The sequence below is a fragment of the Hydra vulgaris genome, chromosome 12 (genome assembly GCF_038396675.1).
Source record: "Hydra vulgaris chromosome 12, alternate assembly HydraT2T_AEP".
Classification (NCBI taxonomy): domain Eukaryota; kingdom Metazoa; phylum Cnidaria; class Hydrozoa; order Anthoathecata; family Hydridae; genus Hydra; species Hydra vulgaris.
Genome location: NC_088931.1, coordinates 79,888,320 through 79,960,408, shown reverse-complemented (window position 1 = coordinate 79,960,408; position 72,089 = coordinate 79,888,320). Strand labels below are relative to the sequence as shown.

Here is a 72,089-nt window from a genome sequence, read left to right as displayed (position 1 = left end):
ACAATGAGAAAAAAGCAATTGGAAAAAAAAAAGAACAATAAGGAAAAAAATTTACTGGAAAAGAAAAATGGCAATAAATTAAACAAAAAAAGTATAGAAAAGAACAAAAAGATAAGAAAATTAAAGAAATGCTTGATTTAAAAAAATGTAAACAATGAAGAGGAATAGTTTTGTCCAGTTTGTCAAGGGAAATGGTGCAATCGTACCCAAATTGACTGGATAGCTTGTTGTGTATGTACTGCTTGCGTACACAAAGACTGCACATTAAACAATGTTTTTTTTTTATGAGAATAGATTTTATTCAAATTTTTTGACTAACATGAAACTTTGCATTTGCATTTTTTTTATTGATAATTTTTTAAAATTCCTATCGTGTTTTTTGATTTAAAAGAAAAAATTACATTATAAAATAATACCTTTGTATTTTTATTTGCTTTTTTATATTTAATCAGATCGAATTTATTAAAAGTCTACTTTAATTTTATTGAAAACTATATTTTTTACTCAATTTTTTCTTCGAATGAAATCTGTTTCACTTTGCCCCAGGTTTTGGGGGAAGTGAGACAGGGTAGTTGTTTTCATTTTAAATATAATTATGTACCAATTAATCACCACAAATATTTAAGAGATCATTAGACACATAATGTGCGAGTGGCCTGCAAAATTTCTTGTTCTGAAACGTGATTTTTCTCAAATTATGAACATTCTCCCTGAAAGTGTCTCGTTTTGCCCCAGGTTACCCTATTTCTGTCAACAATATAGAGGTTTAACAATTGAAATCTTAACCAAAAGAACCTAAAACATTTTACTTAGCTGTTGCTATCAGTCACCTTCTGGCGTAATTGAAAATTTTAGTACATTTCTATTTCACAATATAATAAAAAAATGCAATCAAGAAAGAAAAATAATCTACATATTAGGAGACTTTAATCTCGATAGCTTCGAATATCGCGCCATAAAAAAGACTAAAATGTTTTATAATGCTTTATTTGAAATTGGATCCAACGTATTTTTAATGAAGCAAATTTAACATCATTTAAGGAACAACTATCTTTACTACATTGGGAACTTATTAATATAATGTAAACTTAGTCTACAACAATTTTTTTTAAACATTCTTTGAAATATACGAACCAAATTTCCAACAAATAAAAATTAATCTTAAACAAAATAACAACAAATCACCATGGTTACCAAGGAACTAAGAAAATCTTCAAAAATTAAACAAAAACTATATATTAAATATTTAAAATCAAAATTAGTAGAAATTAAAACTATTTATAAAAATTACGCTAAAATCTTTGAGCGACAAAGAAAAATCTTAAATATAAATAATATACTAATTTGCTAGAAAAATATAAACGAAATTCTAAATGCACTTGGGTAATCATTTGAGAAATTTCAGGCAGTTACAAAACAAAAATATCTTTGCCCAAAACGATTAAAATAAACGAAGAGTTCTTGATTAATCAAGAAAAGATAGCTGCTGAACTAAATAAATACTTTGTATCTATTGGCCAAAACCTAGCCAAAAAAATTCAACCAACTAAAACTTTTGAAAAATATCTTTTTTTCCCCCTAACATCACATCTAAATTCCTTTGAGCTAAATATTAATGAATTTGAAAAGTTGCTTTTAAAAGGCTCAAACTAAAGAGTTTAGAAGGGACTCTTGTATTAAATCACGTAGATAAGATTACTTTGTCATATATTTCTTGAAGATATAACTCGTTATTTACAATAAAATCTTGGATCGCGCCAAGTACATACGCCAAGTCACACGTTAAATAATATAAAACGCAATAGAGAGCGAGAGAAGAGAACGTTTTCTCTTTTATATATATTAAGAATATATAAAACAAATATCAAGAAACCTAATGGCTGACAACACAAACCTAACAAAGCCGTTGGCCATGATGATATCAATGGAAACATTGTTATTTATTTATATGATGTCTTAAAAAATATTCTTTTTAGGATATTTTCATGTTCCATCTGACAAGGAATTTTTCCTAATCAATTAAAAATAGCAAAGGTTATACCAATATTTAAAGGAGGAGATTTAACTAATATTAGCAATTACCGCCCAATATCCATTTTTTCTCAAAAGTTTTAAAAAGAATTTTTTTATAATAGAATATATAATCGCCTATTAAATGATAATCTCATATATATCAAACAATACGGTTTTAAAAAAATAGTTATACGGAACATGCAGTTATCCAGTTTTCAAAAAGTATAACTGAATCATTTGAAAATTCCCAATATAATTTGGGAGTTTTCATAGATTTATCAAAGGCATTTGATACCATAGATCATAAAATTTTTATAAAAAAGTTACAATATTATGGAATAACTGGAAATGTTCTTAATTGGATTACAAACTATCTAAGTATTCGCAAGCAATGTGTCTACGTTGATTCAAATTGGCATAGAAATTTGCTTGATATAACATGTGGAGTACCCCAGGGATCAATATTAGAACCCTTACTATTTCTTAATTACATCAATTATCTATATAAGGCCTCAAACTTAATGACCATTATGTTCGCAGATGACACTAATCTGACACTAATCTCACAACAACATAAATTATCTATTTGAAAACATGAACAACGAACTAATTAAATTCTCTGATTGGTTGAAGACAAAACCAAATGGATTTTCTTTCACCCTCATTTTTAAAAAAACTCCAAAATGACATGGGTTTTCTTTTTATTGACAATACTCTAATAAAACAAGTAAGCTTAACTTAATTTTTAGGCGTATATATTGATGAAAATCTCTCATGGAAAAAACACATAGAAAATTAAGGCAATAAATATCCAAAAGTATTGGAATATTATATAAAATAAGAAATTTCCTAAGTAAACACACCTTAACTCAACTATATCATTCATTTATCCATTGCCACCTAAACTATACAAATGTTGCGTGGGGTACTACAAATAAAAGTAAACTTGAACCTCTATATCGTCAACAATAAAATGTTGCACGCCTTATTAATTTTAGAGATCGTTTTTCTCATGCCAAGCCTCTCCTAATTTATATGAATGTTTTTAATATATACGAGCTGAATATTTTCAACGTTCTTTTTTTTATGTATAAATGTAAACAGTTTATCTCCTGAACCCTTTCAAAATTTATTTACTTTGAAAAAAAAGAAAAAATACATCTTAAGAAATGATAAAGCTATTCGACAACCTTCTTACCATACACATTTTGGAAAGTTTTGCATTTCGTTTCCGTGGAGCTTTTCTGTGGAATAAAATAATTTTAAAAAATTTTGATATTTTTAAGAAATGTTATCCCTCCTTTAAACAAAAACTAAAATATACTTTCAATTGATGAAATATCTATGTTTTTTTAAACTTTTGATTTTAAGTTTTCTTATTTTGTGTTTTCTAGAAAAATACTTTGTTGTTAAAGTTATAAAATATTGTAAACATATACAGTGTTCTTATGTACTAATTCTGTAAAAAATATATTGAGTATGAGTGTGTATATTTATGTGTATATATGTATGTGTGTATGCACCTGTGTGTGCGTATACGTGTATATGTATATATGTGTGTATGTGTGTGCGTATGTATGTCTATGTGTATATGTATGTATGTATGTATGTATGTATGTATGTATGTATGTATGTATGTATGTATGTATGTATGTATGTATGTATGTATGCATGTATGTATGTATGTATGTATGTATGTATGTATGTATGTATGTATGTATGTATGTATGTATGTATGTATGTATGTATGTATGCATGTATGTATGTATGTATGTATGTATGTATGTATGTATGTATGTATGTATGTATGTATGTATGTATGTATGTATGTATGTATGTATGTATGTATGTATGTATGTATGTATGCATGTATGTATGTATGTATGTATGTATGTATGTATGTATGTATGTATGTATGTATGTATGTATGTATGTATGTATGTATGTATGTATGTATGTATGTATGTATGTATGTATGTATGTATGTATGTATGTATGTATGTATGTATGTATGTATGTATGTATGTATGTATGTATGTATGTATGTATGTATGTATGTATGTATGTATGTATGTATGTATGTATGTATGTATGTATGTATGTATGTATGTATGTATGTATGTATGTATGTATGTATGTATGTATGTATGTATGTATGTATGTATGTATGTATGTATGTATGTATGTATGTATGTATGTATGTATGTATGTATGTATGTATGTATGTATGTATGTATGTATGTATGTATGTATGTATGTATGTATGTATGTATGTATGTATGTATGTGTATATGTATGTATGTATATATGTATGTATGTATGTATATATGTATGTATAGTATGTATGTATGTGTATATAAATGTATATATGAGTGTGTGTATGTATGTGTGTAAGCATGTATGTATTTATGTATGTATGTATGTATGTGTGAATATATGTAATATGTATCTATGTGTTTTATTTGTATATGTCTATGTGTTTACTTGTGTTCATACAAATGTTCTATATGCACATATGATGTTATGTATGTACCTAAACGTAAGTGACTAGTATGACCTTCAAAACTAACCTACTTGCCTAAAACGGCTGAAATTGGTCAAAGTTGCTGCACGTGGGTTAAAGAAGAACTTTTACAAATTACCAAATAGGAAATAGTCATTATATGGCAATAAAAATCTTGTAATTAAAAATTCAACAAGACAATCGTGATATACTAAACAATATTTGACAAAGACAATAATGATATACTTTAAAAAAAAAGACTTAATCTATTCAATAATGTATTTTCAGAGGTGTTTTACAACGGTTGAAGAAATTAATAATTTTGAAGAAAAATGAAAATTCGTCAAGAAAATTGTGCTATACTGAAAAGAAGATGCAGAAAAAAATAAAATAAAATAATAAAAAAAATCCAAAGAATAATGATCCTAGTAAAGCTTACCATATTTCAAGTTAATTTAAGGAAAATTAAAAAAAAAAAGTTGAAGGAACAGGTCGACTAATGGTAAGAAATAGAAAATTTTTGCGTAAATTTTACAACCCACTAAAGTCACATAAAACTGAAGTTGCATTGACCACATCATGCAGGACAAGCTCTAGTCACAATAATTCTGTCATTTTGCTGCATTTTTCAGAGTATGTCCCAGAATGTAGCAACAAAGTCAGACCAAAGTTGCCACCGCCTCCTACATCAACACCAAGAGTATCACTACCATCTCTACCAACAACATCAGTACCCCTACTGTCATCTATGCTGACGTCTTTAGCAACAAACTCACAGCATCTAGCAATGCCACCTTTATTAAATGCCGAAATTGTAGGAGATCAACCATTGAAACGTTTGTCAAGGTTATGTATTCTCAAGAAATTCTACCAACCAGAAGTCTTTGAAGTTAGACGACTTTAAAGATTGACACTTAAAAACATGGAAGGGGATGTAGAAATAAGACACTATTAATTTTTTGTTATACTTGTTTTTATATTGTTGCTGTTTATATTTATTATTATTCTATTTACAGAAACTAACATTGCTTATGATATACATTATGATCTGGAGCAACAACTAGCTTTTGTTTACAGACCACACGACTTAAACAATGAAATTTTAAGTCAAATGATAGCATCAGTTAAACCAGCTAAGAACTTATCAAGCTGGGAGACAATAGTCAATAACCTCTTAGCTAACAACAGCTACTACATACTCGTCACAAAATATAACGAAGTCATAAAGTTACAAATCCCATCGACGGCTGTTCAATTTATCGCCAAAAAAGTGTCAATGTTTACCTCAGAAGTCGAAACAGCTAGTATCTGATAACCTAAGCGTTTGAGATCAAATGGAAACTGCCTCCTTAACCGAAAAAAAGTATGCTTAACCGGCTTAAAAAGGTTTTCCGCAGTCGCAATTTTATACTATTGCGAGGCTTCTACTTAACATACATCCGATCTCTTCTAAAATTTGCCGTACGACCATGGTCACCTTTTTCAAATGGTGACATTGCAATCCTTGAAAAATTACAGAAATGAGCAAAGAAAACTGTTGCGGTACATTTATCCCATGAGGAGAGACTACTACGGCTCGGGATTACCACCCTAGAACAAAGACAGATTATTTAGAACATCGTTTGCAGAGCAAATTAGTTAGGAAAGAAAAGGCTAGTGCTGTTTCTCTTCATCAATGGTTTTTTAATTGTTGATAATTTTACAAAATAGGTTCAAAATTATCTAAAAAATTATTTGAGCTGTATTTTTTCAATAATGTTTTGGATAGCTTCCATATAAAATTTGAAGATAATTATTAAAAGGTGATTAACATTTGTTTGATGAATGTAATTATTATTTATTTAGTAAATGAGAGAGACGATGAATGTTGGATTTTATCCTAGTTGCATGTTTTTTGAAATTATTTTACAGTTTTGATTTATTTTAGGCATATTCGATTTAAGAAGGATTTTGCCTTATTATTCAGATGTTTTGAGAAATTTTAATTCGGATGAAGTTTATTTAATTTATTTCACGTGACATTTTAGCCCAAGAAAATTCTTTAAAACTTCATAGAATGTTTTTTTATTGTTATAATTATCAATTAAAATTTGGAATTTTAAGTAGAATTTTGTTTCTTTTATAAAGATTTCGTCTTCAATATTCAGTAAACTTTTTTTCGTCATGAAAAAGTTTACTTAGTTATGGATAAGTTAAATGACTATTTGTATTAAAGCATTTATTTACTTTAAAAAGTTTATTGTTGTTTTAAATAGTGTTTTTATATCACAGTGGAAATAAAATAAATTAGCGTCGTTAGTATATAAAATAGAGTTTAAAATATTAGAAGCTTTGTTTCAATCGTTGATGTGAATTTAAAAAAAAATCGGTCCTTATATGGATCTTTGAGGAACTCCACAAGTAGCTTATCTTAATGTCCTTACCACCATCATAAAACGTTTTCAATGAGATAAATATATTTGTCTGATATAGAACTAAATAGTTTTTAAACCAAGCTAAATTTTTATTTTTATTTCCATATTGCACATTATTTTTTAATAAAATACCATGATCAACTGAGAAATAGCTTTTCTAAGATTTGTCAAAAATATCTAATTTATACATACTTTTATCAGGTTAAACTTGATGTTTTCTGACGGCGCAAATCTCTTCCTTTCTAACAATGACATCAAGCAAATTTATTCTGACATGAGTTTTCAATTAAGGAATGTCAATGAATGGTTTAAGGCTAATAAACTTTCACTCAAGTAGATTAAGCATTTGCGTTACCGCACCGGCGGTAAAATAATTTTGGTAAAATGCGGTAAAACGCGTAATACGCATTTGTACGCATTTTCATTACAGAAGACGGTAAAAACGGTAAAAATGCCTAAAAACGATAAAAATCGGTAATTCCTATAATTTGTAATAAAAGTTAGTAAAAGCGGTAATTATTATGGTAAAATAGCGTAAAAAATTACTTTGCTTTTATCAAGTCAGATAGTTGTTAAATAATTAATTACCTCCTAAAATTGAACTAGCCTCCTGTACAAGCTTGACAAAAGTCAAGAAAGACTAACAGTCTCAAACTTCAGTAATTTGATTAGTATACCAAAACCACTACGGTGGTTTTGGTATACTAATCAAGGTGAGGTGAACGATGTACATCTTATAAGTCTTTACAATAATAAAGAAAGAAAATAAATAAATAGAGTTTTGAAAGAAAAATAAGACAATGAAATAAATTTTTAAAAAGTTTAGAGAAATGACATGATTTAAAAAAAAGTTAGACAATTAAAAAAATTATTAATTTAAATAATAAAGTTCAAAATATTCGATATGCGTTTGCAATGTACGATTAAATTGATATTTATGTATAATTTATGTACCTTGTAGTTTTTAGTTACCCCATGCAGTTTGCTTGAAGGTTGATAACTGCATGGTAAGCGGCAGTGGTGCCTATCTACAATTTTGACAAAAAAAAAGTATTTTCAATAACACAGCATGCAGTTGTGTTACCTTCTAGCACAAGCATTGGGTAGTTAAGAACTAAAAGGTATATAAATAATATAACAAATGCTAATTATTTTAAATTTGAGATTTCTGCACAAGCTAACAATTACTTTTTCTTCACTACTATTTAACAAACTAAAATTAAAACTTGTACTTAGTTTTACTGAGAACTTGTTTTTTATTTTATTATATTTATTCTAAATAACAAAAAACAGAAAATTAATATACAACAAGTTATTGTAAAAATATACCTTGTTAAATAAAAAATGATTATATTTAAAATTTATGTAAATATGTAATATTACGCTATTTTTATTAAAAAGATCTTATGCTAAACAAAAAAATAGTTTTTTTTATATGAAACTTATCAAAATTTGAGCTTAACATATAAAACTTGATTATCATCAATAATCAATAGTTCATTTTAAACTATTGATTTATTGATTATAATCAAAACTTGATAATCATCAATAAACCAATAGTTTCTTAATTTTCATATAGCCGTTCTTTATATCCGCCGCTATCTTGGGAGGCCAAAACTGGCTTCAAAAAATGTTCTGTATACGCAATCCAGTTACATTTTGAGATCAGTGATTTTAAACTCCAGTAACTTTGCGTAAATGCGGTAAAATGCACAATAGGGATGTGGATGCTTTGGAATGGTGGAAGAAAAATAAAAAGTTACCTTTGCTAGCCGGTCTGGCTAGAAGTTACTTGGCTAAACATGTGACTTCTGCTTCATCAGAAAGAATGTTGAAAAACCAGAAAACACTGGCATGTTAGTTTTTGTCAGTCAAAATAACGCTAAATCACACAGTCAAACTGAAACTAAAAAAAAAGAGGTGCACCTGAAAAGACTTCTCCAACTCTATCAGATATTTAAACTGGTCCTGATCCTAAAGTGCAAAACAGCTACAGTTAGATACTCAAGAGCGTCAAAGGACTCTAGCTCAACAAGAAGAGTATGAAGGGACCCAAGGTGAAGACCAAACTCAAGTTGTCTCTTTGTTTATTCTAATGACACTCCAGCAAAAATAAATTAGAAGCAAAAAAGCTCGAAAGTTGTCGAATTGGAAGGGGAATGAGAAAAAAAAGTACAGAGCATCTGAGCTTGCAAATATTTTATTAGAGACAGAAGATGAAATATCTAATGATTTATTTTTTATTAATAACTTTGTTTAAACTTTAAATGTAAAATTTACTAATAGAAACACAAAAAGCAATTTAAAAAATCCTTGTTTAGTTTTTTGGTAACCAGCAAAAAAAGCGGTAAATTGTGATAAAAAACGGTAAATTGTGATAAAAAGCAGTAAAAAGTGACAAAAACGGTAAGAAGTGATAAGTGCGGTAAATTTGCGTATTACGCATTTTTACGTAAAATTACCACGGTAATTACGCATTTTTACGCATTTTATGTAATTTTACACGTTTTTACGCAAATTTATGCATTTTTACACAAATTTACGCATTTTACGCAAATTTACGCATTTTTACCGATGGTAACGCCGATGCTTATGCTTAATGTAGATAAAACAAAGATTTATTCCATAAAAAACCATAAAAAGAAATCAATCCTTTAAAATTACCCAACTTTACTTTATACGATGCACTAATTGCAAATAATAAGTCTACAAAATTCTCAAGGTTTCTTATTGATAAAAAATTATCATCTTTAGTGTTGAGGAATTTAACTACGATGGTGAATTTTAGATAAAGAATCGAGGGTGATTAGTTACGACTGCGGTATTTAATTAGGTAATTGCAATTGGATTTTTTTATTGATTTTGAATAGCCTGCTAACGAATTATTGTGAAAAATATTTTATCGAAAAAATAGCGGGCGGCTCAATCCAAATTTTTATCGCTTTTTATCACATAATACATGGCGGTAACGCTAGTGTTTATGCGATAAAATTATAATTCATTTCTCCGAAATAAATTATCCTCCATTAAATATTAGAAAAATGATTGGTTTGAAGTATCGACTTTGTCCATATGTTACATTAGAAAGACTGAAATTAATATATTTTAGCTTAATACATTGTTTTATCTACTAATCTAATATTACGAGTGTTAGTACACCAAAACGTAAAAAAACATTTTCTCTACAATTATATGCATGTTAACTTATATTTGGGAAAAGCAAATATGAAAAATTTTCATAAATCATTATTAAATTTTTTAAAATCATTATCGAAGCACATGCAAATGATGAACATAATTGAAATCAGTACCAACGTTTAGATTTTATGTACAATCACAACATCTTGATTTCAAAAAACTCTAATAAGAAATTTATGAAAAATATAAAAAAAAGTATTCTCTAAAAATAAACCAAAGGAATACTTATAAGCTGCCAAGAATTAATTGCTAATATTCATTTAATAATTTTCTGAGTTGTTTGAACTAATTAATAATATTCTGAATTTAGAATGGCATAAAACCAAAACTATGGAAAACATTTAAAAGAGTAAAAAACTTAATTATGGTAAAGTATTTAAATTCCTTTAAATTTTTAACAAAACATAAAACTTTTAAATTATTTTAAAATAAACATTCAATCTTTTTTTTTTTTGTCAATATATTTACAATATATTGCTTATATATTTACAATATATTGCTTATATATTTACATTATATTGCTTATATATTTAAAATATATTGCTTATATATTTACAATATATTGCTTAGATATTTACAATGTATTGCTTATATATTTAAAACAGATGGTTGATATATTTAAATGGCAATTGCTAAAACTTACTATTTACTTTTCTTATTTAATATTTTATGCTTTATATTATATAGCGTTGTACATAGTATTTTTAACAAATTATTTTATTTTTAACTTAAAATCTTACATAAAAGAATCAATGAGAAGTTTGTGGTAACTTAAGTTATCCGTATCTTCTCTGAGCCTCTGCCTGTTTTTATAAATCCTAGTTTTTAAGTAAACGCTTCTTTGTTATTTTATTTTTTATCATAGAAATAAAAAATAAAATAACAAAGAAGCGTTTAATAAAAAAGTAAAATAACAATATATGTATATATGTATTATATATATATATATATATATATATATATATATATATATATATATATATATATATATATATATATATCAGAGCCGTAATCGCCGGGGGGGGGGGGGGCCAGGGGGCAAAGGCTCCCCCAATAATTTTTTAAAAATATTTTTTTAAGGCCATACCTTGAAAAAAATATTTTTTTTCAATCGAAGAAACCCCAGCATCCCCCCCCCCCCAATATCAAAATTGTGGTTACGGCTCTGATATATATATATATATATATATATATATATATATATATATATATATATATATATATATATATATATATATGCATATATACATATATATAAATATAAATACACATACATGTAATGAAAGAAAAAAATATTTTACTAGCAATAAGTTAGTTAAATATTATATTTTGAGTTCTCTATAGAATAATCCTATAAGCTATCCTTTTTTTTTATTTTCATTAAGATCCCGCTAAAACCTCAAAGTTAATGACGGTTATGTTTGCAGATGACGAAAATTTATTTTTATCTCATAAAAACATTACGTCATCACTTTATAGTAAAACCAATTTCAAAATTTTTATACAACAAAGCTGTTAAAAAATTTTTTGAGTATGGTCTCATCACAAAACTTCTTAAGCTGTAAAAAATGAAAATTACAACAATTTGGTTGTAATTTTATTAGGTCATAATTTTTGAACGCTTAGAGATAATACTATGAAACTTAAAAATTATCGATGAATATGAGTCTAGTTGAGAACAGTAAAAAAAATATCACATTAACTTGTTGCTCTCACTTTTGGGGCAGGTGTTGCATAAATTTTGGGGCATTTTTGTTCCCAGCCTCCAACCATCGCAATTTTTTGCAAACCTTCATTATTTGATATAAGTATAAACATTTGAAAGTGTTTGGAGTTAGCTCCACGTCTGGAAGTTAGCTCAAAGATTAAAAAATGCTGGATCTACCACTAAAATTCCCATTCCCTCCACCCCAAAAGAACGCTATTTCAAACCTGGTTTTTCAGTAAATTTAGTCGGCATTGGACACATTTTATTCGGCAGATTTTTAGTTTTGAGAACGTGATTTTTTTTCAAGGAATCGTCCTCCTTTTTTTATTTCTAAGATTGCTCCTGGAGAGGAAGGAAAAAGTTATGAGTTATGGTTTATGTTCCATAAACCATATTTCATAGTTTTATGATAAAATATTCTTCTTTTTTAAAAAATTCAGTTGCATGTTGTCTAGCCTTAAAGTTAGAGAAATACATAGATCTGAAGTTTTGAAAATTTTACTCTAGCTTTCTGAAGGGCTCTTATGGTTTGAAAATTCTGTAACATATAAATGAATCTTTTAATGTTATCCATTTTTACGTTTCCCTTTGAAAAAAAAAAGACATTTTTAAAACATAGTGCTTTAGTTGTGCTATTAATTACTTTGAACTCAGATATCTGGTCTTTAGGTTGCACATAACATCAATAGTTTAAAATAGGGGTTAAATCCAATCATTGAAGTGGAGTTAAGATAAAAGTTGAGTCGCATTGAATTGTTTTAAAACTAAGTTTCTAAACTTTTGTTTTCTAAACTTTAGTAAAATATATTTGACGCTAAACTTTTAAACTTGACGCAAATAGCTACGTTTAAAAATTTAATGCTATGCTGGTTTGCCTAGACTTTTAAAATTGACGACAGCAAAGTAAAAATGAAATTGCTTTTAAAAAAAGAAAACAAAAATGAAATTAAATAATATTATAAATATAATAAATGAAAATAAAAATAATATTAATAACAAGGTATATATGTAACACGTACATATATACCACGTATGCAACTGATTTTTTATGTGTATTACACATCTAAGAAATAGGTACTCGATGACAAGACTGACTTAAGTCTTCTTCGAGCTTCCTATGACTACAAATAAGTATTTCTTCTTATCAATCTTACTCAAATTTTGTTTTTATCATATTTATACACTAACATTATCTTGAAATGTGGTAAATTAACTTATAGTGAAACATCTAAACTCTCCTCCAAAAAATCAGCAGATAATTTTTATTTATTGTATTTTTTATTTTAATTGGAGTAATATAGAGATATATTTCTCGGATTATTTTTACTTACACGTTATTATCTTGTTGTAATTGGTATTTATTTTATTCATGTCTCGGAGTTGTAGGCAACTATATTTTTATTTACCACGTGTATTTTGAACTTTATATTTATGATTTAAATTTGTATATCTTTACTGCCAATCAGTGATTGGTAACTTGTAATTACTTTGTAGTTGTAAAATAAAACATGAATAAAAAAAAAAAAAAAAATTATGACTCGCAACTAATAAAACAAATATACTTTATGTTATTAAGAAAACTTTTTTTTAAGTTTAAGAAAATTATTTTAATAGACTTATTAATTAAATGTCGTGCCAAAATTCAAAACAAGGAATGGAGTTTGAATATAGGATGTATTTGACTAAACACTTGTTCAAAATGTTTACAAAAGGTTTCGTATAATTTTTATTGAATAATTATAACGATAATGTTTTTAACAATGTCGTAAATCTATAGAATGTAAAATTTTCAATGTTGTACTTTAATATTTAGAGCTAGATGAATCTATTTTATACTTCCATTATCATAATCGTAAAACAAAACTAATGATATACAATTAGAGCAATATATATTGTTAAAATGTAAGACATATCATTAAACAAAACACGACGACACGACGACGAAAAAACTGCAGCGAAAAAGTTCCGGTGTCATGAAATAAATTAATATAATAAATTAACTCCCGTATCGTAAAATATTATCTGGGGAGAATACATTTAAAATCCTTGTTATATATATATATATATATATATATATATATATATATATATATATATATATATATATATATATATATATATATATATATATATATATATATATATATATATATATATATATATATATATATATACACATATATATATATATATATATAATATATATATATATATATATATATATATATATATATATATATATATATATATATATATATATATATATATATTACTTCTATAACATACAATTACAACGAGAAAGTCTGAGTTTCAGAGAGTTATCTCCACTTCTCCACAGAAGTGTATTATTAAAGAATAAAGAAAAGATATACACTATGTGAGTCCAGATTACAATGATGCGTAGCAGTGAAATATATGCAATAAAGGTGATGTCCATCCAATAATGTCCACTATTTGGAAAGAATTGAAAACGCAACTATCAGATAGATGTGCGGTGCAACTCTAAAAACAAAAAAAGAAGTGGTGATCTTATATAGAGATTAGGAATAGTGAGTGTATCTGATTGGGTGCATCAGGGAAGATTAAGGTGATCTAAAGGCGCAAATGATTATGTATTAGCGTCCAGAGTTTCAGGAGAAAAAGTTAGCAGTAGAGGCTGGAAACTTGGAGATGGTGTGTTACAGGTGACATGAAAAAGCTACAGTTAAGCAAAGAAAATGCTTATGATCATACATTAGAGAAACAGCATTATAATATTTTACACATGATTATACATTAGAGAAACAGCGTTATGATATTTTATATGTAAAACTGCAATACAATAATATATATATATATATATATATATATATATATATATATATATATATATATATATATATATATATATATATATATATATATATATATATATATATATTATAAATTATGTTAGTGGGTAATTCCATTGTTATTTACAGACATTTTGATTTTTGCAATTTCACATTTCCCGAACAACTATTTTTAAATTTAAAATGACATTGAGAGAATGGGTCAAATCATCTAATAAGAGTAAGAAAAAAAAAAGAACTAAAGCAGATATTTAAAGATGAATGGTAAAACAATTCCAGTTTATTCATTTTCAATCTATAAAACTTAATCTGATCAGTTTTTAGGAAACTGCTTTGTTGTTGCTATGTTGTTGCTATGTTGAAACATTGCATAAAAAAAATTAAGTATTAAAAATCTTCTCGTATAACAAATCTTCTTTAACTTTATCTTTAACGCCAAAAAAGCTCAACTAAAATAAGACTAGCATTTAGTTTTGTTTGTCAAATGAAAGAAATGCAGTCAATGATAAAAACTTTATTCATTTCAATATAAAAAAAAATTCCTAGATCAAGAAATGATTAAAAATAGCTGCCAATGTAAATAAAAATACTAAGAGTCTATAATGTATTGAAATAGATCATCGTTGCCTTATCTCTTTTTAAAATACTTTTTAACACATATTGACAAAAGTTGTGGAATATCTAGCAATGTTCAGATATAAGCGTACATAAGATGTAACAATAATAATTTTGATGTTAAGTCCTATATCTTCTTAGACTCTGTCAGTTCCAAAAATCATAACTGGATCTTTTTTATCGCAGAAAATATTAAAAATAAAAAATCAATCATCAAAGTCTAAAGTGGAAAATAAACAACTAGATGCAACTGTAATGGCAGCTCAATGGATGTGTTTCACTTATTGAAAAATATTTGCAAATAAAACGTATTGAATATCATAGCATTGTTCAGCGAAAAGTGATTTGCTCAAACAATTTAATCACTTTTTTTTAAAGTGAAACTAATATTGAGAACTTTTTCATTTGTTTTTGTTGTTGTTGTTGTTGTTGTTATTAAGAGACAAAATATTGAAAGAAATGAATTACATAAACTGGATATCTTGCAATCATTCACAAAATTAGCAATTAGAAAATACACACCTTAGTGCAATTGAAAAAAACAGACATTCAAACTCACTCAGAATTAAAACACAAGCTTATGAAATTGTGTTTGTCCCCAACTGGTTCAGACATTTTTGAAATTTGATTAATGACTTTCCCGAACTTTTCAGTGCATAGAGACATAGGGTTTAAAGAAATTTATCTGCAAACCTGGCTGAATCTAAACTTTTGAAGAGAAAAATAATTTCTACTATGAGTTATTTGATAAGGCAAACATAGCTTAACTTTGAATTACAACCTACTTGGTTTATCTCGTTTTGCTTTCATTTATCTCCAAAATAAAAACCCGAAAATTGACAAACGAGTCAGTCAAGATCATCAGTCTAAAAGTCATAAATCAATCTAACTACTTTGCTTTGTTAAAAATGACTGTAAATAATTTTCATGTAACTTTTTCTTTTTTAAGAATAAAACTTTTATACCGACAAAATCATTTGTTTTTTTTTTCCAAGATGAATCTGGATAATTATTAAAAATTGTCGCCGCATAATTTTCATTTCTGTTTATAAACAGTGTTTTGAATGCAAAGGATTGATAAGTAAAGAGGATCAAAAGTATTTAGATTTAAAAAAGATTTAAGAGTAGTTAAATAAGAAAAATGAAAGTGACATAAACCTGTACACTAGTTTTTTGGGTTTGCTCTTAAGTTCTAATAACTATAATACTTTCAAAAACATCTTTGTTATATTCTACGAGATAGTGGGATGATACACTCCTTGTATCATACAACTGTTTGTTGAGGAAATCTTTAACTAAATTAATATGAACTAAAAACTTAAAATTTGAGATTTTCTACGAAAGCTTTTTGTAATTAAAAAAAAAATAAAAAGTAAATCTTCTTGGTTCTGAACTATTATGTTTTTAAATTAAAAAAATTATCAAGAATTACGGTTTTTAAATTTAAAAAAGTAACTAATGCTATAAAACTGCTTAAAAAATCTGAGAACTCTTTTCCAAAAAAAAAATTATTTGTGATCGATATTCTTGAAAAGGACATAAACGGGAAGTTATTAGACCCCAAACATTAACGAGAGCTATAGCGAAAAAAATTTCAGCGCGTTTTCGTTACCGGTTAATCAAATGTTTATGCGGTTGGAATGTTTTTAAAAACAATAAAGGGTATGATCTTGCATTCCATAAATTTAAGCAATAATGGAATTTGTTAGATTTATAACTCTGATTTTAAACTCTTACATAGTTATTTTTTTATTTAAGTCGGCGAAAGTTTTAAATTCAAACTTCTTTATTTTTCATTCTACAAAATATACAGTTCTATTTTGTTTTGAAAGTAATTCTAACTTTATTTTGTTTTCAAAAAAAAAAGAAAAAAAAAATTTAAACGGATTTGCAAATGTAAAAATAAACTAATTTGTAATGTAAAATATACTAATTTTTTTTGTAATACCTTTGTAAATATCAGATTCAACAGAATTTATACTTAAGAGCCACAATGAACGTTATAAAAGTTGCTTATTTAAATAGGTAAATTTGAGAAAAGTTGTTTATTATTCTTATATTTACCATTAACTTTACAATAATAATAATAAAAAAAACAATTAAATTATATACTTCTACTACTACTTGTAATACTACATGTGTATGTGTGTGTTTATATATATATATATATTTATATATATATTTATATATATATATATATATATATATATATATATATATATATATATATATATATATATATATACATATACATATATATATATATATATATATATATATACATATATATATATATATATATATATATATATATATATATATATATATATATATATATATATATATATATATATATATATATATATATATATATATATATATATATATATACACACACACATTTATTTGTTTATAATTTATAACACACATTTATTTATTTATAATTTATAACACACATTTATTTATTTATAATTATAACACACATATTTATTTATAATTGTATATTTATTTCTGAGCATATTTGTACATAGTCAGACATTTTTAATTGGATAAACTCATTCATTTTAAGTGTTGTTTATCTAAGAGTTATAGACAATGTAAATTATAATAGTTGAAAAAAAAAAAAACTTTGTTTACTTTACAAATAACTACGTATGTTGATTTTAATATTATAAAAATTCCTTAAAGTATTTTAAAAACATTATTCATTAGGTTAAAAACTCTTCTTTTTTTCAAAAATTTAATTAAAATAGATTTTGAAAGCGTTTTTAAGTTAAATGTTAGCTGTTTTTTATTTTTTTTATTGATTTAAACTTTTTGAACTTTAACTTTTTTTTAAATTATAATGTTTGTTAATTCAAGGTTGCTAATTCTAGTGTATATAAATAAAAAAATTACTTTTTAAAGTGTTTTGCTTTGGTAAAAAGTGAACTTTGTTATATATTATTTAAAAAGTCATGAAATGGATGATGGAAAAGTTACATCTGAAAACCATGTATATTCACCCTTTCAATTAAATAAATCTTTTGATAAACCATTGAAAATAGGTAATGGTACTAATGTTTTTGACAATGGCAATGTATATGAAGGCACATCTGGTTCTGACCAACCAAGTTCTCCAAATTTAATAAGCTCTAGCCCCTTTTCATTTAGTCTTAAAAAACTAGGCAATTATTCATTGCCTCCAAGTAACACTAACTTGAACTCTTCTTTACAAAGTATACAAAAAATGAATGATTTGCAGCAAGAAAACTTGAATCTTAAAAAAGAAATAGAAGCTAAAGAAACTAAGTTAAGTTCAACTGTTAAAAGCATAAAACAATTTTGGAGTCCAGAATTAAAAAAAGAAAGATTAGCTAGAAAAGAAGAACGAGAAAGAAATCTTGAGTTAAAAGAACAACTCAGCATTGCTAATACTCAAATTCAGGTTTGATTTTAATTTTTAAATAAAGTTATCTATATATTTAACTTAATTTTAATTTGTTAGTGTTATTTCAAAAAAATAATAATAATGATAAAAAAAAAAAAACATTTTTTTTAAAGGTAAACTTGTATAAACATTATACAAATATTTACCTATCTATCTACAATATATATATATATATATATATATATATATATATATATATATATATATATATATATATATATATATATATATATATATATATATATATATATATATATATATATATATAAATTATTGCATTTGGGAGTATGGAAGGTAAAAAATGTTTCTTTTGTCAACAAATACCTCACTGTTAATTACTTTTGACTTTTGTCCAACATTTCCATGTTGTCAGAAAGTTAAAACCATTAATTTAATTACAAATTAATTGTTTTTTAAAAAAACCGCAAAAACGCAAATTTAATTACCAGAATATTTTTAAAAACATTCTGAATATTTTAAATAATATAAACAATGTTTTTATTTTTATTTTTTTTAATAAAATGTTTTTATTTTTATTTTTTTTTACTGTAAATCATAAACGGAGTGTTGTTACATCGACTATCTTATAGCCTGACTCGCAACGGAGTGTTGCTACTTGACTATCTTATAGCCTGACTCGCAAGAGATCAAGTCAATCAATTAATAAAAATAAAAACTCCGGTCTTGCATTTTAATTTTTACTTTTTGTCAACAAAATATGGAAAAACTTTCTGACAACTAGTTAGAGGTTATATATATATATATATATATATATATATATATATATATATATATATATATATATATATATATATATATATATATATATATATATATATATATATATATATATACAAATATATATATATATATATATATATATATATATATATATATATATATATATATATATATATATATATATATATACAAATATATATATATATATATATATATATATATATATATATATATATATATATATATATATATATATATATATATTTGTATATTAAGGGGTTGACTTTTCAATTTTTTCACTTAAAAATGAATGGGTAAATTTTTAAAAGCTGACATTATTAAATTTGTTTATAGAAATACATGCTTTTAGATCTTTGGTTGCAAAAACATCCCTTGTACAAGCGTTTTTTTTTTTAATTTTTTTTTTTTTTTAATCAAGCATAAAAGGTAACCTTTTTTATGTTTTTTATACATTTTTTATTGTTTTGCATGATACGAATAATGGTAATATATATATAATTTTATGTATAAATTGTTTAAATTCATCAAATACTAATTGCTTCTGCAAGTGTCCTCTTTAAATGTGTGCTTAAAATGTAAAATAGATTTAATTTAAAGTTTCATATGTAACTTACAATTTAAATTAACGTATATTTTATATTTTAGAAATGTCAAGAATAAGCCTGCAGATGGGCTATTCCACTTTGAGAAATCAAAATCAACAAGATCTCACATACCCAATGTAATGTTTAGAGCCACTTGATAATTTGAATAAAATGCCAAAACCTTATTTTGTTATTGGTCGGTATATTTGCTTATCAAATTTAGAAAAGTCAGTTTATTTGAGATGTAAAAGAGTTAGGGCAGAATTATCTGATTTATGGCTCAAGGGTAGTTTACCAAAAATAAATGAAAGGTCTGTAACAAAGTGAAAATTCTCTTTAACAAATGTCATTCTTTCTTCATGTCTTGAAGAAAAGTGGGTTTATTTATTTGATATAACTAAAGTAAATGGTAACTGGCTTAACAACGAAGACAAAGCATTTTATATCTAACAAGTGGATACTAATGGTCAAGTTGGTTATTGTACATCAAAAACTGTTAAAGTTACATCCATCTAAGGCTGGCAGGAAGAGACCTAGCATACCTTAAACAGATACAGTAGAATTGGGTGTTGCATTAATGAGAATTGGGTGTTGCATTTTGACGGTGATAGAATATCAGAGAAGGAGTATCAAGTCTTAGTTTAAAAAAATGCAGAAATGGAGGTAAATCTAGCCATTTTAAAACTAGGCAATGGAAAAGCTATTAGTATTTACAGTGGAATAGTAGAAGTGTTGGATAAATTTCAACTATGGAATAGTATTAAAGTTATAATATCTGATCCTACAAGTATGAATACTGGGAGTAGAAATGGAGTTGTAATTCATCTGCAAAGAGAATTTGAAAGAAAAAATCTTGAACTATTTCAATTTATTAGTTGTCAGCATCATGTGTTGGACACAATTTTGAAACATACTATGAATGAAGTACTTAACAAAGGAGTGTCAAAATTGCCAGAATTACATTACAAATTTATTGAAAACCTGCAAAAAAATTATGAAAATTTGAAGTCAAGCTTCAAGCAAAGTGAACAAATTTGTAAAGACTAATAAATGGAGAGATGGCATGGAGTTTTTGTTTGTGTTGGTACAAAGTCACCGATACAAGAAGGTGAATGGCAGCTTTCCAGCTATAAACTTTAAAAGTCATCGTTGCACAATGCCTGATGGAATTCAAGAGCAATCTATGCCCTTCTGGCTTTTATTTTAACTAAATCGAATAGTAATCAATTGTGCTTGATTTGTGACTTCATTGCATCAACTTGGTCTGATATATGGTTTTCTGACATGCAATACTCAGAACATGATTTTAAAAATTTAGAATAAGCATTAACTTCAACTTCAGTCACAAAGACCTTAAAAAAATTTTGGTCACAGAATACAAGGAATTCAGAGATCTGATATTTTAGCTGAAAGAGCCATAAAAGTTATGCAAGAAATTCATGCCAAAGATATAGACAAAATGACCTACAGATTTAATCTGCAAAACAACTTTTAAATTGTATCTTGTTTAACTGAAAGTTATTTTTTCAAAATGAATTGTTATTTATCTGCTAATTTGTTGATTTTTATGTATTTCTCAAACAAAAACATATTTTTCTAATTATGGGGGATGTTTTTGTAATTTGAGTCAATTGAACTTTTAAAATCAGTAATCTAATGTAGAATATCATATTTTGGCACTATACCCAAGTATAGTTGTGAAAAAGTCAACCCCCTAACGTATATATATATATATATGTATGTAAGTATATAGATAAGTACATATGAATATCTCTCTCTCTCTCTCTCTCTCTCTCTCTCTCTCTCTCTCTCTCTCTTTATATATATATATATATATATATATATATATATATATATATATATATATATATATATATATATATATATATATATATATATATATTTGTAAGCATATAGATAAGTGTATATGTATATCTACCTATATAAGACCTAATCTTGCAAAAACTACCTGCAAACAAGATCTTGGTGTTTTAATATCATACAATCTTAAATCTTTAGCTCATGCATGTAAAGGTGCCTCATTAGCTTATATATGTATATATATATATATATATATATATATATATATATATATATATATATATATATATATATATATATATATATATATATATATATATATATATATATATATATATATATATATATATATATATATATACATATATATACATATATTTAAACAACTTTAAAAAGTATTCTACACAATAGAGTGCTCAATGTTCTTAAAAGAACAGAGCAATTATATTAGTAGTAGAAAATCACTTAACAAAAACACTGTGTTTCATATATATATACACACACACAGGAAACAAATAGTTTTAAAAATCATGTGGTTTTAGTTTAATTGTATAGGAGTATGTATAACAGCTCTGATTTAATTCATCTATTACTTTCTTGAAATTATATACAAAACAACATCAATACACACACTCAAACACACACACACACACACATCAGCCCTTGGAATAAGATTCAGCATTTAGCTGCCAACCTTATTGACGTTTTTTTGATTGTGTTTTTATATTTAAATGTCAGCAATTTATTGAAATTTATATAAAGTTAGAACACACACACAAATTTGTGTGTTTGTATTACTTTGCTGTAGTAAATGTCAATAATATCTAGATTTTACGTACCAAACCTGTTATTATTGTATGTATCTTTAATACTCTATTTTTTATTTTTAAGGAGTACAAGAAAACATTGGAAGATCTTGAGCATGAACTAAATGCACAACAACAAAAGTCAAAAAACTTAATGCAAAAGTTAGAGGAACAGAACAGGAACACTTTGTATAACAATTTAAAAGAACAATTTGATTTACAAGCAGATAAAATTTTATCATTGAGTTTAATAAATAAATCAAATGAAGAAAAGATTTCATTATATACAGCTGAAAAAAAAACTCTTGAAGACAAAATATACCAACTTCAATCTCAAATTGAGAATAACTCAATCAATTTGTTAAATGAAAGTCAGTATATCTCAAACAATAAAAAGTTTGAAAAGCAAGAAGAAGAAATCAGTTTGCTAACATTAACTCTAGATGAGTTAGAAGCAAAGTATAATGAGTTACTTGAAGATAATGAGGAGAAAAATAAATGTATAAGTGACCTTGAAATTATTCTTGTTGATAAAGAACAAAAAGAACAGTATCATGAAAGTGTTTTAATTCAGTTACAAACTTGTCGTAATACAATTGAAAGTCAAGAGGAGGAGAATTTGAAATTGAAATATGATAATGCAATCTTAAAAGAAAATGAAAGAAGAAACCTAGAAAGTGTAAGTTAATTTAAGATAATTGAATTTTTTCATAATTTTTAATGCTTGAAATAAAAAAGATTATTGTAATATTTTAAAAATTAAATTTATCTAAAACATTATGAATAATAAAAAAAAAAAAATAGTTCTATATAATTTTTTTTTAATTTATATTAAATAAGTTACATAAGTATGCATTTTTATAATAACTAGCTATCCGGACCAATAAAATATCAAGGTGAGTTTACTCACCAGTCTCTATTTCTATACTTATTCAGCTATCTATCTTTTATAGACCTTTTTAACCATAATATATTATTTACTTCGATGTTTTTTTATTAAACAAGAAAAATAGTTTATTTAAATACACAAAAAAGTGTGCTTTACGGCCTTAGATTTACCTAATTGATTTCATAAACACTTAACATAAGTATCTCTAACATAGATGGCAATTACGTGACAATTCTCAAGGCACTTTTCTGAAATTTAAGGCTATAATAGAATTTCATTAAGAATATATTTATTTACAAAGTGAAATAATACTTAGAAAATGGGCCTCTATCAATCATTCTTGTAGCAATTTTTTTGCAATAAACTCACAACAAAAAAAAAAAACTTTTAATTCAGCTGTTTTTAATATCTTTTTTGGTGGAATAGTTGCTTGGTGATTAGATGCTATGTTTTTTAAGCAATAAGATAGCAGGCTTGGACAGGAATGGCTGTAACTGACCACGCTTATAATTTTTGTAATTTTTTTGGTTATTTAAATGCTATCAAAAAAAAAAAAGTTAAGTCATGAATAACTTTTAATCGTTGATCTTTTCTAAAGCTTTTATTTTACGCGAAGGCTTTAAATGAAATAAAAAATAAATTATAGTGATTATATACACAATAAACACATTTGGTGTAATTTAACTAATAATGTTATATTTAAATTTTTTTTATGTATTTTTTATGATTAATTTAAATGTTTAAAGTTATTCCTTGCAACTATATCAGGTCTTTTTAAAAATCTTTTGAAAGATAATTTTTTTAAGTTATTATAAGTTATGAATAAGTTATATTAAATCTTTGGTTGCAATGGAATGATTTAATTGCCTTATATTATTTTTTTTGTTAAACAAAAAAAAAAAAAAAAAATTCTATTTTTGCAAAGAATTGTTTAAAACTTTTTTTAACTTGACTAACTAATAAGATCATGAAACGATGAAAAATTACTATTTTAAATAGACTGTTATTTTTTTAAACAATTTTTTTTTTATGTTTATACAATTTGAAAATAATATAAATGCTTTTTAATAATTTAAAAAAATTTGTTCATTTATTAAGCAATCATTAAAAAGTAATTTGTAAAAACGTTTAGCGTAACTTTAAAATAAGTTTTAAAGTAATTTATTTTAAACGCAATTAAAAACGTGACGAAAAGTAACTTTTGCTTTGAGTTTGAGTTTTATTTTAGTGCTTAAATATTTTCTTTTTCGGAAGTTTTCTGTTTTTATTATTATTATTTTTTTAACTTTCTTCCTAGTTTAAGTTTAGATAGCATTTCTTTTTACAGCACATTTCTAAAATGTTTAAAAATCATCTAAAAATCTTTTACAGTCATGGTTAAGTTAACAAAAAATAAATCATTTGCGCGGTCAGCAATAGCACTCAATCGCATACCATTCCTGTCCAAGCTTGTAATAGTAATTGAAGGTTTAAGTCCTACACTTTTTTTTTTTAAATGATGATTCACCTTCCCAAGGCTGAGAAGGTCACTTAATTGTGGTTATAACCTTCTCTCAACTCTATAACTCCAAAACACAAACCTTGACAAACAAGGCAGCTGTGTGGAGAAACAATTTGAGCACGGTACTACCAGGATTGTGGTGGGAATCGAACTCAAAACCTCTTGCTTATGAAACAAGCGCTCTACCACTACACAACTACCACATTTACTTGGATAATAAAATACCATAATACTTAGATAATAAAATAGTTTTTTTTTGTTTTTAAATTTTGCTGAATTTTTTTTAATACAACAACATAGTTACAAAAACTCAAAACAAAACATTTTAAACAAAAAAGACTTCTAATTGTTTAAAAAGTTTCCTTATATTATACATACAGGATTCTTGAATATAGAATCCACAAACTCAACTTACCTAGTCAGTAGTACTGATGTAAACTTACAGATGTTTAAGTGTAAACTTACAGATATTTGTACATAATCTTAAGCAAATGGGTTTTTTTTTTATATTTGAATTTTATATAATTACATAGTTTTACATAGCTTTGCATATTACATCTGCATTAATAATAAAGTTCTATTTAAATTTAAATTAATTTTTATACATGTGTTTTTAATGTATTTTTTTAATAAATTTTTATGCAATGCAATTGCAATTACTATGCAATAAATCTCTATGCAATGCTATGCAATATAGTTGCATTTATTTAGAGTACCTGCTTAAAAAGTGTTAAATCATTACAATCTGTATAAAAAGGTTGTAAAATGGTTTGTTTTTCCATATATCTTCAGTAGCCTAGTCAGGGTGGCCACGCCTCCTAATAAATCCTAAAATATTATACATATATATTTTTGAATAATATTTGCATTTAGAATTTTTTTTTATTCGTTTTTCCAAGTTACTGGCAAATACTCCTGAAAAATCCTTAAAAATCTCCTAAGTTTATCTAATTTTTTAACTCTGAAAAAATGTTGCTACCCTGTTAGTGCGCTGACCACTACTGACATCCTAATGATTTCATGGGTTCAAATCCACTGCTGAGAGTATAAACTTTTTTTGGCTTTTTCAATCTTGTGGCTTTTTTAAATACAAATATAAAAAAACTTTTAAAAACTATTCTTACAAAGTTCCATATATGACCCACAAACTCAAATTAACATACTGACATTTACACTTTCAGGCATGTGTACCTAACACAATACAAATGGAATCTAAATCTAATGGCATATTACTATCAATTTACATAAGATATATATTTAAATATTTACAAATTTTTTTTACACTTTGCACAGTGGGCACAGTGGGAATTCACTTTTACTGGACAAAACATATAAAAAAAATTTAGTTTCTTTTTCTTTACCAAACAGCTTTAGCTTCTTTTTCTTTACCATCTTGATACAAGCAACAACCTGATGCTAACAATATTTCTTAAGATGAAAATGATGCAACTGATGGTCCCAGTCTTCTTTTCTTTGTTTTACTACTTAAAGTATCAAAACCTGGGGCCTGCCAGATACTACAGTTGGATAATAGCATTTCTTTATCAATGGAAGCAGTCAGTAGAATTTTCTTATTATCAATTACAAGTTGAACTGATATCAGTGCATTTTGTAGCTATTGTTTGTTATTCTCTTTTAAACAAATTTTTGCATATAAATAAATAAACAAGTTTTTGCATATATACCTTTGTCAAAGATGCTTTATGAAATTAGACAGGTTATTATTTGCAGTTAAGTTTATGCCATTTAAAAAATATCATGCATCCAAAATATTAGGATTAGCTAACTTCAAGAAAAATAAGAAGCTTTTTATTCTACAGCTTAGAAGCATACGGCATGCTAATTATACAAAAGTATATACATTTTATTAAAGCTGAATGTTTAAGCTATAAAATGGTATATAATAATGTAATTTTTTCAAATGTATTTTTTAAAATTTTATTCACCACCTGGTCCACTGTGCTTTGTATAGAAAAGTGCTAAAAGACTTTTTGTCACCATTAACTTGGCTTTAATGGTTGCCATTAGTTCCCTGTAAAACACACTTGAATGGGGTACTACTACTATTAAGTTCAGCATTATTATATAGAGATATTAAAAAAAATAAAAATCGGTTTTATAAACGAAAACTTTTTTGGGCAATATTGTCTCCTTAATGAACTTTACGTAAGAATAAATAAAGTTAATACACTCAAAAAGATTTCATTGAAAAGCCATTATAGATAAATAAATTTGATTTTTGTAATTGTTTTTATATTATTAAAATGCTTTTAAATAATGTAAAAAATCACTGCTAATGAAATTTTTTTAAATTTTACAAAGGCTACACATTTCTTAAGAAAAAACCAATTTTATCATTCCTTTGAAATGGAAATTAAATTATTTTTTCTTTTTTTATTAAAAAAGATTCTTAAGTCTTTTTGTAAAGATTCTTAAATTTCTTTGTAGAGTTTTTAAAAATCTTGTTTTGTTTACTTCATTTACCTAACATAGCATTTAAAAAACTTAATAATTTTTTCTTTATTATGTATTATCTTATGAATAAATGTATGTTTAAAAAAAGTATGCTTATATAAAGCATGAAATGATTTAAAAAGAGTTAAATTATCTTTTTTTTAATTATGTGTAATTATTTGTATAAGTATAATTTTGTTATAAGTATAAAAAATGTTTAATTATTTACTAGCCTATATTTATATGAAAATCTACTATTTTTAACTCACTAAAAAAATATAATTTACATGTATATATATATACATATATACATATATATATATATATATATATATATATATATATATATATATATATATATATATATATATATATATATATATGTATATATATATATATATATATATGTGTGTGTGTGTGTGTGTGTGTGTATATATATATGTATGTATATATATCCAAGGGTCTAAATAGGTGTCGAACATTGACACTCCTCTTATCATTCTTAAGACCTGCTAGAAAAGGCCAACCAACCATTGTTTATTTTGTCACAAAAAAAAAGAATAATGGTTGGTTGCCCCCCTCAAGCAATTCTCAAAAATGGTCCTAGTGGTGCTAATGTCTGGCACTCATTTTGACTGTATATATGTATGTATGTATAATAAACATGCATAATAAAATATAAGAATAAATTTAAGAATATTTTCTTGAATTAATGTTATTACATCAATCTATATATATATATATATATATATATATATATATATATATATATATATATATATATATATATATATATATATATATAAAAGAAGTGAGTTAAAAAAAAAAATTAAAGAATTCCAAAAAATTGAAGTTTTAGAGAAAAAACTAAATGAATTGAAGTTTCCAAGCATAAAATAGTTACAGTAAAAGGATGCAACTTGGCTGAGTAATTAGTCATGTGATATTGGATTTTGGTATATGAAGCACGAGATAAAAATGTGTTTTGACACATTGTTAAAAATCTGGGAGAAAAAATATGTTGCTAGTCAAAAACATAACCTTAAATGACTTTATCTGACAATATTCTTACCAATTAACAAAAGTTATGCTTCTTGCAATGACTAATTGGGAGCACTTGTGATAAGCGTTCCCAATTACTGAATAAAACTTATTTAAAGTCTATGTCCATATACAGATGTATACTAAGCATGGTGTTCACAAAGTTTATTTAAAGAGAACAACTTATGATTCCCATCTGATTAGGTAATGGGTAGAAGAGGAAGACCTACCAAACCACTGAGTGATAATCTTACAGAAAAACTTTTAACAAAATCATTGATATGCTGGATCAGATAGAGCTTTATGCCATTAAGCAGGGTGTAGGTTATTAATATTTTTAAAATGAAATATTTAATCAACAAGTTTCTAATAATGGAAATCTGAGGAGGTAGAATCATTTTCACTGTGTGCAACATTGCTGGGTTTAACTTTCTGTAAATCAAAATGTGTTATGGTACTATGCTAATACTCTGGTAATTAAGGAACTTATATTAAAGCATATAAATTGGTATATATTAAAAATGCTATTTAAAAATATACATTTAAAATGTGTTTTTTTTCTTCAAAAGTTGAGACTTGAGCTTCGCTTAAAACTGAATAGAAAAAAATGTATATCAAAATTTTTTTGTCTAATATAATTTGTTCTTTATGTGTAGTTATAATTAGTTAGTCCAATAAAGCTGAAATATATATGACAAAATTAAAGTCTGAGATAATATTATATTTTGCAGAAATAGTTATCATTTTAAAATAATATTAAATTGAAACATGTATTTGGGTTTAAATCTCAAAATTCAAATTGTTATATTAATGGCAAAATTTGAGTGTGCGGTTGAGATTATGAGACAGCTAAAGCAAGAAAATGCTGAAATACCAGATCCAAGGGCAATTACTACAACTGTTTTCTTGAGATCAATTGAAGACCAAGATTAAAGCAGACGACCAAAACAGACCATGAAAAAGTGGTGGAAACACATAAAACCAGATAAGCAATTTTTCAGTTGACAAGCCAACTGAGCTTTCTGCCAAAGTAAATTTATCCAGAGGAACCATTCATAATATTTAAAAAAAGTCATAATATTTATAAGAATTCATAATATTTATAGAAATTCATTATATTTATAAAAAACCAAACATCAGAAGTTATATGAGGAAGACTTTGATCGTAGAGCCTAAGCTGTTGATGGCGTGCTGCTGTTCTATAAGGGTCGTACTTTGGAAAAATTGACTTTTTTTTTAATGAAGTTTTGATATATCTGTTAGAGTTTATAAGCAGAACTGTCACAAAACATTTGGAGTCGAAAAAATACCAATTACTTTGGAAGAATACAATCAGTATAGTCCAAAATTTCACATTTGGTAAGTTATATCTTTAAACTGCATCATAGGACCATACATACAAAAGCAGCCAACTGTCAACAGCCGAAACTACCTCAAAAGCTTAGATTTTAATTTTTCATCCAGTATTGTTTCAAAAGTGCATTATCAGACAAATCTATTTCCAACAAGATGCAACTACATACTTCTGCACTCTACACTACTAATGTTAGGTTAAATGATAAGTTCCCAAAAAAATTGATTTGGTGATGAGATCCAATCTAATAGCCTTGTCAATCCCCAGATTTGACACCATATGGTTTTTTATTATGGAAGATGTTGAGCAGAAAATTTTAATAAAAAATAACTAATACTGATGGTTTTTTTGTTTTTTTTGTTTTGTTATTTCACCTCCCCAAGGCCCAGAAGGCCACTACAGATGAGGGGGCTACTTAATTGTGGTTATAACCCTCTCTCAACTCTATAACTCCAAACACGAACCTTGACGAACAAGGCCGCTGCGCAGAGAAACAAGTTAATTTAAAGCAAACAATAATAAATGAATTCAACTACTGGTGATACTTGCTATTAAATTTTTTCTGAAATTTAAAAGAGAATAATTATGATTAAAAAACAAAAAAATTTAACAGTTTCATATTGTACAGTTATTATAATTATTTTGATTGATTAATATATGATGAGATATGATTTTAAATCTTTTCATTTTATTCATTTATCTTTATATTTGGCTGAGATATAATATTTGGCTAAATATAAGTTTACTTTAATGCATACACTTATTGCACACACTGTATGTATTAGCTTTTTTTATACAGTTAGCAAACACTTAAAGTTTAAAAAATTTATGTACATTGATGAAATTTTTTTTATGTACAGTTATCAAGTTTGGAAAAATGTTTAACTGACAAAGAAATGCAAATAACTAATATCAGTAAAGAAGTTCAAGAGTTGCGTGCAAGAGAATGTAGCCAGGTTGAGCATAATAAAAAAACAGAGGAGTTGCTACTTTCCAAGGACAAGCAATTTGATATACTTCAAAAGGAGGTGATTACCTTTTGTTTGCAGTCTAAAATGATGGTATGTGTAAAAATGCAATTTAATTTTAGTTATTTTATAACATTTTTTAAAAGTTTTTCTGCTATATTTTAAAATTTTATTTTGACCATGGTAACTTAGTCGCCAATATATATATTTATATAAATATATATATATATATATATATATATATATATATATATATGTGTATATATATATATATATATAAATATATATATATATATATATATATATATATATATATAGATATATGTATGTATATATATGGATTTCATTTTAATATTGATGGATTGGTGGATTTTATTTTGGTATTGATGGATTGGTGGATTTCATTTTGGTATTGATGGATTGGTGGATTTCATTTTGGTATTGATGGATTGGTGGATTTCATTTTGGTATTGATGGATTGGTGGATTTTATTTTGGTATTGATGGATTGGTGGATTTTATTTTGGTATTGATGGATTGGTGGATTTCATTTTTCTAAACAACAATCATATGTTGTTTAGATATCTAAATTATTTTTAGATAATTAAGTTGTTTTTAGAATAATTTTATTTGGTGATGTTCAATCCCCACCACTTCCCTGGTAGTACCAGGCTCAGTTTGTTTCTCCGCGCAGGGCCTTGTTCATCAAGGTTTGTGTTTCGGAGTTATAAAGTTGAGAGAGAGAGTTGTAACCATAAATAAAGTAGTCTCCTCGACTAGAGTGGCCTTCATGGCCTTGGGGAGGTGAATTGAAATAGACAAAAATGAAAAGTATATATATAGAAATATAGTAGGTTAAACTTGAACACATAGATAACAATGTTAAAGTAGGTTGCTTTTAAGTATAGCAATAGAACAACACAAAATAAAATTATTCTAAAAACAACATTATGGTAATAAAAGTATAAGAGCATTCAGCTATTAAATTAAAGCTTGTAAACATCATCTTAAGAAAAAACAATATTGTCTGTAAACAAAGTCAAAGTAAAGAATTTCTTAAAAAAACTATAAGTTATTCATAAAGTTTAATTAATTTATTATCTAATTATTATCATGATGCAGGATAAAAGTATTAAAATGCCATTGGTTGGAAAATCAGTAAATTAATAAAAAAAGGCCAATGCCGATACCGATTCTAATTGTGCAAAAAGTGACCGATTAAGCCAATGTTGTTGCTGATTAATCGGTACATCACTAGTAGATGCAATCACATGTTCATATTATAACTGACATGTTGAGTGACACATATTCATAACAGATATGTAACACAATATTTTCCCATAAAATGGGAAATAAGAATATGGAAAATTATTTTTGGTTTTTACTAAATTTTTTGTGCCGGTTGTATATAGTTTTGGTTGCAGTTAAATTTTTGTGTTAATCACTAATTACAATTGTAATTGCGTTAATCAATAATTACAATTGTAAACAAAACAAAAGTTAGAATAAGTTGAAGTTTTTTTTCACTTGAATTTATTAAAAAATTTAAAGAAATTTAAAAGGACGTCTACATAATGTGTAGAAACATAATGTGTACATCTACATAATGTGTACATCTACATAATGTGTAGAGAGAGTGCATAAACTGGAAATCATTATTAGTTAATTTTTATTTATGGTTTTCGAATTTTGAAATAATTTAATATTTGTATCTGGTATAAAGATTATAAGGATTAAAAAAAACATTTTAAAATGATTTTTAACTACTTTTTTAAAACTATTTTTGCCTTTCTTTTTTTTTTTTCACAGCTTGAACTCCTACAACAACAGTTACAGGATAGTGAGATGAAACTAAGCAATAATTCTAAAGATGATGAAATCAAAATATTAAATGAAAATGTAAAACTTTTACAAAATTTCGAAATTTTTTTAATTAAAAAAATATTTTTTTTAAGAAACAAATGTTATACATTCTTTTAAACTTAGGTAGAGCAGCTGAATACAAAATTGAAGACAACTGAATTGCAAAACTCTGAAAGTGTAAAAAAACTGTCAAAAGTTATGGAAGAGTTGGGTGATCTTAAAAATAGGATGTCATCAAAAGAAAAAGAGCTCAAAGAGAATCAAACCAAGGTTACAAATTTATAGATTGCTGTTTTGGATTTTATAGTATGTTATAGAAACATTTGAAAAAAAGTTTTTGACATTTGACAAATTTAGGTAGAGCAGTTGAATACTAAGTTAAAAACAGCTGAATTGCAAAACTCTGAAAGTGTGAAAAAATTATCAAAAACTATGGAAGAGTTGGGTGATCTTAAAAATAAATTTGCTTCAAAAGAAAAAGCACTCAAAGAGCATCAAATCAAGGTTGTAAGTTTATAGATGGTTGTTTTGAATTATGTACTAAGTAATAGAAACATTAGAAATTTTATTTTTAACAAAACAAAACTTATATTCAGTATGTTATAGAAACATTTGAAATAAAGTTTTTGACATTTGACAAATTTAGGTAGAGCAGTTAAATACAAAGTTAAAGACAGCTGAATTGCAAAACTCTGAAAGTGTGAAAAAACTATCAAAAGCTATGGAAGAGTTCGCTGATATTAAAAATACATTGTTTTTAAAAGAAAAAGAACTCAAAGAGCATCAAATTAAGGTTATTACTTTTTTTTACATAATAACAGGAATTTATTATTGTATATGTTATATATGTTGTATATGTTAATATTGTAGATTTTACACATAATAAAGTACCTTATTATAGTTTAAAAATAATTTAAAATAGCTTTAAAATAGCGTCTTGTAAAAGACATTTCTTTGAATGAATTTAGAATAATTTGACATGAATTTAGTAGTGGAGAGTATGTAAGCGCATGCTACTTTATTTACTCTAAGAAAAATTATTTTATTTAAAACTTTAATTAATCCTTAATTTGCAAATACTACGCTATTTGTAATTATTAATTAAATATTGTTTAAAATATTAAAAAAAAATTTTTTAATGTCAATTCACCTCCCCAAGGGCATAAGGGCCATTGCAGTCAAGGAGGCTACTTTAATTATCGTTATGACCCTATCTCAACTCCATAACTCTGAAACATGTTTATGAACGTTGCACAGAAATATTTAAAATATTTTAAACAATTTTAAATCAATATTTACAAATCACATAGTATTTAAAAAATTAAAATAATAGTAAAATTAAAATAATTCAAATATATTATTTAGACAATCACTATTTGAATTCAAAACATAAGCATTAAAGAAACATGTTTAGTATTTTAATTTTCATTTCAATTTAAATATTATTAATTCTGTTCTAATAATTAAACTTTTACTAAAAAGTAACAATTTTCACAGTCCTTTAAGACACCATTTAAATAAAAGAGATAATTATGGTAAACTTAATGATTAAATATATATATATATATATATATATATAAATATATATATATATATATATATATATATATATATATATATATATATATATATATATATATATATATATATATATATATATATATATATATATATATATATATATATATATATTAGAGGGTTCTCCTCGTGAATTCTCAACCAGAAATTTTTTATATTTCATATTTCTATTACCTAGGAAAATTACCATAATTTCCCAGGAAAATAAATTTAAATTAAAATATATACAAAGAATTACTTGTGTATATATTTTATTATATTAGGATAATTATCTATTCAAAATAAAGATATAATACTGTCCACAAAGCTATTTAATGTGGATAATTTGACTTTAGAAGTCACCTGTAATATAGAAAAATGTAAAAATCAAATCATAATTTTCTTAATTAAACGTGATTTAACATAAAAGTCATTATTTCTAATACTAAATTCTTAATGGTCCCTAGTGGCTTTTTTTTTTTTTTTTTTTTTTTTTAAACATCTTCGCTTCCAACAAGGCTGCAAGCAGCCACTAATTAAAGTTGGAAGTTACTGTAAGAGAAAAGATAAAGATTGTAGAGCAAGATAACGATTGACGGACGATTTAAAAGATTGCAAATTATATGAATCAGGAAAGCAAGATGAAGGAAGCGAATTCCAAAGAGCTGATGTTCGAGGAAAAAAACTAGACGAATAAGCGTTTTTGGAGCACTTAGGAACAGTCACAGAAAAAGGATGATACTTAATTGAATGACGAGTAACACGAGAATGAATTTTAGTAGATGGCACAAGAGACGTTAGCTCTTTCGAGCAGTGCCCATTATAGTATTTGTAGAAAAGAGAAAGAGAAGCAACATTACGACGATGTGATAATGGTTGAAGGTTGGCTGCAAGAGCAGGTCCAACTATGTTTACAATGCGTTTTTGCACCTTGTCTAAAAGAGAAAGGGCATCATTAGAAGATCCGCCCCAGATATGGCAACAGTATTCCATACAAGGCCGGATTTGAGATTTATAGAGGTAGAGAATAGAATCCAGAGTAAGAAAGTGGCGAGCTCGATAAAGAGATGCAACCTTAGCAGATGCTAATTTTGCAACCGATTTGATATATGGTTTCCAAGAAAGATTGGAAGTAAGAGTTAATCCTAGAAGATGAAGAGTAGGTGACTCATCGAGTACATCACCGTTCATAAATATAGGAAGATCTAAATTATTGCGATAACGATTGGCTGAAAAAAATTGAGTTTTATCTGAATTAAAGTTCACCAGCCACTGTGAGCCCCATGCTGTAGCAGAAGTGAGATCCTTTTCAAGCTCAAATGCCCCCTCCAGGCAATCAGAGGGTGTTGGTTTCTTATCACGACAAGAATAAATGGTAGTATCATCAGCAAACAATGCCACCTTAGATGTGAGAATATCTGGAAGATCGTTAATGTAAATTAAAAAGAGTATAGGGCCAAGGATAGAACCTTGAGGAACCCCTGAAGTTACAGAATAAGAAGAAGAGTGTTGTCCATCGAGGACAACTTTTATGCTACGATTGGAAAGGAAGGATTTAATGATCTTAAAGATGTTGCCGGATACACCATAAGAAGAAAGCTTATGGAGAAGACCAGCATGCCAAACTTTATCAAACGCTTTTGAAATGTCAAGAGCGATGGCCTTAACCTCTCCACCTTCATCTAATGCACGATAAAACCTGTCAGTTATTACTGTTAGCAAATCAGCTGTAGAACGAGAAGATCGAAATCCATATTGATGGTCAGAAAGTAAGTTATTAGATTCAAGATGAGAAATTAAGTGTTTGTTAATTAAAGATTCAAAAACCTTGCTTATGATAGGAAGAAGACTTATGGGACGGTAGTTAGACGAATCAGATCGCTCCCCAGAATTTTTGAAGATAGGGATAACAGATGCGGCTTTCCAGCAGGCTGGAAAACAAGACTCTGATAAGCACTTGTTGAATAGTTTTGAGAGTATAGACGACAGCTCTGGAGAACACTTCTGCAAGACAATAACAGGTATGTTGTCTGGGCCACAAGCTGTAGAAGAGTCTAGACAGGAAATCACTTTAGATACAGATGCTGAAGTGATATGAATGTCAAGCAATGAATCAACCTGTTTGTTGGCAATATCAGGTAGAACGCAATTAGTGGAATCAAGAGATGATATTAATGAAAAGTTTTTAGCAAACAGTTCGGCTTTGTCTTTAGGTGAGGTGACAAAGTCTGAACCATACAAGAGAGGTGGAATTATAGATTTGCCCTTATTATTGATATTATTAAAGATTCTCCAGAAGTCACGAGAGCCTAATTTTTGAGATGAGATACGAGATTTCATGACCTGAGAATAGCGGGTTTTGGCGTTAGACAAAACCTTTTTACAGTTGTTTCTAGCAGTAATAAACAGACGTCTGTTTTCTGGAGAATTGTTTTGCTGATAAATATGGAAGTAACGGTTTCGATTGGCAATCGCAGCAGCACAGTGTGAGGAAAACCATGGAGGAGAGTGAGGCTTGACCTGGAATCGTCGAGAGGGAATAAAAGATTCCATGCCAGCCTGAATCCACGAAGTTATATAAGAAGCACATTTGTCGACAGGAAGTTGAAAGATTTCTACCCAAGGGCCATCACGAAGAAAATCACGGAAAGAATTCCAGTCAGCTTTACTGTAGTTGTAAGAGGTTCGATAGTAGGGGTATTCAGGTGATGAAGAAGAATGAGATATTAGTTTTAAAGAGATCAAACTGTGATCAGAAGCACCTAAGGGTGAATGTGGAGAAACTGAGCACTGACTAGGATCAGAAACAAGACATAAGTCGAGTAGAGAAGGTAAATGATTAGGGTTGTCAGGAAAGCGAGTTGGAAAGTTGACTATTTGAGTTAGGGATTAAGAAAGGCAAAAGTTGTGGGCTTTAATGCCTGCAGAGTCACTGACACTAGAGCCAAGCCATTCAGAGTGGTGAGCATTAAAGTCACCGACAACAACTATATTAGCTGATGGATAAAGAGAGAGGGCTTGGTCAATATGATCAGAAATAACATCAAAAAGAGTACAGTCTTGAGATGAAGGAGATCGATATAGAACAAAGAGAAAGGCAATAGAGTGAAGTGGTGCTAAACGAAAGCACATGAAAGAATAGTCTGTGGATTCAAACCTAGTTTCACGACAAACAGGTGAATTCTTACGAATGTAAATGCCCAGGCCAAGCATGTGACTATTGGAGTCTTTACGAATCAGAGGAAGATAACCATCAACACTAAGATCACAAGATGAGACAGCCGAACTCAAATTAGTCTCACAAAGAGCAAGTAGGTCTGGTGAACTTTGCAAGAGATAAGACTCAACAGAAGAAAAGTTACTTCGAAGACCACGAATATTAGTGAATGATAGGTTTAGAAAACTTGGTGATGATGATGGTTTTTTGTGTTTTATAGTTTTTGGTACTTTATTCATTTTTAAATTAGATTGAAGAACTTGACTCAAAGCATAGATAGTACTCAGAACACTGTTTAATAGCCCAAGCAATTGCCTCATTACTACTAATAAACCCTAAGCCGTAACAAAGGGCTCCAAATGTGGCCTCCGCAATGCACACCAAAAGTACAAACAGGGACACCATCCATGCGCAACATGGCACTGTTAATACTTTGATATTTTTCAGCTGTTGATGGAATCAGCCTCTCTGAGAGCTACCACAGAGTTCGGGAAACCTGACTACCAGCCGGCCTCAGAACCATAAAACTGAGTTTTAGAGCTGTACCCTCATAAGGAGATAATAGAATGAGTTGCCTAGTCATAAAAACAGTGACACAAGCAAACCCATGCATTGAGTCAAGAAGATCCAGCATTCAACATCCTAAACTGGAAACAATGTATTAAAAATACATCTGCGCCAGCCTAATAGATGAAGAAGGGGTGCGAGGCTGGTCAACAGATAGAATCTGTTTACCCCTTAAGCTTGTAAAACGTGATTCAAAACAAACAAAAAAATTTCAAATTCAAAACGGTAGTTACACTAGTTAGATTTGTAATTAAATTTGTTATTCAAGAAATTTCAAATAACATTCAGTTTTCCAAGTATTGACAAGTTAAGTAAGTCAACATATTATTACTATTTTCTTTAACCCAAAAATTTCTTAGTTCTGTTTTTAATTTTTTTAATTTAGAATTGCCGAAATATTGTTTTAATCATGGCTGATTCAGTGTGGAAATATTTTTCAAAGTCAAAAGCAGGCGAAAAAGCCAAGTGTTTAAAATAACCAAATAAATTATTAAGTTGTAAGGGCTTATCAACCATTTGATTAATAAGGCATTTGCAACATGTTCTTAACATTATTATCAAGAAAAGAAACTTAAATAACAATCAAATTGCTGGTTCAAATGACTGTGAGGCAATCCCAGCAAAAGCAAGTACGTCTCACGCATCATTTTTTTCTAACAGTCCTTAACAGAGATATTGGGCAGACTTGCAGCAAAAGTGAGTTCATTCATCAAACAATAAGTGAAAAACAATATTCCATTTTCCAAAAGGTAAAAACAATGCTTTGAAACTAATTTATGAATATTGTGCTATGGCAAAAGATGAAATTACTGTTAATATAAAATCACATAAAGAAAAAAGTGGAAAATTTAGTCTAAGATTTGAAAATGGACAAATACTTGTAGAGCACAGAATTGAACTCAATTTACTGCTAGATTGCCGGACCAGATGGAACAGGATTGTTACAATGGTTGAAAGATTTTTAAAAGTGATAGGCGCAGTGAAAAAACATTAAATAAGTTAACTTTTTTAAATGATTTTTAACTACTTTTTTAAAACTATTTTTGCCTTTCTTTTTTTTTTTTTTCCACAGCTTGAACTCCTACAACAACAGTTACAGGATAGTGTAACTGTTGTTGTAGGAGTTACAGGATAACAATATTTATGTTTCAGTTTTAAAAAATGTTTCCAGCACTCTTCAACCAATCAAAATAGCTACAGAAGCATTAGGTAAACGTGATACAAAGTTTCTAACAGCTGGTGGTATTTTAAATTTTTTGTTTGATGTTCTGCGTAAATAAAATGATGCACTTTCAGAGGAGATGTTGCTAGCTCTGTCTCTTTGCCTTTAAGAGCAAAGAAATCAAGATCTTGTGACCTTGATTAAATACCTCTAAACGCACAATTTACATTTAACTGCTACTAATAAGCTACCTTATTCTTCAAAAGCTGCAATAATTTTTATGCAAATGACTTATTTAATAGATTATTTAGTGAAAATCTAAATATTGGAATTGATAGTGAAACCTTCTAAAAAAAATAATTGCCTAACAGTTACCAATATAAAAGACAGATTAGCAATAGCTATAAATGCAGCATATAAACCTCAAAAGTATGTTATAACTAAAGACTCTAACAAAGACCTTAAAAAAGATTTTCAAATGTAGTAGTACTGGAAATATTACAAATAATTTAAAAAAGCTGCTTGATGCTTGGAATTTGCATACAACCAACCTCAATAGAAAGCGAGTATTTTCATTGTCGTTTAATTTTTGCTCAAAACAAATCACTTAGTGGTTCATCTTGACTACCTCACAGTTTTAAAAATTTGTTTCCTAACCAAATAAGTTCAAAATATGTTTGTTCAAATAAGATTAATTTTTCTCAATATGTATGTATTACAAATTTTAAATATGCATACTAGGGGGGAGCAATTTTTATAGCAAAAAAAAAAAAGTTTGAAAATAAATATTCCTGAGATGAGAATTAATATCTATTAATTATAAGAAGAAAGTAAAAAAATATTTTCCAATTTTGATGAGCTCTTTAGGTTCTAAATTCTTGATAATTCTTGACTTTTTTTCTAAACCATTGTAACCTTAGACTTAATAAAAGCAGAAAAAAATGCTTGTTTTATAAATGATAATTTTATTAAATAAAAAATTGTTGTAAAAAAAATATACCTAAAACCCTCATTTTGTCAAAAATGGGGGTTTTTAAAGAAAAAAAAAGATATTTTTTATTTCTTTATTTTTAAATAAAAACAAATAGTATTTTAAAAATCAGCATATTGTTCTGCTTCTTTTGAAAAAATTTCAACAATATCAGGACCCGCCAGGAATTTAGAATCTAAAGAGGAATCAAACATTTTAAAAATCACTCCACCCTAATGCATACATATACAAATTTCATATACACATACAAATTTGAAATTAAATAAAATTTTAAACATGAATGTCGTTTTCTTATTAAAAGTTAGTTTCGTGTTTGTATATTTGTTTAAGAAAGGATTTATTCCTAGATATTTATGAAATTATTTTTAGATTTCCTGCTTCCCGGGATCAAAAAAATGTCAGGAATCGATACCCTCTAATATATGTAATTAAAGAAATTGTGTACATTAAATAAATTACATTTACTATGGATTTTTTTTAAATAATAACATAAAAGTTTAAAAACAATTAAACTTAACAAAACTTTTATTAAGTTATTGTAATCGTTATTTTTAATATTTTTAAAGTTCAAAAGAATATAAAGAAAAACAAAATTTTCTGAAAAAATTTTTGTTTCTTTTTTTTTGTTTTCTTAATGTAAAATAAAATAGCGAGCTAATGATCAAAAGCTAATTTATTCAAAAATTAAATTTGCCCAATTACTATGTTATTACTATGTTATTACAATTACTATGTTATTAAGACTGAAATTTTTACTTTTGTTCATTCATCATAAAAAATAGTTAACTGTAAAAAATAGTTAAATAGTAAAAAACTCTTAACTGCTAACAAGCAAAAATTAACATTACTCAATAAATACTTTAAAATCATTCCAACTTTCGAAAAAACAAATTTTTCATACATTCCATTGTTTATAAATTTTTCATACATTTTAAATCTAACGTTCAGTTACTAACCAAACAGCAGTTTTAAATGATAAATGAATATATATATATATATATATATATATATATATATATATATATATATATATATATATATATATGTATATATATATATATATATATATGAATGTATGTATATATATATATATATATATATATATATATATATATATATATATGAATGTATGTATGTATATATATATATATATATATATATATATATATATATATATATATATATATATATATATATATATATATATATATATATATATATAAAAGATGTATTGGATTGCTTGAGTTTCTGCTGGGATGATAATGATATTTTTATTAAAAGTTAGATTTTTGCATGAACCTAGAGTACGATAATTGTATATAGACAGCTTCATTTGTAGCCTCAAAGAGGCTTTTACATATTGGAAGCCAATATCCTTATATTCCTGTGGTTCACTCATTTAAAGGAAGATTACAACCGTGTTAAATTTTTGCTTGAGAAGATAAACTACAACAAGTATCAATAGGATGTATGCGGAGATTTGAAGATAATTATCTTTCTTCTTGGCCTATAAGGCGGGTACACCAAATATTTGTGCTTTGAGACATGCTTTTGCTTTTGGGATACTAGAGTGTCAAATCAATACTACCTATATATAAATCAATACTACCTACAACTATACTCGAGACTGGCAAGTACACACGGAGCTAACAGCTGGTAAATTTTTGAAAATTTTAAAAATGAATAAAGCAAAACAGTTATTCCCAGGTAAATGAAGGTCAATGGTTGACCACAAAAAGATTTACCTATCTAATAAATTTGAAATGCAGTTGAAAATATTTTAATCAAAACTGTGTGTTGATTTTTTTCAATTAAATTTATAGATTTTTTGTATTTAAATTTGATTTTTATGATTTATATTGAATTTTCATTTTTGAAATATAAACTTTTAATCGCATTTAGTTAGTTTATAAAAAAACTGAAAAAGTTTGTTTTGTTAAATCATAATTAAATCAATTTGAAACATTTAAAAATATTTTTCAATTCTTATAATTTATGTATCGTTAAAGAATTTTATAAGTTACTATCAAACTCTCTTTATAAGATGTTTGCGAATTAATATCTTAAAACAAGGGCTATATTAGAGTAATGTTCATAACGTTGCTTTTGCAATAAGCTCATAGAAGTTCATTGATAATGTTTTCTGATTAAGTACTTTAAATAGGAAAACCAATATGCCTGCTTTCCTGATTCCAAGTCGGTCTCTATTGTTTAAATGCACGAGACCAAATGATAAAAGTATTTTTCACTGCCTGAAGATGAGCTAAAGCAGTAAGTAATTAATTAACAACATCCAGCATCACATCATTACATCCAGCATCAGCATCATCATATACATATATATATATATATATGTATATACATATATATATATATATATATATATATATACATATATACATATATATATATATATATATGTATATATATATATATATATATATATATATATATATATACATATATACATATATATATATGCTTATATATACATATACAAAGATATGTATATATATTTATATATATATATATATATATATGTATATATTATATATACATATATATATATATATATATATATATATATATATATATATATATATATATATATATATATATATATATATATATATATATATACATATCAGCCATCAAAGTTAAGGTCAGCATTTTTCAATGCCAACCTAACTGCCAATCTTACAGTATCTGTAATGGTTTCTTTAATGGTTCAAATTATTAAAAAAATCACCTTACAGGCTATCGTCCTGCTCCCATATACGGTCTTTCAAAAATGCATAAACTATTGTCTTCTGATCATAATATATGTTTTTGACCTATTGCATTGTCTATTGGCACTTATAGCTATCATTTGGCTAGATTTCTTCAAGATTTACTATCTCCATTAATACCATTAATACCCTCCCAAAAACCACGCAATTTTATTCTTGGATTAAATTAACAAAAAACATTCTTCAATATCTTTTACCATGGAAAAGGAAGAAAATTCAAAAATATCTTTTTTGGACATAACTCTATGTAAGTCAACTTAGTTTCTCCGCGCAGCGGCCTTGCTCGGCAAGATTCGTGTTTCGGAGTTAAAGAGTTGAGACAGGGTTGTACCACGAATAACAACTAAAAAAAAAAAAAAAAAAACACAAATAAAAATGAGTAGCCTCCTTGACTGTAGTGGCCCCCCTCGGGCCTTGGGGAGGTGAATAATCTAAAAAAAAAAAAAAAAAAAAAAAAGTCAAACATTTCAACAATTACAACAGTTTTTCATAAAAAAACTTCATTGGATTATGCACCAACTTTTACAGCTTTACTTCATTTTCATATAAAATAAGTTTTATAAAATGTTTAATTAATAGAGCTTTCAAAATTACCAATACTATCCTTGGTCTCCTTTATGATTTTGACAATCCTTTTAAAATTTTCAAACATAATATGTACCGATCGTGGATAATAGAAAAAATCCACAAATCGTACTTAAATAAAGGTAATTATGTTGTTCTATTACCGTCTGCTGTTTTAAACTCCCTTATATTAGTCAAATATCTGAACTTATGAAGTGAAGATTACACTTAATTTTTAATTATTAAGTGACATTTTAAGTCGGTTACCGTAAAGTTAGTATTCACTTCGTTAAAAATGTCTAACTTTTTTTTGTCTAAAGATCACCTTCCTGTAGATTTTAAATCATTTGTTGTTCACAAATTTGTTTGTGCAGGATGTAAATCCTGGTCTATCGTGAAACTTCTCGCCACCTAAAGATACGAATGATTGAACACTACAGAAGGGATAAAAACTCTCTTATTTATAAGCATCTTCACTCAAAAGAAAAATGTTTTACTAATTATAATGATGAATGCTTTTCAACTTTAGATCACGCCAATAACAGAATTGAATTAAAAATTAAAGAAAGTATTCATATAGGATGGGAAAAACCCAATATGAATAAACAACTAAATCATGTTAAAATGACTCTTACTATTTAATATAACTTACCGACTCTTTTGTTATATTTGGCATTTGTTAAAATAATTTTTAATAATTATTAATAATATATGGAAAGTTTGTTATCAATTTTATGGCTTTTATTATGTTTATTTTTACAATTATTATTTTATACCGTTTTAAACAAATAGATTTTAACTGATGATCACTATATATAATCCAAACATGTCTTGAATAATAAAATGTTTTTGAATAAAATTTAAAAAGTTGTCTTATTTTTTAAAATATTTTCCCATTTTGTGCTGAGAAGAAGTTTTGGATATATATATATATGTGTATATATATATATATATATATATATATATATATATATATATATATATATATATATATATATATATATATATATATATATATATATATATATAAACAATTTTAAAATATATTCTACAAAATAGAGTGTTCAATGTTCTTAAAGGAACAGAGTAATTATAAATTAGTAGAAAATCACTTAACACTTTTCAATTTGAAGATGCCCTCGAAAAAAGTGGTTTTGAAAATTTTGAACTAAAATTTGACCCTGAAAAAAATAATATAAAAAAGTGAAATAGAACTAGAAATGTAATTTCTAGTTCTATTCCACTAACATAGGAAAAGTGTTTTTAAAATTGGTCTATAAGCATTTCCCACCCTCTAATAAATTACATAAAATTTTTGATAGAAATACAATTAAAGTTAGCAACAGTTATATCCAAAAATATGGATAGAATTATAAAAGGTCACAATAATGATTTGTTAAACAAAAAAGAAATCCTAAATAAAAAAACTACAGAAAAGTGCTCAAAAGACACCATGCTGTCAAAATATATATGGGAGTTAAAAGATAAAAATATTGATGATTTTATAATGAATTGGTCCATCTTTATTAAACAAAAAATTGGAATTGACTTCTAAATGCAGACACAAAAATAAGTTTCTCCTAATAAACTATAAAAATAAGTGAACTCAAATAATAGTTACATTAAATCCCCCCTTTTGAAAAATATTTTTCTTAAAAAAGCAGAAGTAATCAATTCGAAAGAATTCTTTTTATAATAATGTCAGCATATTCCACAAATGAGTGAAAATTTACAATAGTTAAGACATTTGTGACTTCCTGTAATTTATTTTTTGGTATACATTGAAGTTTTATTAATGTGATCATTCATTTCTGATGAGTCTTTATTGATGAAACACAGTGAAAATAAAAAAAATTTTTGTTACGTGATTTTCTACTAGTGTATATATATATATATATATATATATATATATATATAATATATATATATATATATATATATATATATATATATACATACACACATATACACATATATATACACATATATATACACATATATATATACATATATATATATATATATATATATATATATATATATATATATATATATATATATATATATATATATATATATACTCCTCACATGCTAAACATGTTTCTCTGCACAGCTTGTTTGACAAGGTTTATAGAGTTTAAGGTTGAGAAAGTTTTGAATAAAAAAATTTATCCTCAACAGTTAAATGAAGCAAAATCTATGCAAATACAATTAAAAACATTTTAAATGTGCATACAATGCTTAGAAAATATTATTTGTATATATGATAAATGATTTTTAAAATTTTGTGTGAGGAACTTCAAAAAATATTTGTTTTAATTTTAATGACAAATGGCATTCTTTTTATTTTTAGTTATCTTCCAAAAACGATGAACTATCTAGCAAAGATGCTATCATTCTAACATGTAATGAAGAAATCAAAGAATTAAAAAATGCATCTTTAAATTTTAAAAAGACTGTTGATGCACTTCAAGCTGATTTATCTGAAAAAAACTCTTTGATTGTTCGCTTTAAGAAAGAAAAAGAAACACAACTATCAAAAACTGTATCTTTTGTTGTTTATGAAGACATGAAGAGAGAATGTGAATCTTTGAGTTCTGCTAATCTGCAACAGAAGGTTTTTTTCTTTTTGTGAAAAGTTTTAAATAAATATAAACTTTTCTTAATCAATTAAATGTTGTTTAATAAATTTGTTCAACCATTTTGTTTGATCATTTTCAATAATTCAGTAAAAAAAGTTTCTTTATAGATGACTCTAGAAGATCTTCAAAATAACTTGAAATCAGCATTGGAAACAAATAGTAAATTAGAATCAGAAATTGAAAATTATAAAATAGAATTGGTGAAGATAAATATGGAATATACAGAAACAAAAGAACAATACAAAGAGGTTTAAAGCACTTTTGTTTTGATTTTTTTTATTCTTATTTAAATGTTATAAGACACATGTAAATGATGTAAATGAATAAAAAAGTATTTTTTGTCATGGCATGTGTAATTGATGATAGTGTGATTTATTATTGAAATACATTTAATTAAAAACTTGAGACATTTAATGACATATCTTACGACACATGCAATACAGTAGCCGCAGTAGTAGTTTTTGTAGCTGTTATTGTATTAATATAAAGAAATTAATCTCACACATGTTCCCACTTAACATCAGTTTTTAGTAAATCAATTTTATTACAGTTTCATGCACAAAAATTGAATTTTTTTGAAGGTATCAATGTTTTGGTTTTGATAAAGTGTGACCAGGTTTAAACTACAAAAGCGATATTACGATTTTGATGATTAACTTTTTGGCTGTAAAATCCCCAAATTTTGATAATAAAATAAATAAATAAAAAAAATTTACATTTACACAAAATGTGATAAGTTTCCAAAAAAAGATTCCTTTGGCAATTTATTTGCAGATCCACAGGAGCAAATTGATTACTTTGAAATATTTTATTTTTAAATTGGTGCTATTGATTGAAGTGGCACTTTTTTTTGCTATTGATTGAAATGACACTTTTTTTTTGCTATTGATCGAAGTTGCACTTTTTTTTGCTGTTGATTGGAGTGGCACTTTTTTTTGCTATTGTAGTTACATTAACTTGGTTAACCAATTATCAATTTTTTTTTTCAAAAAGTCATATCACTTTTGAGTTTAAACTAATATGTTAGATTATTTTATATAGTTTTCAACAGACATCCTTTTTTTTCTTGTCAAAACAATTGTTGCTTTTAAATTGTAAATCCACTTGTTTCTCTTTGAAGCAATCTTGTTCATTAAGGTTCATTAATGATTGGAGTTGTAGAGTAGTAACAACAGCTAAAAAAATAATAGCTTCATTGACTGTAGTTAATGTTAGTGTCTCAGTAAAATGGCTTTTTTTAATGGTAACAAATTTTTATTTTTGTTTTGATTGCAGGTTGAAACTATTTTTTCCTCACCTGTTTCTATAAAAACAAACAAAAAATAACTGTTCTGTTGTTGTTGTTGTTGTTCAACAACAACTTTGCTTTTTTAAACAAGACAACAATTTCTTAACATTTTTGTGTTTTCAAGAAGTTCTCAATTCGTATTAAAAACATTTTTGTAGAATATTCTTTAACTGCTAGTTACGTTCAGAACAGAGAATTTGCCAAAATATTCGAGAACTTTCAAGAAACCTACTGAAATTTTTAGAATGTTCTCACACTGTCCAATAGTAGTCGTACATGTATAAAATCATAGGTGATTTGATCCAATCACGGGTGGTTTGAACCAATTACAGGTAATTTGAACCAATATTCCAGTTAGTGTTATTGGTAAGAAGTTTGCATCAGAAATTTTATACGAGGAGCAGTCATTTAACTTTTATACGAGGAGCAGTCATTTAACTTGAAAGACATTGAAAAGTTTGCATCAAGTTTGACATTTTGCTATTCGTGTGGATTCATAAAGACAAGATCGAAAAAGTATTTTGTAAAAGCATGTTGTAAAATGTGTGAGGCCTACAAGACATACTTCAGTATGTCTGTCATGGATCAGTACAAGTCATAGGCATCCTATTTCACATGCAAGTATTGCAAGAAAGCTCTTGAAGGTAAGTTGAATAATTGGTTCTTGCTTAGATGCGTTATTTTATAGAATTCCAATGATTTAGACATAATTAGTTCATTTTAAAAAGTTGCAATAGACAAAGTTTCCATATATGTTGGTGTACTTTAAGAAAATGGTATATGTTAACTTTATACCTTGTATCAAGTAATGTGTGAAATTTCCTGCTTTCAAATTTATTTAGTTATATGTGCTATGCTACAGATTGTTACAGAGAGCCTTGTTTTCTTTTTTTTGGTAATAACTGAAGAAAATTGGCAGCACTCAATAACTGCATTATTGATCATACAAAAAATTGCTCAGACAGAAATACATTTTAAACTATTTATCGTTTATTTTTTTTGTTTATTGTCCCATGCTACCTGCTCCCACTCCTCCTAAGAGGGATCAGCCATCTTCAGAAAAAAGCAACAAGTCTGACAGCAAGGAAGATATTGGAGATAACAGTTACAGTTACTGTTGAAGAGGTCGACTCCTTATATCCGGGTTTAATGTTGACTACTGATATCCGGGCTTAAAAAGTAAAATTTGTTGGATAAAAAGTTGTTACTTATAACAGATCAGAAAAAGCATCAGAAAGCTTGATAGGCTGTTCTTCTGGTATTATGTGTCTTTTTGAGGCTTTGGTATCAGATGTAACCCTAGTGAATGGCACATATTCATAAGCTGTTCATCCTTGAGCCACAAAATTAATGGTTCACAGTGGAAACAACTACCTGTTCACTCTGGTGGCTTATTCTGTGCATCTCAAAAAAGATCAGACCAAGATGTTACCAAGGGTCTTGATGTATGCTGACTATGAGTAGGAGGTCTTTAGAGGACCTTTAAAATGGTGTCATTCCTCATAGACTTTTGAGGCAGTTTTACTAAGTTTACTTGTTTGTTTTGCCTATGGGACAGCCATAATACTATGAGGCACTATCACAGAAAGTACTGGCCACCATGGACTGAGTACTCTGTGGGCAAGAGCAATATTAAGCGGGAGCTGCTCTTAAACCTTAAAAAGTGCTTATGCCACCACTGCATATCAAGTTAAGCTTTATCAAGCAATTTGTCACTGCTCTTGACATTAAGTTAACACTTTGTTAACTCTTGACATTGAGTTAACACTTTTTAAGTACATCTATAGCCTTCAATATATAAGTCTGCAGTGCTGGCACAAAAACTGACCTATTTTTACTATGTCATAAAACTGCTGACCTGAATCACTAAAGGTTTTTTTTTTAATTTGAATGTCATTATCAAGAACAGTATAAGAAAAACATGATGGTGACTGCATTTGGGGGCTATCTGATAGTGATTTTAAATCAGGACATGACAAATTGACAAACGTGCAAACGTTTGTTAAAAAAAAGACATCGTGCAAACGTTTGTTATAAAACAAACATTACAGTTTTTTACTTTTGCTTATGCATATTTTTTTAAATGAATGCATTATTTCAGCAATTTTTTTTTTTTCCAAATAATTATGTGATTGATAGTATGTTATTTGTTATAAAAAAACACATTTGTAATAAAAAACAACTAGATACTAAAACTTGAAACCCACTTTAATGACTTTAAAAGAAACTATACTGAAACATGATAACTTTCTTCAATAGCCTTACTTTTAAGCAAAATAACTAAGAATGCCATTGAGAAAAGTAATTATGTTTTAGCATGGTTTTAGCATGGTTTTCGCATGCGCTAACAAAAGCATGTGAAATTTTAGTTCAAATGAATACATTTGAAATTACTTTAAAAGAAACCATGCTTAAACTTTAAGATTGCTTTTTATACGTGCTTTTTTTAAATTCTCTTATTTTCTATAGTTCTGCTTGTTTGCATAATAAAAACACTGTTAAAAAACTTGAAAAGAATTTTTAAGTTTGGCTGAAATGTATATAATCTAATAGAATATATAGAATTATTATGTTTATTATAGTTTTCATTTTTCATTGTGGATTTAACAACACTAACAATTTTTTTTTAAACTTATTATTAAATACTTAATATGATGTTATTATTTTTAAAAGTTTTTAAAAAAGAAAAACAATTTTTAGATTATTTTTAGATCATTTTATTTTAATTTCTTAAAGTTTATAAATTTTTTTATTAGTAAAGTTAACAAACTAAATTGAAAAATCACTATTTAGTATTAATGGATAGCAGTTTAGAATCAGTAGTAGGATGATCATTGCATTAGGAGTGCACACACTAAACTAATAATAATTAGTTTGGCGCTGCGTTCTCCTACGAAAAACCGAAACAATGGTTACCCAAATCATTAGGTCTTTGCATATTAATTATCATTAATTTGTGCGCACTTTGCAAATGCTTAAAAATTATTTAAAAAAAAAAAAGTTGTTAGATTCAATAAGCATCTTTTATATATCTAATAACTTATTAACTAGAATAAATATTATTTGAAAATAAAACTCTCTTACTTAATATATCTCTTAAATTAGATGTTCGTCAATAATTAAAGATACAAATGTCAATGTTCATTAAAAAAAAACGATTTGTCGTGTCCTGTAAATATACTTGTATTTAAAAATGTTATCATTTTTAAAGCTTTTTAAGTGATCTTTTTCTATTTATGTCTATTCAAAAGACAATTGTTGTTTCTTAAAAACATGTCAATAGAAATATTTTTTTTCCTATGTGCTGTGGTCATAAAATCAAGATTTATACATAATGCAGTCATTTTTTCATCTTCAGATTTGACCAATTGAAATAACACTTTAAATCCAAATACAAATATTGTGTTACTTAATATAATTTGTCAAATGTGTTCACTTTGTATATTAGATTAACTTCTTATTGTTAAAAATAAAATATGTTTGTTACCTGTTCATTTCTACGATTGAGCTTTGAGTCTCTTCAAAACTGAGACACGTTTTAACAAGGAAAGAAATAACAATAACAATAATTTTCATTTATTTACTTCCTAGATTATTTATTTACTAGTCAAAAAGAAAACATCGTACTACTTGTACACTGAGTAGGCAGAGCTGGGATATATTATTAGCCGTATCAGCAATCCTGCTGATACGGTTAATAATAAATCAGAGTTTTACCAGCGCTCTAACCAACTGAGCTATCCTTGACTTTATAAGCATTCATACTAAAGCAATATGTAGTAAAGTTTGTAGAACTTAAATTTATTTATTATTATTACAAACCATATCAATTTTATTTATTTGTTCTGATTATGATATTTATGAAGATATTTTTTCTTTTTCAGATACTTATGCATAATATTAAATATATATATATATATATATATATATATATATATATATATATATATATATATATATATATATATATATATATATATATATATATATATATATATATATATGTATATATATATATATATATATATAAATATATATACACATATATTTAAATGTAATTAAACTTATACAGATTTTGGATTCTTTAATTTAGTTTGAACAAATTAACAATGATTTAAAGAAAGATCTACAAGATTCAAGAACAAAAGTTGAGAACTTTGAGAAGCAAGAAAGAAGATCTGTAATAATTAGCGACAAAAAAAAAGCAGAAGATAATCAAATAGTGAAGCAGTTGCAGGATGAAAATACACAAAAGTTAAATCGCATTATTGAATTAGAAAAGTGTGTTAAAATTTCTTTTTATATTTATTTTTTCTATATAAAGTGAACTTAGTTACATTCTTAATTAGTTTTAATTACAATATAAAAAGATATTTAAATATACTAAAGAAGTTTGTAATAGAAGAAATCGACTATGAAACTTAAAAAAATATTTATATTATGTGTACATGTATACACCTAGTATACATGGAGTAGACTGGGCAAAAAAAAAATGGTTTGAAAATATCTTTATGCATTTTATTTGATCTCAATTTAATGAAGAAATTAAAGTAAAAATAGTTTTAAAAAAAATTGTTTTAAAATTTTTTAAATTTTATCAAAGTACTTGAAAAATTTGAGTAAAAGTACAGGTAATTGTTTTTTTATTTTCAAGACAAGTCACCGAGAAAACCAAACAGTTAGCATTAATAAAGAAAACTCAGAATTTTGAAAAAGAAAAACAACATTTACTTGTAAATGAAAAATTGAAAACAGACATTGAAGCGAAAAATCAAGTTGAGCAACTAAAGGTACTATATAAATAATTTTAATGACTTTTTAATATTTTAAAGTGTAAAATCATAAATTGTGTATTGAAATGACAATTACAAAATGAATTAATGATCAAAAAAAAAAAAAAAAGTAATCATGAAACAATTAAAGTTCTTACTAAAAGTATTTTTAGATTTTGTTTTTAGTATCATCATTGATAATAATTTATATAACTGTAACACTAATAACTATAATATAATATAAATTTTATATAAATATAACTGTTATGTATTATTTTAATTTAATTATATAAATATAACTGTTATGTATCATCACACTTCTTGCTGTTTTCATTTGTTATTTATTATTGAAGAATTCATTCATGATTTGTTATTTGTAGTTTTCAAATGTGTTTTTTGTATATGTAGTATATATTGTATTTTGTATATAGAGTATATATTGTATTTTGTATATATAGTATATATATAGTATATATTATATTTTGTATATATAGTATATAAATTTATATATTTTGTATATATTGTATATATTATATATATTGTATATATATATATATTTATAGATATATAGTATATATATATTTTGTATATATAATATAATATATATAGTATATATTATATTTTGTATATATAGTATATACAGTATATATTGTATATATAGTATATGTTTTTTGTGTATATGTATGTATATATATATTTTGTATATATTGTATATATATATATATATATATATTTAATTATTTATTTATTAGTACATTGTTATGTAAACTTAAGACTTAAGAAAAAAACTTTTAATTAAAAAACTATGTAAACTAAAACCTAAGAAGTTTCTTTTTAAGAATGAGGTTGCAAAAAACAAAGAAAGAATAACTGTATTAGAAGATGCTCTTAGAGAGAGTGTTAATGTTGTCATTGAATGTGAAAATATATCAGCAAGTAAATCTGAATTTTCTGAGTTTGAGAAGGCAATCACAAATATAAAAAATGCTTTTTTAATATTTTTGATGAGTGAAAAAGATGCACTCATTCGTTCAATGATAGCAACTCGAAAAAGACATTCTGATGAATTGCAAAATATAAGGTATTATGTTTTATAAAATTTTTTAGTAAAATGATTTTATACATGTTCAATATGAAACTGATTGTATTCATTATCATCATTATTATTAGCAGCAACACTGTCAGTATTATTTTCATCATTTTCATGTTATCAGCTACACCATGATAGTTATCTACAAAAACATTATTATTATCAGGTGCGCCATCATCGAGAAGATTTTCATAAAAAACATCATTATTATCAGGTGCACCACCATCAAGAAAATTTTCATAAAAAAACAGCATATAAAGAAATTTAACAGTTTTTAATAGAAATTTTAAAAGAAAAAGTTTTTTCCATAGTAAATAGTTAAATCTTTAATCATAGGGTAAATAATTTGTTATCTTCAATCTCTGAAAAAGATACACAAATTGCACATTTCGAACTGTCAAATTCAAAGATCAAGCGTAATGAAATTATCCAACTAAAAAAAGATAAAGAAAAGTTAATGGAAGAATTAAAAGAACAGGTTTTTATTATCTTTATTTTAGAAAATTCTTGATCAGAAATTAAGCAGCAAAAAAAGGGTGTATGTATGTGTGTGCATATATGCTTACAATATAAATATTGTATGTGTGTGCATATATGCTTACAATATAAATATTGTATGTATGTGCATATATGCTTACAATATAAATAGTGTATGTGTGTGCATATATGCTTACAATATAAATAGTGTATGTGTGTGCATATATGCTTACAATATAAATTATTTTTTTGTGGAATTTAAACTACTTAAGATAAGCAACAAAGCAATAAAAAATATAAATTAAAAATATAATCAAAACTTATAAATTAAAAATATAATCAAAAGTTTAACAATAAAAAATATAATAATAATATAAAAATACGATATTTTAAACTAAAAAATTTGTAATTTTTTTATTTAACATTTTAAATAAAAATTTTGTTCAGGTAGTTTTTATTATTTTTTTGCAATTCATTAATATATATTACACTAGCTGACCAGACCCATAAAAATACAAATCTTTTTAAGTCTTTTTGACACCAATCTTTTCTATATTATTCTATATATATATATATATATATATATATATATATATATATATATATATATATATATATATATATATATATATATATATATATATATATATTAGTAGAAAATCACTTAACTAAATTTTTTTTAAGTGATTTTCTACTAATATATAATTGCTCTGTTCTTTTAAGAACATTGAGCACTCTATTGTGTAGAATACTTTTTAAAGTTGTTTATATATATATATATATATATATATATATATATATATATATATATATATATATATATATATATATATATATATCCTTGCTAACTAACCATTTCTATACTTATCTATATCACAATGCTCATTTCTATTCGTATTCCTTATTTACTTTAATATTTTTTAGTAAAATAAATTTTGAAATTTTTTAATCTTGTCTATATATTTATAGCAAAAATATATATAGACTGTAAAAATTTATACTTAGCAAAAAAAGACTTCTAATTGTTAAAATAAAATTTTAAAGTTTTCTCATATTTTAAACATTGTAATTATTAGAGAAGTTTTCTTATATTACACATGTTCCTGTATAAAACCTTATATAAGTGGATTTTTTACAATTGCATTTATTGTTATATTATGTTATGTTTATTGTTATATTATGTTGCATTAGATGCTATGCATCAAAGCTGCGCTTATTTAGAGAGCCTGCTTGAAAAGTGATGATTAACTGCAATCATTATAAGAGTTTATAAAATAGTTTGTTTTCCAATTATATGCATAAATTCGATAGATCAGTGGTTTAAAGCACTGTCATAGATGTTGTTTTGCGAGAGTTCAAATCTGCCCCTATAACACAATTTATTTTCAATTTTTTCAATTTAGCTGTATATATTTATAGCAAAAAAATATTTAGCAAAAGACTTATTTGTAAAAATTTTAACAATTGAAATTTTTAAGTTTTTTCTACCTACAGTTTTTTTTTTTTTTTGAGATTTTATCCATAATAGCTACCTAAAAAACTTAAAAAACATTTGTAAATTTAAAAAGTTGATTTTTGAAGAGTCAATATACAAAATTAGCAACTTAAAAAGTTTTTAGACATTTTTAGTTTCTATAGACTTTTTTAGTTTCTAAAAATGGTAGGCTTCCTAATTTTTAGAAATTTGATAATAGGATTCAGTAAAAAGTTATAGATTTTCTAAAAATGGTTCCACTATGAACTTAAAAAATTGTGCCTTTTCTTTAAACCACCATTAACCCCCCAGGATCAACACTGATTTTAATAATTTTGCTACTGATTTAATAGACAGTGATTTCAAAAAAATTACAGTAATTTCAAAAAAAATAGTGGGTCTTAAAATAAGCCTGAATTAAATTTAGTTTTTAAATAGCTTAGTTCCCTCTCCCTTTCCGGCTCCCTTGTCTAAATTGCTATAGTAATTAGTGTTGATCCTAGGTTAATATTGGTTTGAAGTAAAGGCGCAATTTTTTAAGTTTAAGTTGGAGCCATTTTTGTCAGTCCATAATTTCTTACTGAATTGTATCTTATCAAAAATTTTCTAAAAATTAGGAAGTCTTTATAGTCTTTTTACTCAAATTGCTGGTTCTGTATATTGACTCTTTTAAAGTCGATTTTTTATATTTGTTAACAGTTTTCACGGTTTTTTTAGGTAGCCATTTAGGATGAAATGTCAACAGATTGTATATAAAGTTTCTATGAGAGGTAAACAGAAAATTAATTCGTATTCATTGAAAGCAATGAATGATGCTGATGGAAATAAAAGTTGTTTTATAGTCAATTGGCCTGTAACAAATGTTACAAGTTGCACCGCTAAAAAAAAAGTTTTAAAAGATTACTAATTAAAAATGGCACCTGTCAAAAATATTTTAAAACTAAATTCGGAAATAAAGGTAAAACAGTAGATGTACTTTGTAGACCTTTTGTTGACATTGTGTGGGAGTTTATGATTGTCAACTATTGATGTCTCCAGAATATAAGAGCAAAGGGCTGATTTAGTTTACTCTCCAATATGAAAAACATAATTTCAGTTTTCATGTATATAATGTTGATCTTCTAAAAAACAGATAAAAATATCAAAAATGGATTGAAGGCTTTTTAAGTGAAAGAAATATCTGTCCTAAATACAATAAAAAACTAAAAACTATTAATGAATGACTTAATGAATGACTGACTAAAGGGTATAATCTTCAAAATGTTTATGAGTTTTTAATAACTACCAAATAAATGAGTGTAGAATCAAAGATTTTTTTTTTTATCAATAATTTGGGTTTTTGCAAACCCTATATATGCGGTAGTGGTGTAGTGGTAAGAGCGCTCGCTTTGTAAGCGAGAGGTTCGGAGTTCGACTCCCACCACGTCCCTGGAAGTACCGCGCTCAACTTAGTTTCTCCGCGCAGCAGCCTTGCTTGGCAAGGTTCGTGTTTCGGAGTTTAAGAGTTGAGAGAGGGTTGCACCACGAATAACAACTAAAAAAAAATAATAAAAAACACAAAAAAATAGTAGTCTCCTTGACTGTAGTGGTCCCCCTTGGGCCTTAGGGAGGTGAATAATCTAAAAAAAAAAAAAATCCTGTCATATATTACTGAATAATAAAAAAAGTATAGGATAATAAAAAACAAGTCTCTAAGAAGAGAAATATTAAAATTTAATCATAGTTAAATGAAGTAAATACAAAATGGAAATAATAAACCATAGTCAAGGAAAGTAAGACTTAATCTCCAATAAAGTTGTTTTATTTTTTATTTTTTATTAAACTGTTATATATATATATATAACAGTTTAAATATATATATATATATATATATATATATATATATATATATATATATATATATATATATATATATATATATATATATATATATATATGTATATATATAAATATAAATATATATATATTTATATATTCATATATATATATATATATATATGTATGTGTATACATATATATATAAATTTGTCTTTTGTTTTTAATTTTTATTATTTTCAATCGTTTATAATTTTTATTGATATTTTTTTTTTAGAATAACAATAGAGTTTTGGAAACTAATCTTGATCCAAATGAAGATTCAATCTTATTAGAACTTCGTAATGCTCCTTCAGAGCAGGTTTTTTTTATAGATTCAATAAATTTTTTACAATTTATTTTTATTTCCAGAATTTTTTATATTTTAACGGGTGATGCGGAAGTTATCGAACACATCCTAATTTCATTATTTGAGCATAATTATTAGTTTTTGTGGTTTTATGCATAGGCATAAACGTTCTATAAAATATAAACTTTATCATTTGAAACACAATTATTTAAAATGAGGTTAAATGCAGCTGAACGAGAATCTTTTCGAAAGTGACCAAAAATGTTTTTTGTAAATTAACCTAATATAAAAAATAAATAAATCGTAAATCATTTTGAAAAGGAAGGATTTGCTCGAAGTGCAATATATGATAGCCTAAAAAGACTTGAAACTGTTCAATCGTTTTCTGATAGAAAGCACCATGGTCGTCCGACATCCTGGACTAGAGAAAAGAAAGCCGAATTAACGAGACTTGTCAACAATCGAAAAGGGGTCAGTCAGAGAAAAATAGGTATTAAATTCGGTGTAAATCAATCAACAATTGGTCGTCAGTTAAAAAAAATGAATATTAAATTTACAAAACATGAAAAGACTCCAAAATACACTATAGAACAACAAATAAAGGCAAAGAAAAGAAGCAGGAAACTAGTTAACCAACTCTATAACACAAAATCGCTTTTAGTCATTGATGACGAAAAATACTTTTGTTTTGCAGGGGACAACAAGCCTGGAAGTTCTGGATACTACACAAACAACAAAAAGACATGCCCAGAAAGTGTTCATTTTATAGGAAAAGAGAAATTTCCAAAAAAATTATTAATGTGGTTAGCCATACCTGAACGTGGTATGTCCGAGCCATTGTTTTGCACTTCCAAGGCTGTAGCGATCAATTCATCAATCTATATTAATGAATGTTTAGAAAAACGACTTCTTCCATTTATTCACAAGTATCATGGAGACTTTAACTATTTATTTTGGCCAGATTTAGCAAGTTCTCATTATTCTAAAGATTCTCTAAATTGGATGGACCAATATGTCTATTACGTTGATAAAGAATCCAATCCCCCAAATATGCCTCAAGCACGACCAATTGAAAATTTTTGGGGAAATTTGGCACAGAAGGTTTATGAGGGAGATTGGCAAGCTTTAACAGAGCAAGTTTTGATTGATTGCATTAAACTAAAACTACAAGAAATTGATTTAAACTTTTTACAGTCGCATATGAAAGGCGTCAGAGCAAAATTGAGATCAATTGCAGATGGTGGTGTTTTTTCATATAAAAAATAATAAATTTTTATTAAAAGATAAATGCTTTATTTAAAAAAAATATAATAGTAGTTTGTTTTTTTATTTATAAATAAGTTATTGACGTTTTTATTTTGTCCGATAACTTCCGCATCACCCGTTATATACAGTTAAGGAATAAGAGAAAGCTAGTAAAAATAGTGAAATAAAATAGATTTGCTACATACTCAGCAATTACTAACAAGTTGAATGAGGTTGGACTAAATGTAGCAGCAATCACTGTTCAACGAAGTTTGCACAGATTGGGGATTAGAAATAAAAGGCCGGCATAGAAGCCAAAATTAACCAATATATTGTGGGTGGAAAATTAAAACAGGACCAATACAAAAAGGTCATTAAAACCCATCTTTTACCTCAATTGAAGAAGTGGTTTCAAAATAAGCATAAGAAAATATTTATGTAAGGTAGAGCACCATGCCATGACATAATCCGGCAAACACATAATCCAGAGCACACGGAAAAATCTATTAAAAAATTATTGGTATCTCTAAAAATTCCACTTTTGGATTGGCCACGGAACTCCCCAGATCTAAACCCCTTAGAAAATGTATGAGAGCTATTAAAGAGAGAAATTTTGGTACAAAAGGTCACAAATAGGGTTCAATTGATTAAAAAAGTTTTTGGCATTGGAACCATAATGCACATTTGAAAGCAATGGCTTTAAGTTGCGTTTATAGCATGCTGAATTGTCTTAGTGCAGTTATAAAAAAAAGGAAGGATCAACAAAATAGTAAAAATTCATGTTAATAAACATATTCTTATTGTTATTTTGTGTATCCCATGTTAGAAAAAAGGTATTATTTTTTATTTACAATTTTCTATCTGTATTTTTATAAAAACCTAAGTTTTGTCTCTAAGAAGATAAAAAATACAAAGAATATCAAAGTGGACTAATAATTTGATCGAGGGCTGTGTATATAGTCATAAAATCCTAAATGAAAAAACTACAGAAAATTGTAATTGTAAACAAAAAAACTATTGTCCAATGATAAGAAGTTGTTTATCAAAAAATGTGGTATGTAAATGTGTTGTTTCCTCTTAAAATGTACCTGATAAACTATATATTGGCTTCACAGAGGGTGAATAGAAAAAACGTTTTGCCAATCATAAGCAAATCTTTAAAAATAAAAAGTATTTAAAAGACACCATGCAGTCAAAATATATGTGGGAATTAAAAGATAAAAATATTGATGATTTTATCCATGTTTAAAACAGCACGTTTTTGTGTGTATATATATATCTATATATATATATCTATATATATATATATCTATATATATATATCTATATATATATATATATATATATCTATATATATATATATATATATATATATATATATATCTATATATATATATATATATATATATATATCTATATATATATATATATATATATATATATATATATATATATATATATATATATATATATAATCAATCTCTATTTTTAAGGTATATGAAGCTGTACGTCATCTTTGCACTAATAATAGTAGGCTAGAATTTTATATTGAAGAATTTTGGGAACAAACAAAAGACATGTGTATTGAATTACTACACAGCATTGAAGAACCACCTCAAAAAAGTGCAAAATTTACCAAGACTGAAAAACTTTCTAAAGATGAAGTAATTATCATTTTGAAATCTTTTATTAAAGCTCTTTTTCTTTTTTTTTTAATTTTCTTTGATTTGCATAAATTTCTACTGTTCTTAGCTTATGAAAGAATTGAAGTTAGTGACTGATCACAGTGTGAATTTAAAGAAATACGTTTATGGATTGCTCTCTAAACTAGAAGGCTGAAGTTATTTTGTGTTTAAAAAACAAATTTTATCATTTTAGTGCTATCTTTAATTCTTTAACATTTCGAGCTATGCACAAGAAAATTTCACTTTTGAAATTAACAAAACAAAAAATTGTTTCGTAAAGTCAGGATCTAACAAAGTTCAAGTCTAACAAAAAAATAAAAAAGTCTTATTAAATCAATTTTACTTATAAATATTAAAACATATATTTTTGTAATTTTTTATAGAATTTGATATTTATATTTTCTTGCATTTTTTATATATGTATATAAACAAATTTTTTATTAAATGAATAAAACACTTAGTAGTAAACTGACAGTTATTGTCAAGACTAAGAATCCTTAAAATACAATGTTTATAGACTATATATATTTATAAAGTTGTACTATGTATAATTTAGCATATAAAGCTTATTTACAAAACTTTAATGCTCCCGCATGTCTTGATATATATATATATATATATATATATATATATATATATATATATATATATATATATATATATATATATATAATGTTTTTAAAATACTTTGCCATTTAGCAAAATGTGTTTTATAAAATAAAATAGTATTTGATTTAAAAAAAAAAAGTTTAATGGGAATATACAGAAACAAAATCAATGTCTGTGTAAGTCCTTAATGTTTGAGATTTCAAATTTTTTTAATTACTAAAAACAAAGTTATTCACAAGGTTGGTAAACCATACTATTCTTCAGCTGGAAATGGAGCATTAGACATGGTTGTTCAACATAGTTTTAATTTATGGTTGTCTTCAATCAATGTTTGTATGAAAATAAAATTTTTCCTACTTTTTAGAAGTTCTTTAAAGAGCATGCTGATTATTTCGAAAATAAAGTATTTTAATGCGTCAACCAACTTCTTTTACGTTGAGGAATTCCTTCAAGGGTACTGATTTTTTACCAGAGGAGTGAACTGCGGCAATTTTTTAATATGCTAACTCATATGACATCAATAAGTATCTGTTTATGGTACTTGGCAATAGAAAGTAAAAAAGATCTATAGAACTAAAAATAAAGTTACTCATTATTTTGTTAATGATGGCTTTCAAAGAGTTTAAAGTGTTAACAGTTTTAGTTAGCAAGTTACACGATACGTTATGTATGTTTGAATTTGAATTAAATTTATTAGAACAGCAATACATGTTCTTAAGGACGCGCAGGTCCAAAAAATAAATAGAACTCTGACAGCGTGCCCCACCTCAATAAAATAATTATATTAAAAACGGTTACAAAATTAGGAAATACAGTAAAAAACTATTACACGAGATGCAGTTAGCCAGAGCAGTACTTTTTAAAGTTGATTGAGTTGATTTTTGTTTTAAAGCTCTTAATATTAATGACATTTGCAACATCAGACGACAAGTTATTCCAAATATTAAAAACTCTGAGAGAGAAAGAATATTTACGAACATTAAGCTAATACTTTAATTTGCGTAATTTAAGTTTATGACCTCGAGTAAAAATATAATTGTTAACTAAAAATAAATTCGCCACATAAAGACAAACTAAGTTGTTTAGAATTTTGTAACATGGCAAATGAATGACAATAACAACTAAGTCTTGCTTTAGATGGCGAATTTTGAGTAGTTTCAAATCAAGTATCAGAATTCTGCTGAAATTTAAAAGTTTACTTAAGTTAGCTTCTTTCTTAGTTAAACATCTTAGACTTTTCTAAGAATTTTCTACCAAAACTCGTAATTATCTCTTGGAATAAAATGATTCAATTAAGGAGGTAATTTTTCATACCATACATTGCAAGTTTTTTCATGAGTTTTGAGTTAAGTACTGAGTCAAATACTTTTTGGAAATCAATGTACACTACGTCGGTAATTAAATGGTTGTCTAGAGCTTTATTCTAACTATTTGTTGACTCAAGAAGATTGTATAGATACACTAGTGGCCATTGAATTAAATCCACTTGATGATTTTGCTGTAAAATGAAATATGTATAAAAAAGTAAGAACAACGTCATGCCGTTCGGTTTGTTTATACATGACGTCATTATTATTTATGTTATGCATATTATACACGTGTTTGGCTTAGTATTTAATTAAATTTCATGATTTCTTGCTGAAAAACTATAATGTTGTTATTGCTTATTTTAGTGTGATAATGGGAAAAAAGCCAGATATTAATGATTTTGTCAAGGGGCAAATTGTAACATTGAATGCTGAGCGTTATTCTCAGCGTGATATTGCAAAGAAACTGAAGATTTCTAGAGGTGCCGTTGAGAATGTTTTAAGATCTGGAGGTGTTTCACGACGTTCCAACTGCAAGGGAGTACGAAAAACAAATCATCGTGATGATCGTTATTTGAAGAGCATTGTTGTGTCTAGTCCGCATACTTCTTCTGCACGCGTTGCAAACCTAGCTAGTGACAGGGGTATTCAAGTGAGTGCGAGGACTGTTAGGACTTGTAGCTCGCAGACCAGCGAAGAAACCTCTAATCACAAAACAACAACTCCTCCAGAGATTGAAGTTTTGCCGTGCGATGAAAGACAAGTCAAGGGAGTGGTGGGAGAGATTCATGTTCACAGATGAAAGTACCTTTCAGCAGCTACGAGGCCCTGGTTACAATTATGTCAGACGTCCTGCCTCTCAGCGATTCAATCCCAAATACAACATCAAAACTGTCAAACATCCACCAAGCGTCATGATCTGGAGTGCCATAACAGCAAGTGGTCGGTGTGGACTGTACATCTTCGATAAAGGGGAAAAGGTCAATGCCAAAAAGTACTTGGAGGTTCTTGAAAGTAAGCTTCAAATCCACATGAACATCTCAGGAGCAACAATTATGCAACAAGACTCAGCCCCTTGTCACACCGCAAAGATTGTTCAAAAGTGGTTTTATGACAACAACATTGAACTTCTTTCCAATTGGCCATCAAATTCACCTGATCTAAATGTGATTGAAGATTGTTGGCAAATTATGAAAAGGAAAGTTGCTGCACATTGTCCTACATCAGAAAAAGACCTGAAAGAGGTTTTGAAGCGTGTGTGGACGACAGAAATAACACCGGAATACTGTAGAACACTTGTTCATAGCATGCCTGATCGCATTAATGCTGTGCTTAAAAATAAAAGATATCCTGTGAATTACTGACTTTTATTCATCGTTTGAGCTAGAACTTTATTCAGTGTATTGTAAGGTTAAAATTGCATTTTATAATATGCCTGCTAGACCTTGTTGCTAGAGTAAACTGTGTATTTTCCAAAAATTTGCTGCTGGCTTTATTTCAATGGCCACTAGTGTAGATCTTTTGCATAAAACTGTATTGATTAGACGTTATTTGATAACAACTATTTAGTCTGCAATTTTTGAACTGATAATACTTTCCATGACAAAACAGCTGGTACATGTAAGAGAAATAAGTCTATAGTCTAATTATTAGCATCTGAGGAGGATCCTTTTTTAAAAATAGAAAGTTTTAAGCCATTGTTTAGGTAGAGAGTTTGAAATAATGATTGAAAGAATGATTGAAATATATGAGCGAAAACATATTATGTGTGCTAATTTCTTTAAAATTATATTTAGTATACCATCAGGACCAAATGATATGCTAGATTTTACGTTTATTAGTTTTTGATAAACTATCTCTGCTGAATTTTACAATGTTAATATTAATATAATCATTAACAAAGTTTTTTGTTTTAGACAAACAACCGTTATCTGCCGTAAAAACAGTTGCGAAGTGTTTGTTAAATACCTTAGCAATATCGATATTGTTAGTAGTTAAGTTGTTGATTTTTGGGGATATACATTTTTTCGGATTGTGTAAACTTGAATTTGCGTAACTAAAAATCTTACAAGTTTTACTAGTCTTCAACAAGTTCCAAATTCTTGTGGTGTGTAAATAAGGCTTTTTTACTTTTAGATGCACATCTAATCTATGCATTTTTTATGCGAATTAGTCTTAGTATTGGATACCTTTTCCATAAAAATGCTTTTCTAAGTAACATTTTATAAATACACTTTGGATAAAAACGACTATTTTTGTTATGATATACTGATGTTCTGATTGGAACAAAACAATCAATACCAATACGAAGGTGATCTTAGAAAATGTTCCAACACTCTTCAATTGTAAAAACAAAAGAAATCTCGTAGTTCCAATTTATGTTTGATAAGTAAGAAATAAAACTAGTTGTATCAGTATTTTTTTAAAATAAAAGGTAAAAAGGTGTATAATTTTTTTAACATTTTAAAAATTAAAGTGTTAACAAAAAAGGACAGAGGTATGGTCACTTGTACTAAATAGACACTAATCGTAATGTCGCCTACTTTTGAGAAAGAAGGGGGAAGAGACGTTTATTAATTTTTGGAAAACTTTCCCACCCACCCTAAGCTTATTAAGACCACTCCTCTCTCCCCCTTCCCCCATATTAATTTTTTCTTATTGATAACAAAAAATATATATCTCAAATCGGAAAAAAAAAAAGGGAAAATCAACCTTAAAAATCAGAAAATATTTAATTTGGTCACTGATAAAATCAAAAACTTTTAGTGTAAACAGGCTTTAAAAATTTTGTCGACCCAGTAAATCTTGATATGTCAAAAATGAGTTTTTGGTTTATTTCTCATCTAAGTATAAAACTTATATTAGCACAGGGGCGTGTACAGGAAATTTTCTGGATAAGTCTAAAAAAATTATGTCCCCCTCCCTCTCACGATTTTTTTAGTCTTGAGTTGTATTTTATAAAAATGTTTTAATAATTCTTTAAATGACTTATAACATCGCTAAAATGGTCACTAAAGCAAAAAATTTGGTTTGTGCAAAATAATTTTTTTTTTTAATGAAAATACTCAGCTAACGTAAGTACATAATATATTCAGATTATAATTTTTTAAATACAAGATTTCTGTAGACAAAATTTTAGACCATGATATTACCATAATATACAAAAATCAAATAGTAAATCCATAGTAGGCGCAAGAGATTATTAGTTTTATTTATAACAAAAATCAAACATATAAGGTACAAAAGATGACATTTTTCATTTTTAATGATCTGGGAAATCAACCTGTTTATTTATGCTCAAGCTTTTTGATTCTTGGTAAGTATTTATAAACTTTACAAATACTTACCAAGAATCAAAAAACTTATTATAACAACTGTACAATGATAAAGAATGTTTTTACAAAGATGTCTGGCTGTGAAAACAGCTGTTTTAACAAAAGGTAGCTGAGACATTTTTTGAAATTATACTTTTATTATATTTTAATTTTGACTTAAACACAATTCATAAGTATTTATAACAAACTTGTTAAAAACTTTTTTACTATTTAGAGATAACTCTGTGTGAAAGCTAAACTAAATCATTTAGACTTTATTTACCATTTTGTTTGCAACTTCTTCTTACAGTTCTCCTATAACCTTTTCGGCGCCTCTTGAATGAAAAGGTTTGTTACTTATAATGTTTCAGTATTATAAGATTCGAGTTCATTTTTGAAATTTCAGCCAGTTAAGTGAAATTCAACTTAATTTCCCACAGGTCAAACTCACATAATAAACCTTTGATTTGGCAATAATAAATGAGCCTAATAAAACCTTTGGTTAAATAAAAGACACTTAAAGATAAGACGCGGTCTTTCCAACTAATATAACAAGATCACTGAATTTCTGCAATTGTTTTTTGAAGAAAATGAAGATTAAAACAAAGAAACTAAAAAACAGGTACTTTATAACACTTTAAAGTTGTATCATCGAACATTGTGTTAAACTCAGTACTCATATGGTCTTGCAAAAAAACAGTAATAACCAATTTAAAACAATTTGAAATGCAAATTTTAGGTTTGTTCAAAGCTTATTTGAAAGTGTTGAATAACCATATTTCTAAGTAAAGAGAAAAACTCTTTTAATGCTTGAATAAGATTCAAATTATAAAAAATAACATTCTTTTTACTTGCAGAACCACAGTGACGGATCCAGGATTTTTTGGTGTTTGAGATAGCTAACTTCCAGACATGGAACAAACTCCAAACCTTTGTATGTTTATACTTATGTCAAATAATGATATTTTGCAAAATATTGCAACGATTGGAGGATGGGAACGAAAAAACCCTTTAACTTTATCATCCTGTATCCTTCACTGTACAATCGTGTAATTAAAAAAGTTATATTAAAAACATGTCTCGTTATTTACAGTGCAACAATAAAATCAAAAGTTGTTATTAACTTCAGAAGAAGTACAATGTCTTTAGAAGAAGTACAATGTCGTGTGAGAAGACTGACACGGCGCGCCGGCATTATGAAACCAACAATTGCACAAGTTGCATCATGACCATTTTAAACAAGCACCACGGGGTTTAAAAACGGAATTTTACATATATCTTCTTATCAACGTTACTGCACATTCATTGTACAAATCTAGAACGAATGTATCGACGGTATAATGCTACAGCTGTCGGATCTACAAACTAACCATTGTTCACATGGTTAATAACAGCTTCTGCAATTATTAGTTTAAAAACTCCACAACTATTCCCATCGAGTTGCTGAGGTGCATTAAAAGCAACTTTGTCCCATACTCCAAGTTTATTAGTAACAGATAACGCACTGATATCTCAATTTCCAATTTGTGGTTGCTTTCTTCTTAGCCGTTGTTTGACAACATGTTTTTTTCGACGTAGCTGTGTTAAGTTTATAGACTTCTTCTTACTGGTGCAACAACAAGACGTTGCGCAGCTTTAATATGGTCACATTGAATTTAAACGTCATTCTCAAGAACAGTCAAAGCTCTAACGTTTGCTAAGCACTTAAGTACCTTGTTTATACTTAGCATTTTCTGGTGCATAAAGTATAGCTCAGCGTGAACGGTTTGGTCTCTGTTGTGCTCTAAAAAAAATTTCTTACTTTATTAGTTTCAGTACTTTCCGGATGATACAATCAAAACAGTTTGTAAATTTTTGTATAAAATTCACACACCTGTATATTGGTTTAATTAATCTTGTTAAACTTTTAATCAATAAAAAGGTAAGCAAATGTATTCCAGCAAACACTCTATAGCGTAGTTTCAGTGAACCTATATAAGCATTTTGAGCGGTCCACTGGTTCGCTTATCGGTTTCTTAGTGGAGCATTAGTAGTAGCTACCAAAAGTGGTTAGCCGATGACTACCCACAACTAACATGTCAAAAAGCTGCTTCTAATGGTTCACTAAGTGACCGATGAACAAAACTCCAATAAACCGCTCAAAAATGCCTATATAGGTCTCTTGCAAATCCACTAAAACAATATTTGCTGGGATGTCTTTTACAAAAACAATAAAACACAAATTTAATAAGTCACAAATTAAGCAGGGTGTATGTTGAAAGTCCGAATTTTATTTTCTATGTTTGAAACTTTTTCGCTCCTTATTTATCGTTCTAAATGTAAATTATTAAAATAATATTATTATTATTATTGTTATTATTATTATTATTCATCAATATTTATACGGAATAGGCTCATCAATATTAAATGCTGCTTTCCATAAGCGTCCTGGTAAAATCAACAAACAATTAATAATAAGATCAACAAAAAAATTAAGAATATTAAAGAAAAAAAAAATCATTTAACAAGATAAAAACCTTATAAGAAATATTTAAATGTTAAATATTAGAAATGAACATTATGAAAAGAAAGTATTAAAAAAGTTAATTAAACTTTATAGTTTATAATGAGCTCTAATAAGTTTTTAAACAAACTGTAATCATCAACTGATTGAATTGAAGTCGGAAGGTCGTTGTATGTTTTCGCACCCTTAAAATAAAATCCTTTCCTTCCAAATTCTAATTTGACTTTTGGGAGCTTTACCGAGCAACCTTGATTTCTAGTGAGTTATGATTATTTACAATAAAGTAATTATTAAAATTAGAACAAACTGATTTATCAATGCACTGTCTAGTTATAAGGCAAGACCTAGCTGTTATAATGTTTACAATAGATGGTTGAGGCTTTGCGCAAACTTTTCCTTTATTAATAATGTTATTTGCCCTTGTACCAACTGATTTAAAAAAAAAATAGTTATGTTTTGGTCATGTCTAAGTTGATTTAATTGTTTAGTGTTAATAGGGGCAAAACTATCATTTAGTAAATATTTAAGCTTGCACCTCTTGGTAAATACGGTCATTATTTTGAAAACAACTTTAATCTATTACTTGTATTTTTTAATCGAGTACGAAAAGAAGCATTTAGAGTTAGTGAATGGTCTAGTATGCATCCAGATAACAAGTAGGTTTTTGCAAAATTAATGATTTTGTTGCATTATGATAATTCAATGGTCCTAGTGTTTGAGAGTCGCTTAGATGTACCAAAAAGCATGCATTCAGTTTTTTCCTTTTTCATAATTCTTTTTCTCCGAAGTAGTCATCAAAGTCTAGTCGTACGCAGATACGCAGTCTAGTGTAATAAAACTGAGGTAGTCCATTGATATATTTCGATGTAAACTTGTTGTTACTAACTAATTTTGCATCCTGATGATAGATAACAATAAAACTTGATAAAAATTTTACTCAGGGTGTATGTAAAAGGAAAGTTCAAATATTTTTTTAACTAAGATAATTATTTATTTCTTATAAACTAATGAAAGAAAATATTTAAATGATAAAATTCTAATAAACGAAATCAAATATGTCCATTCAAGTTTCTAGTTAAGTAATACAACTCCAAAGTTAGTTTAACCTTCATCAAAGTATTGTAATTTTTTTTGAAACCGAAATACTATTTTAATTAAATAAAAACTTCTATTATGGATGAAACTCTTTATTTTTTGAGTTAATTTTTATCCAATATTTGTTGGGAGTATAGATACCCTCGTTGTCAAGTATAATATATATATATATATTTGTAAATATATATATATATATATATATATATATATATATATATATATATATATATATATATATATATATATATATATATATATATATGTATATATATATATATACACATATAAAGTATATATATATATAGTTATGGCATCTTTACGGTAAACTTTAAAATCGTAAATACTAGCTTTACTGTTAATAATAGTCAAAAAAGTTTAGCGTGTTGTTTTCATAAACAATGATTAATGATAAACAACTGTCCAAAGTTTGTTCTCAATCCAAAACACATACCTTGTGTAGATATGATAACGACAACTGAATCATCTGCTTTAAAATTACAGTATAGCAAGAAAAAAGCAGAAGGAGTTAAATTAAGACAAGGTGTTTTGAGAATTTAAAAAATGGCTAAGCCTATCAAAATTAATCTAGATAAAGAAAAACGTAAAGCTCTTCATGAAATTAAAAAAGACAATAATATAAAGATATATCCGTTCGATAAAGGATCTGGATTAGTGCGAATTAATTCTGATAGTACGATAGCCAAAATACGAGAACATTTAGGAGGCAAAACTAAAAACCCAACTATGATCCAACTCCACAAGTCATTTGTAAAGTTCAAAACACACTCAGAAAACTAAAAAAAGCAGGTCAATTTACGATTAAAGAATATAAAGATCTTTACCCGAGTGATGCTATACGATCTCGATTGTATGGAGTCAGAAAAGCCCACAAGCCTGAAAAAACTACCCGATGCGAGTTATCGTAAGCACTATTGGAACAGCTACATACAAAATTTAAAAATTCTTAACTGATATGATACAACCCATCCTCAATAAGAACAATACAGATTTAAAAAACTCTCAACAATTTGTAAACTTAGCTAAATCAAGAAATATTGACAAAGAGGAAGTCCAAGCGTCTTATGATATCATTAATTTATATCCTTCAGTCCCAGTAAAGGAAGCGATAATTGTCTTTATTGAGAGATTAAAAAATGATCCTAGTTTTACATTAAAATTTACCTTTGATGAAATAAAAGTACTTTTAGATATATGCCTTTTGCATTGTTATTTTTTATTTGAACACAACATTTATGAACTAAAAGATGCTAGCCCTATTGGTATAGGACTTATGGTAGTAGTAGCGGAATGTTTTTTTACAGTTTCACGAAAGTAATTTCAATAATACTCAGTTTACCGTAAAGATGCCATAACTAACGTCCAAATCAAACCTAACTCATAGCATGATCCAAAAATTATAAACGAAGTTTTCAAAGGATTTATTTATAGGGCATTATATTTATGCTCTGATAATAATATTGAACAAGAGTTATTATTTCTAATTGATGTTTTTGTAGAAAATGGTTATAAAAAAACCTGGAAAATAAAAACCACTATAGAAAGTTTACATAACAAAAAACAAAATATTGAAACTCAACATTTGTCAATTTCATCAAAAATATTGTATCTTTACCGATTATCAGGAACTAGCCCAAAGTTAAAAAAAAGTTTTTTAAAAAAAAAGTAGGTTACACACCAGTCTTTAAATCACCAAAAAATTTACAACATATACTTACCACAAAAAACAAACGTCCTTTTCCAATAAATTCTTACCCAGGTGTGCAAACTTGAATGCTCCTGCAAAAAATGTTTTATTGGCGAAACAAAATTAAAAATCTCAACTAGCATTTACTAACACCTTTAGAGGCTTGGTGATAAGACTAAATTTGTCTTCTTCTACCGGGGGAAAAAGATAACACACTAAAGTGTGTACTTTCCAGCTAATATTTTATTCATAATTAAACTTTTCCAGAAGACAATGCTGCAGTTTTTCAACAAAGATTTTATAAAATTTAAAACTGATTCAGCAGTAGATTCTCTAATCACTGAGCAAATATCTTTTTTTTAATAATTAAAAACTTTTTAAGACAATTAACTACAGGTTGTAGAAATATTATATTTAGTTGCATAGAGGTTGCATAGCCAATTCCATAATCCCATTTTTGAAAACCAATTTTTATGCGGAGTGGCTAATGAGTGGTGTAGAGGTCATATTTGTATGAAAATTGTTTTATTTTTTCTTGATTGATTTTCTTGATTCGCGCCGATTGTTCGAAGATACGCTTTTTATGATTTTAAACTAAATTTAGAGCAATTACGAAGAGTCATGTATTTATTTTTTATAAGTTACGACAGTAAATTTTTTTTATTGCCGAAAGTGTATATAAATAAAGTAAAAATAAAATAAAATAAATAAAACATCAGAAAAATACATACGAAGGAAAATAGGATTATTCAGCAATTACGGAGCATTCAAAAAATTGTCATGGTAATTTTACATGGAACAATAAAAATACTTTAAGTATAGTTCAACAATTTTAACAAAAAAGTGAGGGAAGCCTTTGAAATACAACGCCATGAATGTACACCTTCAGATGGCGGTCTGAATCAGGATGACAGAGGTTACGTCACAACTTCCTTTTGGAAACCTATGTTTTGATATTTAAATCAAAACCTAGCAAACATTCGGTTTAAAAAAAACGACTTGTGAACGTATAAAATACGACTAACACGTTCAAAAGATGTATTAAAAACGTCAATTTTAGGCCAAATGTTTGCTATGAAGAAACCATCGCATTGATTTGTTTTTATTTTTGTTTTGTT

At 26.6% G+C, this 72,089-nt stretch overlaps 1 protein-coding gene across 2 annotated transcripts; it reads left to right on the top strand.

Moving 5' to 3' along the window:
* Positions 1-17,992: 17,992 nt before the first annotated feature.
* Positions 17,993-60,630, top strand: LOC101241062 (ELKS/Rab6-interacting/CAST family member 1). Of its 2 annotated transcripts, none has more exons than XM_065814599.1 (16): positions 17,993-18,709; positions 22,771-23,364; positions 30,785-30,952; positions 32,701-32,790; positions 32,878-33,024; positions 33,112-33,258; positions 33,401-33,547; positions 45,955-46,218; positions 46,351-46,491; positions 51,625-51,812; positions 52,186-52,321; positions 53,143-53,384; positions 53,730-53,871; positions 57,437-57,520; positions 60,247-60,417; positions 60,506-60,630. In XM_065814599.1, exons 1-16 carry the CDS (start codon positions 18,245-18,247, stop codon positions 60,590-60,592), a joined length of 3,213 nt encoding a protein of 1,070 aa, XP_065670671.1. In that variant the 5' UTR covers positions 17,993-18,244; the 3' UTR covers positions 60,593-60,630. The 2 variants fall into 2 exon arrangements, with proteins under 2 accessions (XP_065670671.1, XP_065670670.1); XM_065814598.1 differs by having other exon boundaries at positions 30,785-30,985.
* The last annotated feature ends 11,459 nt before the right edge of the window (positions 60,631-72,089 follow it).

What these genes read in the sequence shown, in the direction of transcription:
- LOC101241062 (XM_065814598.1), top strand. Translation starts at nt 18,245, where the DNA reads ATGGATGATGGAAAAGTTACATCTGAAAACCATGTATATTCACCCTTT. An exon ending in TCAAAATATTAAATGAAAAT is followed by an intron (nt 32,791 to 32,877) that starts GTAAAACTTTTA and finishes TTTTAAACTTAG; the next exon opens with GTAGAGCAGCTGAATACAAA. An exon ending in TGGAAGAATTAAAAGAACAG is followed by an intron (nt 53,872 to 57,436) that starts GTTTTTATTATC and finishes TTTTTTTTTTAG; the next exon opens with AATAACAATAGAGTTTTGGA.